General features: G+C 39.9%; 1 protein-coding gene across 1 annotated transcript; it reads left to right on the top strand.

Annotated features, from left to right (window-relative positions):
* Positions 1 to 1827: 1827 nt before the first annotated feature.
* LOC118769354 (guanylate-binding protein 1-like) lies at positions 1828 to 25178 on the top strand. The gene is made up of 9 exons (XM_036516386.1): positions 1828 to 2014; positions 17083 to 17210; positions 19140 to 19249; positions 19937 to 20130; positions 22397 to 22639; positions 23253 to 23533; positions 23740 to 23940; positions 24447 to 24549; positions 24970 to 25178. Exons 1-9 carry the CDS (start codon positions 1834 to 1836, stop codon positions 25176 to 25178), a joined length of 1650 nt encoding a protein of 549 aa, XP_036372279.1. The 5' UTR covers positions 1828 to 1833.
* The last annotated feature ends 27241 nt before the right edge of the window (positions 25179 to 52419 follow it).

Here is a 52419-nt window from a genome sequence, read left to right as displayed (position 1 = left end):
TGGGTAAGACGAGTTACAAATAAGATAATGCTTCTCATTTTGTATTTTTGAGTTACTCAAGGACAGGTAAACATCTATAAATCCATAATTCAAACAGATTCTGAGGTGCAGAGAAAGAGTTTACAGAGAAAGATTAAGGAATGTACATTTCTTCGTTTCTGTGGCACACTTTTTATTTCACATTCGCATCATCTGGCGAACTCTGGTGCGGTCCCACTGATGAGAAAGCACCTGAACCAACCAGGACCAAAACTATCCAGTATCTGTGACTGTATACATTGGCAACCTACTAATGCTGTTTTATTGCCAGGTACGTTAAATTGGATTGTATATGTGCTTGAAATGTATTTTTAGCCAGCTAGTTCTGATATCCCAAGCTAGCTAAAGTGGCTACTGTATTTTGAGCTTTGCCAGGTAATTTGATATTGTTGCCAAAGACAAAATGAGTTCTAGCAATACGTGTAACTGTACTGTGTAGCACTAAAAACTATCAACATTCAATATGTAATATGTAAAACTATACGATGAAAAGTTCAATATGTAAGTATATGGTCATATTGTGCCCCTTATCTTCATGCTGGCGAGTGGCGACGAGTGTGGAACCGGAGACGCGTTACATTATTGTACTGTATATATTGACAACCTAACTTATGCTGTTTTATTGCCGGTGCTAATTGAACACGCACTGTGAACCCAACCCATCCTGTGATTCCTGCGAGAGTAGCGTCGCATCAACACATTATTTTCCAGCCGCAGCCACGCCTCATTTTCAAACTGTATCATTTTCCTAAAGTGATAAATGCAAACGATGTAACAAACGATGACCAGGACCAAGATCAACCTGCGTAGTTGTCCTTCCATCTTGAAATTGGAAAGTGGCGCCTTAATTTATTTCCGGAATAAACACCAAAAGTGACCAATGAGTGACCAGTTTGGTCCGTTTAGAAATAATGCCATGTGAAACCGAACCTACGTGATTATGCAATATTGTAACAATTTATTCCCTGCTGCAGACCAAAGCAATCGAACTATAGGTCTGAAAATGCCCTAAGGCACACTTTATTTTGGGGAAATCAATATCCCATATGGGCAACTTGGTACCACTACTGGTAATAGAACTCTTCAGGGGAACACCTATAGGGTTTACAAGCCTCTGTGAAAGAACCATGTGACAAACAATACCTCCATCATTCTTTTCTGCCATACTGCACCAATTCGTGATAATTGTCATTTTAACCACTTATTCTAATCCGTACAATATAAAAAGAAATGAAAGTATGAGACACCAGATGTAAGAAAACGGCACCAAGTTATAAAAAAAATACATTTAGGAAATATTGATTAGCACTACTAAGGGATAGTGCTTGTTCAGTTTGTGACTTGGCTTCATTTTGCTAAGCAATTTCAGTGACAGAACTGTTTTATTATTGTCTGGCTTACTTTTTGTACTTTTGAGTAACATATACAGTTTTTTTTTCTCTCTAGTGGAGACCATTTACATCCAGTTCAAGCAAACAGAGAAATAACTGTTATTTAAAGAATTCTTGGTCTACTTTTTTGTCCAAGTGATTTTAGGTAATACATCATAGGCTTTCCTTCCTTGTTAGGTATGAGCCAATTTCATTATTAGTGTTATTATTATCAGTTGTAGTAGTTTTTTTTTTAGCAATCATCATGAATCCAATAATAATAATAAAAGTACTGCTTAATGCTTCTAGGATATGTATTTATATAAAATACAGATTTAAAAATCCTCCTGTTAGTTTTTTTTTTGACATTCATACTGAGGCAGATAAGTTTAACAGCTTATTCTGTTTTTAGGTAAGTGAAACCATGGAAATGGAACAGCCACTGTGTCTGATTGAGTGTACAACAACAAATCAACTGCAGGTGAACCAGGAGGCCCTGAAGATCCTGAGCTCCTTTGAGCAGCCTGTGGTGGTGGTGTCTATTGTGGGCAAGTACCGCACTGGCAAATCTTACCTGATGAACAGACTGGCTGGGAAGACCAAAGGTAAGACAGAGCAAATGTAGAGTAAACCAATTATGAACTGAATATTAAAGTGTAAAGACAAAGGGAAAAGGAGACTAACTCCACTGAATCATTGTTATGACCCCGTCTAGGGTGGGATGAACATAAACTAGATGTCGTCCGACCCCTGCTACCTGACCAAAACATGCACACACTGCGTATTTCACGTCAGCCTTTTTTTTTCTTTTTTCTTTGAACAAAAAATACTTCAGGGGTGAGCCAGGCCAAAATAACAACTAACAACAACAACTAACAACAAAACTAACAGGGGAAGAGCTAGCTAACCTACTGAAAAAATAAAACAAAATACAGAACAACTTCCCTAACTACCTAACTAACAAAAAATAGGGAAAAATGGTCATTAAACAAAAAATGGCACCCACCTCCTACAAACGTTCAGGCTGACATGGAAAAAATCACAAAGGTAACAAATATAAGTTATAGACAATAATACGGACACACACATCCACACTCCAGCAAACACTCGCCGGCAATGTAAGCAGCAGTGGCATTTGCAGCAGGTTAAAAGAGGTCCTGGTCCTGCCCAGGTGCCGCTTTTCAAATCTCTTGGCCCATCGATTGGCCCATCTTCCGGCCAATCACCGCAATGCGACAATCGTACCGTAACCTGGATGGGGAGCAAGAGGAGGAGAGAGAGATACACACACACGAATGTATTCTAGGATGTAACACTCAAAAACAAACATTAATGTTTGTACACAATATGGCACCTAAAATGAACCAAATCAATCACACAGTGGTAATTATTTTGCACCCCAGAAGTCACCCACATATGGCTTAAAAACACAAGCGGGTTGTGGTCGGTGTAAACCATGATGGAGAGAGTGCTTGAACCAAGATATACTTCAAACTGCTGTAGCGCCAGCAGGAGGGCCAAGGTTTCCTTCTCAATGGTACCATAATTGATTTGGTGTTTGGTGAACTTTTTAGAGTAGAAACTAACAGAATGGTCAATGCCAGAGGAATCCTCCTGCAGCAAAACCGCACCAGCAGCACTCGCATCCACCCCTAATTTAAACGGCTGGACGAAATCTGGAGCAGCAAGCACAGATGCGTTACAGAGCAGGGACTTCACCAAGTCAAACGCACGTTGACACTCCACCGTTCACACAAACTCTTTATCTGCCCGAAGCAGGTCAGTGAGCGGAGACACAACACTAGAAAAATTACAGCAAAAGGCGTGGTAATAACCGGCCATGCCTTGGAATCGTCGCAAGTCTCGCCTCGTTGTGGGCACAGGAAAATCCACGATGGCAGCGACTTTAGCCTCCGCAGGTCGCACCTGATCTTGGCCAACCTGTTTACCCAAATAGGTGACTCACACTTTGCTAGGTTCAGTGTGAGCGAAGCGTGTCGCAACCGCCCAAACACAGTGGAAAGAACCTCCATATGTGCAGCCCAAGTGGATGTATAGGCTTCACAGTTTTGCACTTCAGCCAGCACCAGGTTCATCAACCTTTGAAACGTGGCGGGCGCGTTCCAAAGACCGAGTGGTAAAACTGTGTCCAGTAAAAAACTATCTGGAGTAATGAAGGCAGATACAGAGTTAATGGTACCTGCCAGTAACTTTTAAGCAGGTCCAGTTTGGTTACGAACCGCGCAGTAACAATCTACACAGTCCTCCATGCGAGGTAATGGGAAAGAATCTGCTTTGGTTACTGCGTTTACTCTCTGGTAGTTGGTACAGAACCGAACTGTGCTGTCAGGCTTAGGCACTAAAATACACAGAGAGCTCCATGGACTAGAGCTTGGGATGGCAAAACCATTCTCTAGCAAGTATTCAACCTATTTCTGCATCGTGATCTTCTTTGCTGGATTCACACGGTAGGCATTCTGTTTAATGGGAGAATGTTCACCAACATCGATGCCATGCAACAGCACAGAAGTTTGAGTCGGGCCATCAGAAATATAGATGGATGGCTTTGAATCAACTGTATTATGTCAGTACAGGCTGATACAGACAGGTGCAACAAGTGTGACTCCAGGTCTCCTAAAATTTCCGAGTTCTGTAGCCATGACACTAAGGCACTACGGTTTCCCGGAGCAGTTTCGAATCGTTTGCCCAAACACCAATTCAGAGGGACTGAAACCCAGGGATTCTTGCACCGTCTCCCGTGCAGCAAACAACACCAGTGGAAGCCCGGACTTAAGGCAATATGTGCGCAGCATGGATTTGAGCGTTTGATGGAATCGCTCCAGTGCGCCTTGAGACTCAGGATGGTACGCACTTGACGTCTGATATTTGACAGACAGTTATCGCAAGACCTGAGCAAACAATTTCGAAGTGAAATTAGTACCTTGGTCAGTTTGTATCACCTCAGGTAACCCGAAGGTCGAGCAAAATTTCACCATGAAGACCTTTCTGTTTGTTGTGTATGTAAGGCTTGTCATTTTCAATGTTCAATATCTCGCCAGAAAACGTAAAATTAGCTCCACAATAGCGATGAAAAATTTCCCTATATTTTTGCATCACCAGTGGTGAAAATGAAAATGAAAATGGATGGTACTTGCCAAGAGTCATTGAATGCCCTGGTGTTGCTACCTTACATAGTTCTTAGGAAGACCTTCAAATGAGGCTGTGCTGGACCCACTGATCTAGACTGTGAAATATCTGCTTATTGTAAATGAACAAGATTAATCTTTTTTACTTTAGCAATTTTTACTTCAACATGAGATTAATTGTGGTAATGCTGCAATTTATTAATGTTACAGCATACCGTGACATCCAGGTAAGGCAGTATGTGCCATGATGTTGGATCCAGATGGAAGTGCAAGTCTGATTAGATTAATGGAAGTGTCTTTTGATGGACTTTGTCACTGTCATCACTGTTGCACTGATGTGCAGGTGTTGGAGGGTTCTGTCTGTATCATTGTCTGAATGCCACTGGTCACTCCCAGGCAGAGTGCCTGAAGACAAAAATGCAATGACAGTAATAGCTGGTCTTGTGGATTACATTATGTCATCAGTGTCATCTTTTACTTGACTGATTTACTTTTACGCTTAAACTTGAGAACAGGTTGTGTGCAGTGTGGTGTTTATCTATGTGACAAGGAGCAGAGTGAACCCAAATGCAGAGAGAACTCGGGACAGAGACAGAGACAACATGGAAATTCAAGACTGAGCATAGACATGAACAAAGGGCAGGAATTAAATAACAGTGAACTCAGGTGTAAACCATAACAGCTGAAACACAGTAACTAAATGAGACGGAGAACACAGGATGTGGCCATCTGTTAGCCAACCAAGGAAGCAACAGCTGCATTCCTGACAATCTATATCAGTGTTTCTCAAACTTCTCCTGGAGGACCCCTTGTCCTGCATGTTTTAGATCTCTCCCTGCTCCAACACAGCTGATTCAAACGATCAACTTTTGAACTCCTGAAGCTGCTTAATAACAAACTGATCATTTGAATCAGCTGTGTTGGAGCAGGGAGAGATCTAAAACATGCAGGACAAGGGGTTCTCCAGGAGGGGTTTGAGAAACACTGATCTATATGACAATCTACATTCCTGACAATCATATCCATATGGATATGACTATTTGCATAGTTCAGATGTGCCAGTGCAAAGGAGTATAACTGAAATTTAATCTTTTAGCACCATTTTTGGTATGTGTTTTGTGTGTGTTTTATGGGTTCTATTAGTCCATGTGAAACAGTCTTTTTTGTCTGAGAGGCTTCACTGTTGACTGGCTTCATTTAATTACATTTACATTTACATTTATTCATTTAGCAGATGCTTTTATCCAAAGCAACGTACAAAAGTGCATATAGTGGGCAAACAAGCAGAAGGGCAAGATGTGTACAGGTCATACAGTGCAGATAGTGCTGAAGCTGAGCGTGAGGTCGGTATAGCGAGCCAGAACTAATCTGATCTAAGATTAGACACATATTGTATACAATCACAGGGACAATAACGTACCGCTCTACTACCTAGGCAAAAACGTGCAGAATACAAGGTAAGAGACAGAGTTACAAGTACAAGCTAGGAGTTACAAGGTCAAAGTTACAAGGTCAAAATGGCAAGGGTATCAGTCCAGGTAGAGTCTGAAGAGGTGTGTCTTCAGCCCACGTCTGAAGGGTTGGAGTGAGGTTGTTGTTCTCAGGGGCATAGGGAGTTCATTCCACCACTGGGGAGTGATGATGGAAAAACAACGTTGAGAGGAGCGTGACAACACACGTTGTCAAGTGTGTGTGTAGGGTAGAATGAGGTCCTGGAGGTAGGTCGGGACGGTCTTTCTTGCAGCAGAAAAGGTGAGGGACAAGGTTTTGAAGCGGATCCTGGCTGCGATTGGGAGCCAGTGGAGGGATCTCAGTAAGGGGGTGATGTGGGAGAACTTCGGGAGATTGTAGATCAGCCTAGCAGCTGCGTTTTGGATGAACTGCAGCGGCTGAATGGTGCAGGCTGGGAGGCCTGCAAGGAGGGCATTGCAGTAGTCCAAGCGGGAGAGCACGGTGGCCTGGACAAGCAGCTGGGTGGAGTAGGTGGTCAAAAAAGGGCGGATCCTCCTGATGTTGAAGAGGAGGAATCGACAGGAGCATGTTGTCTGGGAGATGTAGTCAGTGAAGTCCAGCCTGTTGTCAAGGGTGACGCCCAGGCTCTTCACAGAAGTGGAGGAAGTTACTGTGGTACCCTCAACAGTAACTGAGAGTTCTTGAAGAGGAGAGGGCTTGGCTGAGATGAACAGTAGACCGGTCTTGTCCAGGTTAAGCTTGAGGTGGTCGGAGGCCATCCATCTGGAGATGTCAGCCAGGCATGCAGAGATCTTTTCGTTGACCTGGGGGGGTGGAGGGAGGAAAAGAAAAGATTAGTTGAGTGTCATCAGCATAGCAGTGATAGGAGAAACCATGTGAATTAATGACTGAACCAAGTGAGTTGGTGTAGATGGAGAAGAGGAGGGGTCCCAATACAGAGCCCTGGGGGACACCAGTAGTGAGGGGAGTGGGTGTGGAGGTAGAGCCTTTCCAGTAGACCTGAACCAGGAAAGGGAGGTCCCAGAGATACCAATCTTGGAGAGCTTGGCAATGAGCAGCTGGTGATTGACGTTATCAAATGCAGCGGAGAGGTCAAGGAGGATTAGGACCAAAGACAGGTCAGAGGCTCTAGCTGTGTGGAGGGCCTCACCACCAGGAGTGCCATTTTGGTTGAGTGGCCGGGTCTGAACCCAGACTGGTGGGGATCCAGGAGGTTGTGCTTGTGGAGAAAGGGAGACAGTCGGTTAAGTACAGCACGTTCAAGGAATTTGGATACAAATGGGAAGAGAGATACAGGATGGTAATTGTTCATGTCAGATGGGTCAGCGGTAGTTTTTTTCAGCAGGGGAATAACCAGAGCATTTTTAAGATCTGTGGGAACAAGACCAGTAGTCAGAGATGAGTTGATGATGGGGGAGAGATATGGGGCGATCTCACCGGATACAGACTGGAGGAGGGTGGAAGGAATGGGGTCGAGAGGGCAGGTTGTAGCATGGTGGGTTGTGATGACTTGAAGAACTTCTGAGTTGCTGAGTGTAGAGAAGGAGAACAGGTGTTGGCTGGATGCCTTTCTGGTGGTCATCAGAGGTCATCAGAGGATGTGGATTTCCTCCACCTCCTCTCGGCAGCCTGCGGTGCAGCTCGGAGCAGAGGAAGTCGGTCAACCATGGGGAGGACGGCAACGGCCATGGTGTCCTGGAGATAAGGGGACAGAGAGCATCTAGAGACTGAGACAGACATGTGTTAAAGACAGTTGTAGCAGCATTAGCAGGCATGTTTGAGAAGGAGGTTCCTCCTAAAGGTAGTAGTGGGGATGCCAGAGGAGTTGATAGTGGCAGGGAGAGAGAGAAAGAAAGATACAAAGTAGTGATTGGATATATGGGGGGGGGGGAGTCACCATGAAATCAGATGTGGTGCAGTTCTTTGTGAGCACAAGGTTGAGCTGGTTGCCGGCTTTGTGGGTTGCAGGAGATGGGGAGAGGGCGAGGGAGAACTGGCTTTGCTTCCTATGATTTCTGGGGAAATCATAATAATGCATTCAGTATTGTTAATGTTCATTGGCATGTACGAGTCAGTACAGGTTAGCTATGTAGTTAGTTGCAAATCAGTATTGATTCTGTTACTGCTCATTTCAAGGCAGTCCAGGTTAGCTAGCTGATTAGTTAACATTCGTTCACATACCAGAGACACCAAGTTACATTTCAGCAGCAGTATCATCAAAATCAGGTTGCCAAGTTAAACAAACTCCCAAATAATGTAACAGTCCAAATAAATCAGTTCTAACTAAACATGTTGACTAACCTGTTTAGTCTCATTATATTACATTACATTACATTCATTTAGCAGACGGTGTAATCCAGAGCGACTTCCAGCACAATAGAACATAAGTGTATGCACTCAATTTAACAAGCAACAGTGTCAGTTCAGGCTAATAACATTCTCAGACTAGAGAGTGTAAGCATAACATAAGATGCATTTTTGATTAGTTGTAGAGATTTGATTGTACAGGCAGAAAGGCATGCAAAGAGGGAGTTGCAGTAGTCCAGGCTTGAGAAGACCAGGGCCTGAACTAGGTGCTGTGTTGAATACATAGAAGGATTGGGAAACGAAACTTGGTTTCAAATTATAACCGAATCCAAAATGCCAAGGTACCCATAAAAAAACTGAATTTTGGTTCTGCTTATCGGTTCCTAAATGTGATAACCCTTTATTATTGGAAACAAAGGCAACATATCTGCAAGGACATACGTAGCTATCTGGCCGGACCTGTCTATACGTGACTACGTCACGCATCAGCATATCCATTTGTTTAGCCCTTTCACGTGTCCGGTCATACCGGTATGATTAGCTGTTTAGCGCATATGCTAAAACCTGTACGATTAGAACACTAGATTGGAAAAATTCTAGCTAATTTTAGCTTTGAGGAAACAGCAATTTAACGTTAAAAATATAGCAAATGCTAACTGAAAACTATGAGAAGCTTAATAACGCTGATGAAAACATAGCAAACCGTGTAATGTAAGGCGCGCTACATAGCATAAAAATAAGTTACGTGCGACAGGGTTAAAGACAAGTTAGCATGCATGGCTAATGTCACAACAGTGTGAAAAATGGACCGCGGTAAACGGTCAAAAGTGTGGCTTCACTTTAGAAAAGAAAACGATGACAAGGCAAAGTGCAATGCATGTGGGAAGCTAATTAGCTGGAAGTCAGGTTGCACATCAAATCTGACCAAACATTTAAGGCAGCACAGCATCAATCCGAAAGACTGTACAGTGTTTGATGTCTTGCAATAAGCAAGAATAAGCAAAATCGGAATCAGAATCCATAAAATTCAAACGATACCAACCCTAAGTATAATCCTTTTTACATTTGCTTGTTTTGATGGTTAAAATTACCTCTGAACGAGGTGTTTATTTGTTGATAGTGGGGATAGTGTGTGATGTCCGTGACTAGTAAAATATAGGACAAGTAAAGATGCATGTGTTTGTCACCAGAACACTAAAATAGTCTCTCCAAAACAACTAGCAGTTAGTTTGATTAACTGCTCTAGATTCATCTTTTTTTAATGCACATCTGTGGATCATACATTTTTATTGTATGTATTTAGTAAATACTATTTACTTTGTGAATGTTCGGTTAACGCTTAAAAGAATAAAGATATTTTTGTTATCTAAACATTTGACCTCTTTTTTACCATTTTGGAATTGAGGTGGGGAATCGATAAGAATCGGAATCGATAAGCAGAATCGGTGATGAATGGAAGAAGACTGGGAGTGACGCTCTGCTGGAGAGGTGAAGGAATGGGATGCAGGACACAGGCAGTCAGTCAATGAGATGTAAGGACAAGAACAACATCAGCATCTCAAAGAGGGGTAAATTTAGAGAGGGGAAGGGTGGTTAGTGGTAGGGAGGAAAAAGAGGAAGAAGCGAGAGAGGAGGGCTGTGGGAATTGGAGGGAGTTACGAATGTTTACAGTCTTTAGGTTGTAATGACCTGCAAAGTCATCTGCAGAGAGATCAAAGGGGGTAGGGGAGAAGGAGGATTAAGGAGAGAAGAGCAAGTAGAAAATAGTCTGCATGGATTAGAAAGTGAGCTTTGAATTTTTGATTCAGAAAAGGAAGCCTTTGCCAATGTCACACTTGCAGAGAAGGCAGAGAGGAGTGGTTGACAGTTCAGGAGATTGGTGGAGGAGCTTCTATAGAGGGCCTTGGTGGGCTTCTTTGCCTGGGGCCCCCCAGAGCCTAGGATCGCCACAGCTTTTAGATCTGAGATGGAGCTGTCCTTGAGGAAGACAGATTCAGCTGTTTGCCTGCCTTGTGTGTTGGAGGTGACTGCATTAGGGTGAATTCAAAGGAGTGGAGCAGTGGGAGGAATCCAGAAGCTTGAGAGGTCTCCAGGTGAATTTTGAAGTCCCCCAGTAGGATCAGGGGGGTTCCATCTGGGAAGGAGCTGAGGAGAATATTCAGTTTGTCAAGGATGTCTCCTGGGGGGAGGTGGTCTGTAAACAACAGCAATACACATTCTAGAGGGATTAGTAACAGTAACAGCGTGAAATTCAAAACAGGAAATAGATGCGAGAGAGGGAGTGCAGTTGTGGCGTAAACTGATAGTAAGGAGTTAGATGAAAACAAACCGCTATAACTTAGACTACGTCACCCTTGCTTATAGGGGCAAGGGACCCTTGCGATTACCAGAACTGGGTTCCCCAGAAAGCAGGCATCCAGAATAACCAGGACAAGAGGCTGAGGTATCAAAAATATCCTTTATTTTTATAAAAAATAAAAATAAATAAATAAAAGGAATCATCATGGGACCATAAGTGGCAGTCCAGAGATTACATAGACACCACTAAGGGAGGGATCGTACCAAACGCCAACCTGTGCATGGACACCATACAGGGCAGCAATGTGCTACGCTCTAACCATGTTAGACTGGGCAAAGTGAGGGCATGAAGGGCCTACTACCACAGAAGGCATTTCATACTACACACTATTCTCATTCAAAGGGTAGCAAAACACCATGAAAACTTCACTACTCTCCTGTAATTATACATAGAAACCCAACCCGCATTCCAATCTCACTGCATACGTGTTAATTTAGGCCTGAATGCCCACACTAAACCCAGTATACAAATATACAATTTTTGCTAGTCCAAAACCAACTGGCATTTCCTACAGCGGCCCCTATATCAGCCACACGCAGGCAACAATAAGTACAATTATCCCAACAGGTTTAAAGCACTGGTTGTAACTTGAAGAAACTATAGTGGACCAGGAACATACACACTAACTAGGCCCTCACCCTAGGCGCCATTAGCCCAGAGCGTGTAGTGTGCAATTAACAATTTAAAGAAACTACATACAAGTAGGTGCCTACCAGCCACACCTTTAACAGTAGGGTTAGCCCAAATGCTTAATATGCAGCCAATAATTTAAAGAACCTACTTCAGGCGCCCACTAAAGACTCCAGTAAAAGCAAGCACTACTAGCGATAGCTATATGGCGCCAATTTGAAGAAACTAAAAGGAGTTGGAAGACATACACTAACCACACGGTCAGAGGTGGGTATAGTTATCCAAAAATGATACAGTACTGCCAGTATAAAGAGATTACCACACAAAGGCCCGGTGTTCTTTAAGTACTCCAAATGTTACATATCAATTTAAAGAAACTACACAGATCTAAACGTGCGTGGACCAGCCACGCACACATAAGAGGCAGAGCTAGTTATCTCATATCATGGGAAAAGCAGCGGCAAATGAGTGGGCCACCTGCTTCACAGGGTCAGTACTGAAGGTTATTTCCTCGTGCACTGGCCACTGCAGTAAGAAAGAATACACCCGGTCTTAAAATAAAAACAATACACCGTTTATTGCAGGCGTTAACTTCTGAAGTCAGAGTTTACTACCTGAGATGACAGTCCTCCTGAATATCTACCCTACGCTCTCCCTTGGGGAAGTAGCACTTAACGTGCAGCTAGAACACATATTACAGCATGTGAGTGGTCCAGCATAATGCAGAGAAACCTGCAAATTGATATAAAAACCTCCATGCACACCAATTTACTGCACATACTGCTTATCAAGCTGCACCTGCCTAAACGGCACATACACACAGGCTGTCCTCCAGACTATTCTGCACCCTGCAAGTTACTAAAGGTAGCAGTGCTAGGGGAGAAGCATCAAACATCTATCACTGCCGTATCCATAACACACCATGATTCCACATTAAACCAAAGTATTAAAAAGCTTGCAATAATGCTAGCTAGCCAAAAAAGATTTTAAACATACCGAGGGAATGAGGTCGTACGCCACCTTGCCCGAAGCACTTCTGTACAAATGTGAACTTGATGCTCTTGCGATATGCCCACTAACGCAACAACGCCAGTGTCAGCTCTCGCTCCCCTCTTATTCCCTCCCATCCCCCCCTGGGTCCTAAAACCATGCTGGGTACACAGAGAATTTCCAGGCCTTGGATATAAGGAGCCTCGTACCTCGGCCAGAGGGGTTGAGGACTGTGGGAGAATGAGATTGCAGCAGAGCGGGCTGCTGGGGTTGCAGTGTTGTCCAGGGTGATCCATGTCTCTGTGAGGACAAGGACCTGGAGAGAGAGGAGGAAGGCATACTCTGTGATGAAGTCAGCCTTTCTGGTTGCAGACTGACAGTTCCACAAGCTTCCAACAATAGGCAGGTTGTCAACAGAGGTCAATGTCAAGTAGACAAGGTTTGAGACATTTTGAGACCAAGGAGGACAGTGACGACAAGTGCGTCTTCTGCAGGAGACGATCACAGGGAATGGATGATGCATAGTACATTGCTGTTCACCCTGATGTTCTCCCTCAATAGACTCCCACAGATAGACTCCCTTGTTTTTGTCCGACTGAGTGTTCATCTGACCAAGGCTGCTGGAACAGCTGTTAACTACTAATGCAGTTGTGGAGACACTCTTCTAATGACCTGCTCAATCAGCCTCTAACTAAATAGCGCTGCGTGGAAAACTAACATGCCTCGCTAATTATCAAAACAATAAAACTAACTTGGCAGCAAACAATAACACGCAACAAACAAAATAATACAGCTTTGAAAACAATGTTAAAAGCTGCAAACTATAGTTTCAAATCTCAAGATAATGTGAGTAATAGCTTAAAATAATGTTGTTTACACTAATTGGTAATCAAAAGTGAATTTAATCTGATCTAGAAGAACACTGACACTCACTCTACAACTAATGAAATACACTCTTCTGTCTTCCCCATTGTTCTCTCTTTTAGTCTGACTGGTCCTCGTAGTGGTTGTTCAGTTTGTTGTTTTGAAATTTAATGCTTTGTAGTTTTCTGGTTCTGGGTGTGAATGCCACTGAGTACCCACTGAGTATCAGCTTTCCCACACCAAATGATACTTGAGGAAAGTCTAATACTGATATCAGATCAGCTTTCACTTGAACAACGTGCCACTGGTCCTACCTGATTGAGTTGATCAACTTGACTAACAATTTATCAGGTGTCAGAATTTCTGGGGGGTTAGCCACTGAGGTGGTAAATCAGACATGGTCCAGGTTTAAAACCAGCTGCACCATTATAAGGCTTTTCACACTGGACTTAGCCGAGGGCTAAAAGCATTCTTAGAACCTTCTTAGCCCCAGGCTAAGGAAGCTGTTAGGCCCAGGCTAAGAAAGCTTTCACACTGGCACAATCCTGGCACATTCAAAAGTGGGCTAGCCCCGACTTTAGCCTAGGGCATGCTGGCCCTGCTCCGGAGCAGGGTTAGCCCCGAGTTTACGGGGTTATCCCCTGAAAATCGACTAATCACGGGGCTAAAAGGTGCCAGTGTGAAACGGGGCTAAAATAAACGATGGACTTTTAGTCCGGTTTTTGTTGTCCAATCACACGACTTCTTCGTCGTGTCATTACAGTTATGTTTACGTTGTAACTACTACCAACCGAAACAGGCAATATTCAGATGTTAAAAGTACTGTACCTAGCAAGCTAGCTAACTTAAAACAACAATATGTCCGGAACAGACTTAAACAGATCTAATTGGTCGCGGGCGGAAACGGCATTGTTCCTGAGTTTGTGGTTGGAAAAGTGCGTTCAAGACAAACTAGACGGAACATGCTGCAACAGAAAGGTTTTCCACCATCTGTCAGAAAGCTAGCAGAGGCAGGTTTCAATAGGACACCGGAACAACTCAAACAAAAGCTCAAAAAATTGGGGTTTCAACACCGCTCTCACATAAAGCCCTGCTAATGGTGACGCTACTGCTTGCTGTTAAAGACTAGTCACGCGTCATTCTAGAATGTAAACATTAGTCGCGTGTTCCAACTGACATTTAACCCAGGGCTAGTAGAAGAGCAGTCTGAATCGTATAGCCCTGGGCTTAGGTTAACCCTTGGTTAACAATGTGTGTGTGAAAAGGGGTGAAGTTATCCCAGGGTCAACTCTTAGCCCAGGGCTAACGATCCAACAATGGCTGGGATCCTGTCCGGGATAGCGGTGGGTAAGTCAGCCAAGACTTCCTCCTCTCATTGCTGTCAGGCACCCTGCAATTTATCAGTTGTTTATGAATTGGTTTGATGATATCAGTGAAGTATCCCCTATCCTTCAGTGTGCTCTTACTCTGCTGGAGTATACTGTGTGCTCTGTAGTGCAAAAACAGCTTTGTCCTGCTCGCAAATCTAGTATAACTGCTGATTCTAAAACAGGGTTGCATTAATGGGGAAAAGTAAAAAAAAAGACAGGCTAGTATATTCTGTTCAAGCAACATGCTGGGTGATTTAGAGAAAGTACCAAAATACCTTAAAAAATAAAATACATTAACTTATGGCAGTATGGACTGACAGGATTATAGGGCATAAAGTCTAAACTTTTTTATATATATTTCCAACTAATGGATGATGCAAACTTTGAGCAATTGGCTACTTAGCTAAATTATTGAACTGTTTTTCAAAAAGCATTCACTATGGTGTAAAAATATAGTTTCCCCATAATTTGTCAAAGCAACCTTTCACTGAAAAGGAAGCATATTCTGGCAACAAGATCGGTTCCTTCATATGTCAGAGCTTGCTGCAACAACAAACCTTTCCTTGAAATATCTGAGGCTTTTAAGTGATGGCTGCCAGAAAATCAAAACCTGGAAAGTTCCTGTTACCCTATCATCGTTCAGTACACATCTCTGTGGTACATACTGCAGCATTTCTTTTCAAGAGTGACAGAAAAAAATAGATAGCCTCTTTGAGTTTAATATAACACATCCCATAATGATACTGTGGTGAGCTGGGGTTCTATTGTATAGAAGAAAAAGGCTGAAGCATTTGTGCTTTTTCAAGGTACTCTATTCCATCTTTAACAAGACAGCCCACAAACACACATTTATTTTACAACCAACAAAGGAGAAGGGGGAAGGGAAGTCAACAAATGGCAACACAAACCACTTAACGGTGACACCCTACCAAACTCAAACAATCATGGACAATGAAAGCAAAGGACCTAAATAACATAACCAATATAAACAATAATTAAACAAACACATAACTAAGCAGTTAAACAACAACAAAACTGTATATGGTGCATTGGCCGGGAATTATGGGTAATGTGCCGCGGGTAAGTCCCAGCTCACTACAATATTATACTGACTGATAACCATATGTCCCTCACAATGTTGCCAAATTGGTTATTTTTCCTTCTTGAAATATTCACAGATACAAAAGCTGGTAAGGTTTTTCTATGCTGATGTAACGGAGTGTGCCCGAGTGGAGAGGTGGTCAAGACTGAAGGAGGGACAACTGCCGACAAAAGTTTCCAATTTGAAAACTTTTTATTTTACTTTAGGCTACCGGCAGGGTTACAAGCATGCAAACACACTAGACAAACAAACAAAACACTTTGGCAAAGAAAAGGAAAAGAACACTGAGACAATGCCCATATTCTAACTAGGCCCTATTACAAAGGTCCCATGGCATGACCTCTCACTTCAGAGGCATCTCCTCGTCTGAGCTACACAGCAGCCATATAAAACCCCGGTCTCATCCATTGCACAGAGATAAATCAGTTAACTACTAAACACAATATTTCATTGATAACAGCACCTAGGCAAAACACCTTCCTTACAAAGAATCAGGTGTTTATTTTATCAATGCCCTTAGACCCTTCTTTAACGATTAAAATAAATTTGCACGGAGCACCCCTGCACCAATGAGCGCTTCCTTATCGGAGCGCGAAAAGAGCGCAGAAAAAGCTTCCCCGTCCTGCACCCCAGTTTGCTCGCTCACACCCAGAAGACAACAGGAGTACAGGAACCACCAGTAAGTAGATACATACATTTAGAACCAGCATAAATAACAGCCAACTAGCAAGTGTTCTGATGTTCAATGTGCGCACTAAAAGAACTCTTACATAGCCGCTTTAAATAAACTGCGATTCTAAATTAATGTACCGTGTTTTGCGTCTTTCCTTGAATCTGATACATTACAACTTTTAATTGTTATCTCAGACTCTAACTAAACCCCAGACCTACCAACAAATATATTAACATCATAGAAACCGACGGTAAAGCATTATTTGCGGTTTCATCAAGTCATTGTTCATGTGGAGGCGGAAAAGCCACCGATCCCAGTGACGGACGCGCTGCGCATTCATACAGCTGGATATTTACCAAAGCAATTGTGGGTTCAGTACTTTGCCCACGGGTACAGCAGCAGTGCCCCAGTAGGGAATCAAACCTACAACCTTTTGGTTACAAGTCCTGCTCCTTAATGACTATGCTACACTGCCACCCCTGCAATCTCTGTTTCAGAATTAGGGGGACAATCTCTCAGTGAAATCATCAACTGCTTCACATCATTTGGAATGCATGGAAGTTACTTTTAGGTTGATGTTTGTTGTACATCAACAGATTAAACAAAATTAACATGTAATGTTGCAGGGGTGTGTAACTCAGAGCCTTTCCTACATGTCTTTTTGGAATAAGGACACACAGCTTTCTGTCACAGTGCAGCTTTCCTTTGAAGTTTGTAGTTTAGGGTTGTACTGATCCAACTTTCTGTCATTGGCTTCAGGCTTCCCTCTGGGCTCGACTGTCCAGTCTGAGACAAAGGGCATCTGGATGTGGTGTTTGCCTCACCCCTACAAAGATGACCATACACTGGTTCTGCTGGACACAGAGGGTCTAGGAGATGTGGAGAAGGTGGGTCAATAGTAAATCGGTAGGTCAGTAGGTCAATAGTTGAATTTCATGAATTTTACAATTTTACAAACTGGTTCTTTTCATGTAGAAATTAAAGTTTTGTTCTGGTATATTTTATTTAATAAGCAGTAAAGATCCTCTGGTGTGCAGTAGTTACAGGCCTGTGCCCCTCATTTCCACAGAACCTAAACTATAGCCAAAGTCCTTGTCACTAGAGTGCAACCTTATTTGGGAGAACTGGCTAATGATCCAGCTAGTCAGCTGAATTCATAACAATCACAATAGAAATGTCTCCTTCATGTTATTAATATAACTGAAATTATACAACAGGCAGCAATCTTTCACTGGGTGCAGACAAAGTATTTAATGGTGTCAGGGTTTGCAGGGAAAGGACCCAGGCGCAGACAAAACAGTTTGCTAAGATGTCCTTTAATCAAGGGTCCAAATGCACAGGAAAAAATCATAGTCAAAAGAACAGTCCAAATTGGTAGCCAAAAAAATCCAGAGCTAAAAGCAGATAGCATCAAAAAATGGCAGGCGAAAGAGTAAATCTGGGACAGGCAGAGACAAACACCAAATGGATCAGAACTTACAAAAGACGAGAACGACACAGGAACTGAGATGATCAGGCAAAGAACAACGGAAACAGCAGGGTATATATACACAGGCTGATGATGAGTACACAGGGAACAGATGCGCAATAAGCACAAAAGCAAATGCATGGAAAAAAACAAGCAAAACACAAACCCACACTGACAGACAGGGAGAAACAAGCAGCTCAGGCTGGAGTGCTGACAGATGGACTTGAATGGGGTTGTTTTTCTGGGTATTACTAGAACATTATGGATTTGGTCCTAGTGTGGTCCTATAATACACCTGAGTCTCAGCTTTCTGAATCTTTTCATCTGCAATATGATACCAGGCAAGGGTATCTCCTCCTCCCAGCACTGTTCTGTTTGTTATTATTATATAATTATATGGTCATCTGATAAAAGTAAAATGTAAGGACCTGGGTGAGACCTGTATAGTTGTGAGAAATAGAGGAATTTGGTGTACACTTGGCATTTATATCCTCAAATAATCCATTTTATCAATTTATTCACGTTAAGCTTGCTCATAAAGCAACTCCACTTAAAATGAAGTTGGCTCCAAATCCACTATGTCTAAAGTCTTTTAATTCTTATAAAGGTTCCTATTTATTTGTATGTTTTGGGAAAGTGAAAAATATCCATCTTTTGGCGTCAGATATTCAACATATTTAGCAGTTAAGCATTAACTTACCCAACCATCCACACCTGTTTCTGTTTAATGATGACTTGTCTCTCCATCTCATTGTAATCCAAAATCATTTCATGCTTGGACCGACAGCTAGGAAAACTATTCTCTCTCTCTCTCTCTCTCTCTCTCTCTCTCTTTCTCTCTCTTTCTCTCTCTCTCTCTCTCTCTTTGCCTGTGTGACTAAATCATTTTAAAAAAATGTTCAAACTGAACGTTCAGTAGCCTGTATTAATAAAGCCTGACTCACTACTTTTCAAGCCTGGGACATTGCACATCAAAAACTAATGAAGATATCTTGTGCTCTAGTGATCCAGCACCCCCCATATATGTCTGTGGGATTTAACTGCTGCGTTTTGAAATATCATGGCAATGTGTCCATTTTATGAGCTATTTTTTTTTTATTATTCTGTATATGTATTTGTATTCTCAAGTTCTCTCACTTTATGTATAGTTCTGTACAATGTGGATATGTGTATTTCTGTGTAACCCCTTCTTTTTTGGTAAAAATAATAAAATGATCACAAAAAAAAATAAAAATTCTACCCTGCAATTAATTTACCTTTTAAACAGTAAATGCCTGTTGTACTGTGTGGAGTTCCAACATGTTGTCCATTCAAGACATTATCCTTAAAAGAATTCTCTTTTCAACAGGGAGATGAGAAATATGACACATGGATTTTTGTACTGGCTATCCTCCTGAGCAGCACCTTGATCTACAACAGCATGGGCACCATCGACAATGATGCAATAATGAAACTACAGTATCCTTATGACCAAGTAAATCCTAGTGCGCCAGGGTGTGAGGGCATGGTTTATAACACACACCCATAGGACGCTTTCAGTTATTTTAACATGTTAAGGACACTAACCTGAACCTTGGTCAGATACTAGTCAAAAAAGTATTGGTTGTATCATGATACAGAATTACTTTCTGAATAGGACAATGGAAATCTGGCTGTAGTAATTCAGTACTAATCGATGTTGGATTGTTTGATCAATATAGAGGATTGAATTAACAAAACTGTCAAATTAACAATTATTTTAATTAACACAATTAATATTTGCTGGCCTTTGTCATAATATTTTGCTGTTCAATTCAAGTCTTTTCAAGTTTCATTTTACCAGATTTGTTTGCAACACAGTAAACCATCACTGTCAGGACCCCCTGAGGTCATCCTGTTCTATGTGTTTTCCCCTGTCTGTCTTTGTTTTTGTTGATTAAGATTTGCAGAAAAAAAGGTAAGGACAGTTCCATTGAATTCTGATTATTTTGGTAAAATATTTGCAGATGTGAACATATTTTTCCACTGATTCTGTTTAACCCTTGCCATGGCTAAACCATAATATTGCAATAGCAATTAACATAGCAAATAACCTAGCAATTTGCTATGTTATCACCCTTGAAACCTTTTCCTGAGTTATTCTTCCATAATGACAATGTTGAACAGGTTTATGACAGAGTTGACAAAGTTCATCAAGGTGAGATCCAGCAGTGAAGATGAGGATAAATCCTCCTCCGAGTTTGTCCATTTCTTCCCCTCCTTTGTGTGGGCAGTGAGAGACTTCACTCTGAACTTGAAGCTCAGTGGAAAAAAAATCTCTGCTGATGAATATCTGGAGATGGCTCTAAAACGTAAAGAAGGTAAGCAACCAGAAAGAAGCCAAAGGACAGAAAGAATAAAAGAGGACAGTAACACAGGTTTCAGCTCTCCATTTGAACACAATATCTCATACTCCTTATCTAGTGCAATCTGAGAATCTGATAAGCATTCAGAGTATCTACCATTTGTGGAATGGACAGTCTCCTGAAGTTCCCTGTATCCTGGTGTGGATATGGAGCAACTGTCTCGTGTTCCTGTACATCATGTCTCTTGAACTGAATGCTGTCCTGTCAACTGTGTGCTGCCAGTGAAAACAAATGAGCCAAATGATGCATACACAAAACTAAACACTGACCAGGCATCGCAACAATCTGAAAAAAATAAAAAAAACATTTGTGACCAATAGGAGTCTAAAAACCTTCTACCTGCAGCACAACACCACTCCCAGCTTTAAGTGATGGGAGAGCAGTATTTAAAACTTGAAGGAAAAGGTGCTGTACAGGAACTATTCAGCTAAATGAACAGATGGATGTGGTTCACAATCAAAATAAATCAGGACAGGAGACTGATATTTCACAGGGCCCCCTTAGAATTAGAACTTTAATCCAATATGATAAACCATTGTGCCAATTACCAAATAAGAGGGAAGCTATGATTGTTACAAACATGCTTCCAGTTTCCCAGAGCCCCCCCCCCCCAAAAAAAAAAGAAAGGACTTCACTACACATGAGAGTAATACACATGATTTAAAAACAAAAACGAGAGCTACACATCCTTAGGTTTATAAATTGATTTGCGCAATCAGTAGTGAGTACGTCATACTGCAACAAACAATTGCCTTAATCCCAACTTGAAATATTGTACAATGTCCAAGATATTGACTCTGTCAGAAGACATAAATGTTGGAACCCTAGGTCTGGTGACCTATACTATCTATAGACTTTTTTTTGAACAACAGTTCTGCTCCCTTCCCCTTATGGTGCAGTGCATGCTAAGGTGCCTGCTCTCCTATCACACATGACACACACACACACACACACACACACACACACACACACACACACACACACACACACACACACAATAGCCCCCAGTAACACATTGTAAAAGCTACAGTAATAGCACTGAGGCGTATCAATCCGATTCCAAAACACTATAGAAAAAACAGCAACAAGTTAAAACAGTGACTGAGCAATGCACCTGCCATGAAATACAAATTAGTGATACACTTAGTTTCAGGATTGCAAACATTATTGAAATAGAACTACTAACCCAGGTCCTTAATAGCTTATACACAAGCTGACCCAAAGAACAGTACTATGTGGGTGCATCTGCACCATTAGTTAAATAGTTTGAGAAAAAGATAAAGGAAAATAACCATTCAACAGAGCAGTACACACAAGCAAGTCTGAAATTCAAGGGCCTTGCCAAACTTCCAGCCTTAGTACTAATTGCCCCTTTTCCACCGTAGCCAAGGGCTTGTCATACTGGTCAACTCACTATAAAGATTTGATCTAAACCATGAATTTAACAGCTTTCTAAGCATTTCAACCAAGGACTGAGCACGATGTTAGACAAAGCTTCTCTTTCACTGGAAATGCATTGGCTAGAGAATGAGAATGTGTGATTAGAAAACCTAGCTGGGCAACAGTGTCACTAAAAAAAAGTATCACCGTAATGAGTTCATTAACAAATAAAGAAAAACAGTTTTATGCTGAAGACTGGCAAAATCCACAAAAGATGGGAATTTCATGAAATTACCTCTGCATTAAACTCTGCCTGTAGAAAAGTATTACTAAGGCTTTTCATAATACTGATCTGATGCATGCTATGGCACTTTAGCTACATCGGGCTACTTCACACAGCATGTACTCACTACAGGGTAGATTGTTGAAGACTCACACTTTATATTCAACAGCCAAATATACAGTATAGTCCTCAGTGAAATAAAGGAAGTGATCATGTAAGTATGGTTACTGTACATACTTAAACATTAGTTGCTGCATAAAATTTACCAACTGTATATTGTCACCTTCTGGTAAGCAACTGCTTTAGCCACTACATAGAAACATACTAGGCCAGTGTTCCAGATGCAGAGTGACCAGAATCCTTAAGAACCTGCCCCCTAAAAAATTGAGATGATTAAAAAAAATGAGTAAATCTCTATGCCCTAATCATGAACCTTTCAAAAAAGTTTTTCATGTGAATATCAGTGACCAGATTACATTTTTTCTTTTCTGAAGATGGTGATTTTTTCCATTGGGTATCAGATGAATTAATCAACATTTTTATTCCTCTTCCATCAAGGTGATATTAAGCACACTGCTGCATATAATGCCCCACGTGAGTGCATCAGACAGTATTTCCCCCAGCGGAAGTGCTTTGTGTTCGACATGCCTTCCTCAAAGGAGAAACTACAGACATTGGAGCAAATGAGCAGTGATGACCTAGATGCTACCTTTGTCAGTCAAACAACTGACTTCATCAGTACCATTCTCAGATGGACTGAGAAGAAGGTTGTTGATGGGAAAATGGCTGTCACTGGGAATAGTATGTATAGTGTGTATGTTGTACAGATGATTACATATCTCCATAATGCTCGCCATACATAAAGCAAACAAACAACAAACTAGTTTAGTATCACTAAGAAGATGTAAGAGCATGACTTAAGTACAAGTTAATTACCTAAACTTGAGAAACTGAAACTAATTTCAAGTGGGAAAACAATTATTTGAAAACTAGTCTTTGCTAAGGTTAGTGGTGGAAAATAATTTAATACCATACAGAACATGTACAAACCAGTCGATCTGTCAGAAACTTCGAAACAAATTGGTGCAATTGTGCTCTTAATTTGTCTCATGGCTATAGGGGGTAAACATGTAGGGGGGTATACAATCAAACAACCAGGTAACAAACCAGTCAAAGTTAGGTTGTTGCACCTGTGTTACGAGGTTAAATTTGATTGACACAGCTGCCTTTTTTAGCAAGATTTTTTACCTCATCTGGTTGAGTAATGCTAAAGCCTAAACAGGATTTATCCTGTAGGATTCCTATCTTTTATAAGAGCTATTTCACATTTTGTTGTTGTTTTGTTTAAAGTTAGTGGAGATTACTTTTATTCATAGGTTCTCATTATTGATATTTCTTTGCTGTGTGCCTGCAGTGCTGGCTCATCTGGTGGTTACCTATGTGGACACTGTTCGGAGTGGGCAGGTTCCATGTCTAGAGAATGCGGTGTTGGTCCTGTCTGAAATCAAAAACTCCAAAGCTGTTCAGCAGTCGCACACCCTCTACAGGCAGCTGCTGGGAGAGCAAGTGAAGCTGCCCACTGAGACACAGGAGGAGCTCTCCAGTGTTCATGAGGATTGCAAGAAGGAGGCACTGCAGCTCTTCATGGACCACTCCTTCAATGATGATGACCAGCGCTACCAGAGAGAACTCATTGTAGGCTTACACTATTTCACAACCAATGTACCAGAATGTATTGTGTCGATTGTTTGAACCATTGTTTTAATTCAACACAGTTTGGCACAGTATGCCATTCAGTGCTACTAAAGAATCATGCATGTATCTGAAATATGGAATAGCAGTAATTAATACTACCAGTGACCATTGCTGTTATTGACTTAGTTGCTTCTGTGTTTTGACAGAAGCACATAAATGATGATTATGAGAAAAAGTGTCAGGAAAACGCAGAGTGTTCCCAGAAACACTGCACTGATTTACTGAAGCAGATGTTGCGTTGCCTGGACACAGACTCCTTCAAGAGACGAGGAGGTTACAAAGATTACATGATCCAGCTGAACATCATAATTCAGAAATACAAAGATACACCTGGCAAAGGCATCAAGGTACCATCTCAATGTCAATATTCAAACTTAAAACTTGCTTGTGACAATCCTCAAAGACAAAACATTGTTTGTGTATGAAAATGGTAAATCTGACCTTTGTAAGTCAATATTTTAAAGATTATACTCACACTACCCTTATCAGAAAAAGACTTGTTTACTAAGTATAGTTTTTTGTTATGCTAAGAAAGATGGGTGCATTTAAAGTTTGGAAATTTGAGCAATTCTGAAAACCATTTTGCCATTGGATTTACATTTATTTCCCCTCCTGGGGTAAATACAATTGAACACACTGTGTCAAACAATACAAGAATAGCTGAGGCAGAATAACAAGGCAGAGACACAACATCAAAATAACACCAAATAACTTAAATGACTTCATTGTGGAAATTTGAATTTGTATGTGTAATGTTATGCAATTGTTTTCATTAGCATTACTTTCATTGTGATATTTAGTGAAATAGTAAAATCGTAGAAATGCCTACCTTTAATAAAATTCCCTGTTACAGGGTGAACATGTATTGGAGGCTTTCATGGAACAAAATAAGACAATTCAAGGATTCATCCAACAAGAAGACATCCGCCTCACAGAGAAAGAGAAGGAAATAAAGGGTAATATCCACAGTGTGAGGGAATGTAAACAGAGAAAAATTAGAATATCCCACATGAAATTAAACACTTGAGAATATGGTCTGTGGGAAACTATTACATAAAATATGCTATTGCTTCTTGTGTTGTTGGCTTGTAAATGTAAAATAGACTATCATAGCTACATATAGCTAAAATGAATTATTTTTATGCACATTATTTTTAAGTAATGGTGAGCACTAGTGATGTCAGTGAAGTGAAATAGCAGCAGCTGGTTTACAAAAACAGGTTGGACAATCTCTGTCCCTGAAATAATCATTCTGTGCTGATGCTGATTTGATTTTTAAATTGCTACTTAGTAAAATGAGTGCTTGGGAAATCTGGATTATGACACATGTAAGAATGCAGTGTTAACCTTGTCTCACATCAACAACTCCATTACAGTAAAGGAGTCATATGCCCACTACAAGCAGCTGATGGAAGAGCAAGTGAAGCTGCCCACTGAGACACAGGAGGAGCTTGACAGAGTTCATGAGGAATGCAAGAAGGAGGCACTGCAGCTCTTCACGGACTGCAACTTTGAGGATGAGAACCAGCTATGCCAGAGAGAACTCATTGTAAGAACTATTTCACACCCAGAATGTATCATGTAGACTCTGTGAACTTCTGATTTTTTACATTTGAAGTTAGTATAGCTTGACAAAAGATGCCATTAGATGCCAGTAAAGAATCCTGTACATATCTTAACTTTCTTGCAGCATTGCTAATGTTTATGTTTGTTAACAGAGCCTTATAAATGAAGACCATAAGCGGATGCGTAAAGAAAATACTGACATCTCTGAGAAATGCAGCACGGATCTACTACAACAGCTGTCAGACAGACTGATTCCAGAATCATTTGTGAAATCTGGAGGTTATACAGCCTACCAGAACCATCTAGACACCATTATTAAGAAATACAATGATACACCTGGCAAAGGCATCAAGGTACCACCTTAATGTCAATACTGAAACCTAAAAGTTGGCAAATGTCAAGCATATAATGTTCTTCAATGAAAAAATGAAAAATTCATAGTTATGAAATCATACTGACATTTTTACATCTTCTGTTGACTAACATTGATAGAATGTTCACAATCTGAACCTCTGGAGAAACGCTTGTACCTACTATTATTGTTCTCATTACTATTTTTTTCATGATGTCATTTAGAAAAATGATCAGAATACCTGCCTATTCTCATCCAATAATCCAATAAATCATGTATTATAGGCTGGAAATGCATTGGAGGTCTTCCTGGAAAAATGCAAGACCATTCAAGAAATCATCAAACAAGCAGACAAATGCCTAACAGAAAAAGAGAAGGAAATAAAGGGTAATATGCATCTAATTAGGGGATGTAATCACAATCATAATATTTCCATAATATTCCATGATTCCATAATGACAATTTTCTTATGGCAATTCATATCCAATATATGCCATTTTTTGTGTTGTTTTCTTGTGAATGTAGAAAGTAGTAATCATTTTTACACATAATGAAAAAAACCTTTTTTTTTTTTAATTTACTTTTAACAGTAGTGAGAATTAGTGATGAGGTATTGAAAAATACCCCTTGCTTACATCCAAGGTTTATGGATTATTTAATCATTCCTGGAATAATCGTTCTGTTTTGAAGTTGACCAGATATCTACATTATTTATAGTTATTAAAATGAGGTCTTGGGAGATCTGGGATGTAATTCGTATGGTTGCATGTCTGTTGTTCGTATTGTTGACGATGTCTGACAATGATAACTCCATTACAGTAAAGGAGTCATATGACCACTACAAGCAGCTGATGGAAGAGCGAGTGACGCTGCCCACTGAGACACAGAAGGAGCTTGACAGAGCTCATGAGGACTGCAAGAAGGAGGCACTGCAGCTCTTCATGGACTGCAACTTTGAGGATGAGAACCAGCAGTGCCATAGCAAAATTGTTGTAAGCTTGAACTATTCAGAACCAGAATGTATCATGTAGACTATGTGAACTTATCATTTAACATTTTAATATGACATGGCAAAAATGTAATCAGATGCTGATTAAGTATCTTTCACATATTTTAAATTTTGGCAGTACTAATAAACACAACCAGTGAGAGCATTGTTGTTGTTTCTGTGTTAACAGAGACATATAAATGGGAAGTATAAACGGAAGTGCAAGGAAAATGCAGACCTTTCAGAGAAACACTCCACAGATCTACTAAACCAGTTGTCAGTCAGACTGATCCCAGAATTCATGAAGTTAGGAGTTTCTAAAGACTACAAGATGCAACTGGGCGCCATCATTCAGAGGTACAACGGCACAACTGGCAAAGGCATCAAGGTACCACCTTAATGTCAATATTAACACTTGAAACTTAAACCTTATAAATCTCAGACACAGAGTTCTGTGAAAAAAAGATCTTTAGAGTTGTGAGGTCATAATGTCAGGATCATGTCTGTCTCTGTGCGAAATGGCTACTCTGTTAGAGCCTCTATGACTTACAATCAGCCTTGTCCTGGCTGGCTTTAGAACATGTCAGTGGCAGTTGCCCGAAATCTCACTGATACACTGTTCTGTGAGCTGATGTAGCTGCTAGCTGTGTGTGATGTGTCCGTCACAAAACTTGAGAGGATGGAGATGACAGTTCTCAATTGTGAGGAAACAGCTTTGAGATCCATGATGTCTCAGCCATGATAGAATTGTATAGGAAAGGAGTCCTCAATCGGGCTGCTTCTGGTCTTGCTAAGAAATTCAAATACACCAAAGACTAGAGATGACACTAAAAGAATCTCAAGACATGGCACCAGGTGGTGCTACACACAGTGTCAACAGGATAGAAATGGACTCCAAAAGACATAGTGCAGACAGCAACATTATTTGTCAAAATCAGCCCTTAGACACAGGAACATCACAAGGCAAGTGCTATATAGGGAAGAAGAGGCTTTGCTCTTGGCACAAGGAGCCCTACCGGGCACAAGGGAACACAGTTTGGGTAGATATACAGGGGGTGGTTCTGGGATGACAGTAGTCACTGTTGAACCTTCTTGAGAGGTTTTGGGCTCATCAATGAAACATCCAAGATGTACCCGCTTAATAACCCCAATGACATGTCTACCCTTACCCGATTCTCAACATCAAGGCAAGTCTTGGGAAAATGCTCATCACCTATAACTGCATAACATCAGGTTCTGTGTGTTGGAAGGTCATATGCATGTCATTGTTAAGTTATTCTTGTTGCATCCTGAAATGTTGTAGTTTAGCGCTCTCACACTCCTCTCACAAATATGTTGCAAAGCTTACATTGCCTCATAGAGGTCAGTCAGTTGATCACCTGGGCTGATCTATGAGGCTAATATTTGCATTTTTCATCATATCAGCATTAGTAGGTGAGGACCTCAGTACAGCAGGTTTTATTATTATTATTTTTAAATTTATTTTAATGGGTGCTCCTAGCACTTACCCAGTGTCACTATCGTGCTTCTATCTCTTGTGTGTCACAATTCAGACCATGTAACTGTGGAGCGTTGTCTAGCCAGAGGAAGTTATTGTATAGAAAAGCTATGTTAACCCCATTTGTTGTATTTCCTTTTCCATTTGAATATTGCAAAAAAATTAAGTTAAAATTGTTAAAATTGCTCATAAGCTACAGTGTTGCAGATAATGTCTTCTCTTTACAATGAAGAAACTCCACAGTGATGTTTGCATGACAGCTAGCTATCTCTGTACATGCATTTATAGTTACAGGCTACAAGCTAATCAACAACATGAACTCTTAATAGTTAATGTTAGCTGGCTAGCAAACGTTAATCAGAATCAGAATCAGAATCAGAATAGACTTTATTGTCATTGCACGGTGGGGTACGACGAAATTGTGGTTGTCTGCAACAACAGTGCACTGTGGAACATTTATATAAACATAATACAAATAAGGCACACGACATTAGGTATAAGGTACAATAAAATACAACAAAATACAAATTTAAAAAGAAGACACACATTTTAAATATAAAGAAAAAGTTGTGCAATAAATATGGCCTTTTAAAAACTACTTGAAGCGCACAGTGAAATTGCACAGTTATATTGAGGTAGAAGGTGGTGGGGTCAGTGGGGGGGTGGGGGTGTCAGTGTTTGTTAGCAGTCCGTATGGCCCAGGGGAAGAAGCTGTTGGTTAGTCTGGTGGTGTGAGACTTGATTGACCTGAGGCGCCGTTCATAGGGCAACAGGTCAAACAGGTGATATGCGGGATGTGAGGGGTCTCCTGTGATGGCTTTAATTTTACTGAGGCAACGGGATCTGGATATGTCATCCAGGGAGGGCAGAGGGCAGCCGATAATTTTTTGTGCGGTGTTAATAACCTTCCGCACAGTCTTCCTATCCTCAGCTGTGGAGCCTGCGTACCACACCCCCAGAGAGTATGTTAATATGCTCTCCACAGAGGAGTGATAGAAGGCCAGCAGCAGCTTCTTGTCCAGGTTGTTCTTCCTGAGGACACGCAGGAAGTGCAGCCGTTGGATGTCCAGGAGAGATCTTCAGAGATGTGGGTGCCCAGAAACCTGAAGGTGGTGACAGTTTCCACATGTTCTCCATTGATGAGGAGAGGGTTGTGGACTTGTCTGTGTTTCCTGAAGTCCATGATAAGTTCTTTTGTTTTAAGGAAGTTCAGTGACATGTTATTTTCTGAGCACCACGCAGACAGTTTCCCTATCTCAGCCCTGTATGCCGTCTCATCCCCATCGGAGATGAGCCCAACCACGGTGGTGTTGTCCACAAACTTGATGATGGCGATGGTTGGGTGGGACAGAGTGCAGTCATAAGTGTACAGGGCGTACAGTAGGGGGCTCAGCACGCAGCCCTGAGGAGAACCAGTGCTGAGTGTGAGCGTGGGGGAGAGGTGGGGGCCAAGTCTGACAGACTGTGGGCGGTTTGTGAGAAAATGTTTGATCCAGGTGCAGGTGGGGAGGGAGATCTGTAGTTTGAACAGTTTGATAACTAATATGTCTGGGATGATTGTGTTAAACGCTGAGCTGTAATCCACGAAGAGCATCCTCACATAGCTCTTCCGGTTCTCCAGATGACTCAGCGCTCTGTGAAGTGTTATGGTGATGGCGTCCTCCGTAGATCGGTTTGCTCTATAAGCAAACTCGTGGGGGTCAAAGGAGGGAGGGAGGTGATGTGCTCAGAGACTAGCCGCTCAAAACACTTAATAACTACAGACATGAGGGCTATGGGTCTGTTGTCACTGAGGCTGTCTATGGCAGGTTTTTTGGGAATAGGTGGCATGCGTCAGGGAGAGATTGAACAGCTTGGTGAGGATCCCTGCCAGCTGGTCTGCGCATGCCTTGACCACAGCCCCCGGGATGCCGTCAGGTCCAGCAGCTTTCCTGGGGTTCACTGCTCTCAGTGTCTTCCTCACTTCATGCTCCTGGAGAGAGAGAGGGGGGGTGCTGGAGTTGTGGGGAGGCAGTGTGTGCAGGTGTGTGGTGGTCTCAAAGCGGGCAAAGAAGCTGTTCAGCTCCTCTGCCAGCGTGCTGCTGCTGCCGGTGGTCGTTGGGCTCTGGCCTTTGTAGTTGGTTATAGCCTGGATGCCCCTCCACATCTGCCGAGGGTTGTTGTCCGTGAGGTAGCCCTCTATCTTCCTCCTGTAGACCTCCTTGGCATGTTGGATGCCTCTCCTCAGGTTGGCTCTGGCAATGCTGTACAGTGAGCTGTCTCTCATCCTGAAGGCAGAGTTACGAGCTCTGATTAGAGCCTGGACTTCACTTGTCATCCAGGGTTCCCTGTTTGGAAAAACCTGGATGCGTTTGTCCACTATGACATTTTCTACACAGCTCTTTATGTAGAAAAGCACAGTCTCTGTGTATGCCTCCAGGTCCTCCTGTTCAAAGATGCTCCGTTCTGTACAAGCAAAACAGTCCTGTAGCTGGGAGAGAGCATTTTCAGGCCACGTTCTGATGGTTTGTGTGCTCGGTTTTGTTTTCTTTCTGAGGGGGGTGTAGGCCGGGATGAGGAGCAGAGAGGGACGGTTGGATTGTCCTAGGTGGGGGAGGGGTGTCGCCCTGTAAGCATGCTTAATTTTGGTATGGACACGATCAAGTGTATTTTCCCCCCTAGTAGGACACTTGACATGCTGGTGGAGTTTGGGGAGCACAGTCTTTAAGCATACTTGGTTGAAATCCCTGTCGATTATGTGGACGCCGTTGGGATGAGTCCTCTGTTGTTTGTTTACGATGTGTTGAAGATGTCCGAGCGCCGTGCTAATGTTAGCATCCGGCGGGATATAGACAGCAGTAACGATGACTACAGTTAGCTCCCGTGGCAGATAGAACGGTCTGCACTGGACAGATATGGCCTCTAGGTCCAGTGAGCAGTGGCTGTCTATTATCTTGCTGTTAGAACACCAGCCCTAATACAGCAAGGAAACAAAATGCTAGCACAGTGGACAAGGTTACCAAGCTGGTTAGCCATATCAGTTGTGCAATGACATATTAATTGAGAGGACATGCTACTCTGAAACCCTTTCTTACGTTAAACCAGTCACCTCGGATTCCCAAATTCTTCCATAGGAAGCATTATATATCTGGAATATATAAGGTATAGAATGAATGGTGTGTGTGTGTGTGTGTGTGTATTGCAACAGAATAAATCTGCAACCCTACCACTGGAATTTACATTGAATCTCTGTTCATGTAAATAAACACAATGTTTGAGAAACACTGCAAATGCTGAGGGAGAAGAAGGCAGAGACATATCTTAAAATAATGTACCTTTGAAACTCTGTATGTGTGTGATGTCTTATTGTTCTGATCTCATCAAGCAAATCTTGTATTACAGGCCGAACATGCACTGGCTACCTTCTTGGAAAAACACAATTGCCTTCAAAAATTCATCCATGAAGCAGATATCTACCTCATAGAAAAAGAAAATGACATAAAGGGTAACATACACAGTATGAGGCGATGTCAAATATAATATTCCACATTAAATCAGGCACTTGAGGACTGAATATGGTTTAATGGACACTCCTATAGTGGATAATGTATATCCAATGTAATTTTTGTCATTGTTTCTTGTGTTGCTGCATTTTACTTTTGAGTAGTTGTGAACTTGAGTTTGTTAGGTATTGAATGAAGTCCACTTGCTCAAATCCATACTAAAGCAAACGGTAGAGCAATGCTTCATCTCACATCAGTAACTCCATTGCAGTAAAGGAGTCATATGACCATTACAAGCGGCTGATGGAAGATCAAGTGAATTTGCCCACTGAGACAGAGGAGCTCGACAGAGTTCATGAGGACTGCCAGAAGGAGGCACTGCAGCTCTTCATGGCCTGCAACTCTGAGCATGAGAACCAGCAGTGCCAGAGAGAACTCATTGTAAGTTGAACTATTTCACAACAAGAAAAGCAAACTGTGTCATTAGATCCTGGTAAAGAATCCTGCCCATTCATTACATTTCTGGCAAGACAAATGTCTACCACCACTAAAAGCATTCCTGTTGTTCCTCTATATTAACAGAGGCTTATAAAGGAGGACTATAGGCAGAAGTGTGAAAAAAATGTTGACCTCTCAGAAAAACACTGCACAGATCTACTGAAACATCTGTCAGTCACACTGATCCCACAATTCTTCATGAAAGTGGGAGGATATAAAGACTACCAGACCCAACTGGACACCATCATTCAGAAGTACAAAGATACACCTGACAAAGGCATCAAGGTACCACATTAATCTCATTATTTAAATTTGAAACTTAAATCTTACAAATTGCACAGATGTAGTGTTCTGTGAGAAAAGAAAATCTTGGCAGTTGTGAAATAAATTCAGGCTCATTCCATTTTCTATGCAAACTAGCTACTCTGTTAGAGCTTCTGTGCATTACAACCAGGAAACCCTTGCCCTGGCTCTTTTGCTGCACATCGTACTCACATTACCCTTATCATATTCCCCTAAAAAGACTTCATTACTCACTTTTAAGTTATGCTAGAAAAGATGGGGAAAGATGTATAATAACTTTGGAAGTCTGAGAAATTCTGGAAACCGTTTTGTCCATTGGACTTACATTGTATCCCTATCTTGCATAGCTGAACACATTGTGTGACACGATGTTGGAATTGGTAAAGGGGAAAGCAAACTAAAGGTACAATTTTAAATAACTGACATTAATTATAGAACATGTCAGTGGCGGTAATAGCCCGTTTTTACTGCAGTGGCTGAGGGGTGGCTGAGTAATAGTCAGATCTTCAATCTATTAATCCCAAGTATGATAAATGTGCCAGTTCCTCAAAAGTTATGAAGCTAAAAAGGAAAGAACATATTTTTAAAAATTTGAAAAAGCCTCTAGCAAGTCAAGGTTACTTAAACACACAACATGTATTGATAACACAGAACTCTATCTCTTTCCCCATTCCCAAATGTTTCTTCATGCAGATACAGACGTACACACGCGCACACACAGCAGTATAGTCTTGCCTCCTTCTTTTTCTCACCAGCTTATAATAACAGAGCGAATGAACATTTGCTTTAACCCCACCAGAAATTTCATGAAGCATAATTAGTTTGATGGCTTCTTTAAATGCAGACCAATTGAAGACATGTCAGGGCAACTCCTTTCTTAGATTTCTGGATTAACTTTTTTCCTGTAGGCTAGTTGACTAGCATCTATTATAAAATACTCTCACATGAGCCATGTTGGTAACATTAAGCAGTTTAAAATTATGTCTATATTGCATTGTATGCTCAACCTCTTATAAATGTTTATTTATATGTGAAAATGGTTGTTCAAGCCATTAATGTAGGCTATAATTGTTTGTAGTTTCTTATGTGTATTAGGTTTGGAGGTAAGTTGTAGGAGCGGCAAAGTAGGGGGGAATGGGATTCTGTAGGGGTGATTAAGCCATCAAAAGCCCCCACCTCCTGCCACCCTTTCTTTTTGCATATGTGTGGTTATGTTATTATTAGTATTAGCATTCCTTTATTCATGACATTTAGTAGAATGGTATGAGCAGTTGCCAATTCTCATTCAACAAACTCTGCATTACAGGCTGATCATGTATTGGAGACGTTTCTGGAAAATCAGAAAAGCCTTCAAGGAATCATCCAACAAGCAGAGAACAGTTTCCTAGACAAAGAGGCAGAAAAAAAGGGTAATATGCATAATACTGTAGAATATTAACAGACAGTCCCATTATCCCACATGAAATGTGACTCAAGGACTGCCTACTGGACAGTAATATCTAATATATTACATTGTTTCTTGGGTGTTTGGTTTGTAGTATTATAATTGATCATAACTGTGAATACCTTACCACTACTCAACTGTAATGAATTTACCTTTAAGCACTAGTGATGTGGTCAAGTATTGAAAAAAGGCCACTTGTTGAAATCCACATTTTAGGATAAAGCAAATAAGGCATAGAGTCTTAAAATAAATTTAAACTTAAATAAGAGTCCTTATTATGTAAGATATGAACGACTGGCTTAGAAAAGAAGGTAGGGTGATCTTTATCCCTGAGATATCACCTTGTCTTGAAGTTGATCCTATCCTCAATATGTTAATATATTTTTTTAAATGAGGTCTTTGAATATGTGGGTTATAATTCAGATGAGAATACAGTGTCATCTCTATTTCACATCAATAACTCCACTGCAGTAAAGGAGTCATGTGACCTCTACAAGCAGCTGCTGGGAAAGCGATTGAAGCTGCCCACTGACACACAGGAGGAGCTTGAAAGAGTTCATGAGGACTGCCTGAAGGAGGTGCTGCAGCTCTTCATGGCCTGCAACTTTGAGGATGAGAACCAGCAGTGCAGGACATTAATCACTGTAAGCTTGATCTATTTCATAACCAGAGTGGCAAAACATGTCATTAGATGCTGGTAATGAATCCTGTACAGACATTACATTTCTAGCAATAAAAATGAACACCACCGCTGAAAGCATTGCTAATGTTTCTCTATTTTGACAGACACTTATAAATGAGGAATACGAGCAGAAAAGGAAAGAAAATGCTGACCTCTCAGAAAAACGGTGCAAAGATATACTAAAACAGCTGTCGGTCAGACTGATTCCAGAATTCTTCATGAAATCAGGAGGTTTTGAAGAATATAAGAGGCAACTGGGCACCATCATTCAGAAGTACAAACATACACCTGGCAAAGGCATCAAGGTACCACCTTAATGTCAATATTTGAACTCGTAATTTAAACCTTACAAATCTCACACATAGTGTTTTGTGAAATTAGATAATCCATTGCAGTTGTGAGGTTATAATTTCAATCTTATGTCTATCTCTATGCAAAATGGCTACTCTGTTTAAGCCTCTGTGTATTACCCTCATCAGCGTCCCCTGCAAACTACTATAATTTCCTCGGTACTGGTTTCAGTTATGCTGGGAAAGCTGTGGGGCCATTCAGTTTTAAAGTTTAATCAGTACTGGAAATCAAGTTTTCCATTAATTTTACATTGTATCCCTGCCTGGAATAGTTGAACACATTGTGTGAAACAATGCTGGAACTGGTAAGGAAGACAAAAAAAGTGGAAATGAAGATTTAAATAACTGACATTAAATTTAGAACGTTATATCAGTGTTGGTGATAGCACTATATTACTGCATTGGCTGAGGGGTGGATAAGTAATATTCAGAGGTGGCTGACCCAGTATTTAATAATGTAACAGACTCAATTTATTAAGCCTTAGTATGATAAGCGTGCCAGTTGCTCAGAGCTCATGAAGTTAAAACAGAAAAAATGTATTTTTAAAAAACTGAAAGAGCTGTTACTAGATTATGCATACCTAGATACAATATTCATTGATAGGGTCAGTGATTAGGCTTTCATTCTTCAAATCATTCAGTAGAATGGTACAAGCACTTGCCTGACCTCATGCAACAAACCCTGCATTACAGGCTGATATTGTGTTGGAGATGTTTTTGGGAAAACAGAAGAGCCTTCAAGGAGTCATCCAACAAGCAGAGATGGGCCTTGTAGAGAAAGAGAAAGCCAAAAAAGGTAATATACATAGTATGAAAGAACGTTAACAGAGAGACAGAATAACACTCATGAAATCAGACTCGAGGACAGTCTGATAGACACTAATATCTAACAAATGCCTTTCTCTCTTCTGTTGTTGGCTTTTACTATTATAATTAGTAATCAAAACTGTTCATATCTTACTGCTACTCATTTTACATGAATTTTCCTTTAACTAATAATGAGCACTATTGATGTTGGTCAGGTTTTGAAAAAGCCCACTTGCTGAAATCCACAGTTAGGAGAAAACCAATAAGAAGTAGAATAAATCAGAGTATAGCTCACTGTTATGTAAAATACCAACAGCTTGCTCACAAAACAAGGATGGGTGGTCCTTGTCCCTAAAGTATCACCCTGTCTCTTAATTGATCCCATTCTTAACGTATCAATATTTTTTTTTTTTTAAATGAGGTATTTAAAGATCTGGGTTATAATTCATATAAGAATGTAGTGTTAGCCCTGACTCACCATGAGATCTCCACTGCAGTAAAGGAATCATACGCCCACTACAAGCAGCTGCTGGGAGAGCGAGTAAAGCTGCCCACTGAAACACAGGAGGAGCTTGACAGTATTCATGAGGGCTGCCTGAAGGAGGCGCTGCAGCTCTTCATGGCCTGCAACTTTAAGGATGAGAACCAGCAGTGCCAGAGAGAACTCACTGTAAGATTGAACTATTTCACAACCAAAATCTATTGTGGAGACTGTCTGCTCATGTTTTAACATTTTATATTAATATAACATTGAAAGCTATTTCACGAGATGCTAGTAAAGAATTTAACTAATTTTTAATGTTTGGCTATGCTAATGTTTACCATCAGTGAAAGTGTTTTTGTTGTTTTTGTGTTAAAAGGGGCTTATGAATGAGGAGTATGAGAGGAAGTGTAAGGAAAATGCTGACCTCTCAGAAAAACGATGCAAAGATATACTAAAACAGTTGTCTGCAGAACTGATTCCAGAATTCTTCATGAAATTGGGAGGTTATGAAGAAAACAAGATGCAACTGGACACCATCATTCAGAAGTACAAACATACACCTGGCAAAGGCATCAAGGTACCACCTTAATGTCAATATTTGAACTCGAAATTTAAATCTTACAAATCTCACACATATAGTGTTTTGTGAATTTAGATAATCCAATGCAGTTGTGAGGTTATAATTTCGAGCTTATGTCTATCTCTATGCAAAATGGCTACTCTGTTTGAGCCTCTGTGCATTACAGTCAGGAAAACCTTGCCTTGGCTCTTTACCAGCACATCATATTGACATTACCCTCATCAGCATCCCCTGCCAACTACTATAATTTCCTCAGTACTGGTTTCAGTTATGCTGGAAAAGATGTGGGGCCATTCAGTTTTAAAGTTTAATCAGTACTGGAAATCAAGTTTTCCATTAGATTTTACATTGTATCCCTGCCTGGGATAGTTGAACACATTGTGTGAAACAATGCTGGAACTGGTAAGGAAGACAAAAAAAGTGGAAATGAAGATTTAAATAACTGACATTAAATTTAGAACGTTATATCAGTGTTGGTGATAGCACTATATTACTGCATTGGCTGAGGGGTGGATAAGTAATATTCAGAGGTGGCTTACCCAATATTTAATAATGTAACAGACTCAATTTATTAAGCCTTAGTATGATAAGTGTGCCAGTTGCTCAGAGCTCATGAAGTTAAAAGAGAAAAAATGTATTTTTAAAAAACTGAAAGAGCTTTTACTAGATTATGCATACCTAGATACAATATTCATTGATAGGGTCAGTGATTAGGCTTTCATTCTTCAAGACATTCAGTAGAATGGTACAAGCACTTGCCTGACCTCATGCAACAAACCCTGCATTACAGGCTGATATTGTGTTGGAGATGTTTTTGGAAAAACAGAAGAGCCTTCAAGGAGTCATCCAACAAGCAGAGATGGGCCTTGTAGAGAAAGAGAAAGCCAAGAAAGGTAATATACATAGTATGAAAGAACGTTAACAGAGAGACAGAATAACACTCATGAAATCAGACTCGAGGACAGTCTGATAGACACTAATATCTAACAAATGCCTTTCTCTCTTCTGTTGTTGGCTTGTACTATTATAATTAGTAACCAAAACTGTTCATATCTTACTGCTACTCATTTTACATGAATTTTCCTTTAACTAATAATGAGCACTATTGATGTTGGTCAGGTTTTGAAAAAGCCCACTTGCTGAAATCCACAGTTAGGAGAAAACCAATAAGAAGTAGAATAAATCAGAGTATAGCTCATTGTTATGTAAAATACCAACAGCTTTCTCACAAAACAAGGATGGGTGGTCCTTGTCCGTAAAGTATCACCCTGTCTCTTAATTGATCCCATTCTTAGCGTATCAATATTTTTTTTTAAAAGAGGTATTTAAAGATCAGGGTTATAATTCATATAAGAATGTAGTGTTAGCCCTGACTCACCATGAAATCTCCACTGCAGTAAAGGAATCACACGCCAACTACAAGCAGCTGATGAGAGAGCAAGTGAAGCTGCCCACTGAAACACAGGAGGAGCTTGACAGAGTTCATGAGGACTGCCTGAAGGAGGCGCTGCAGCTCTTCACGGCCTGCAACTTTAAGGATGAGAATCAGCAATGCCAGAAAGAACTCACTGTAAGATTGAACTATTTCACAACCAAAATCTATTGTGGAGACTGTCTGCTCATGTTTTAACATTTTATATTAATATAACTTTGAAAGCTATTTCACGAGATCCTAGTAAAGAATTTAACTATTTTTTAATGTTTGGCTATGCTAATGTTTACCATCAGTGAAAGTGTTGTTGTTGTTTTTGTGTTAAAAGGGGCTTATGAATGAGGAGTATGAGAGGAAGTGTAAGGAAAATGCTGACCTCTCAGAAAAACGGTGCAAAGATATACTAAAACAGCTGTCGGTCAGACTGATTCCAGAATTCTTCATGAAATTGGGAGGTTATGAAGAAAACAAGATGCAACTGGACACCATCATTCAGAAGTACAAACATACACCTGGCAAAGGCATCAAGGTACCACCTTAATGTCAATATTTGAACTCGAAATTTAAATCTTACAAATCTCACACATATAGTGTTTTGTGAATTTAGATAATCCAATGCAGTTGTGAGGTTACAATTTCAATGTTATGTCTATCTCTATGCAAAATGGCTACTCTGTTTGAGCCTCTGTGCAATACAGTCAGGAAAACCTTGCCTTGGCTCTTTACCAGCACATCATATTGACATTACCCTCATCAGCGTCCCCTGCGAACTATTATAATTTCCTCAGTACTGGTTTCAGTTATGCTGGGAAAGATGTGGGGCCATTCAGTTTTAAAGATTAATCAGTACTGGAAATCAAGTTTTCCATTCGATTTACATTGTATCCCTGCCTGGGATAGTTGAACACATTGTGTGAAACAATGCTGGAACTGGTAAGGAAGACAAAAAAAGTGGAAATGAAGATTTAAATAACTGACATTAAATTTAGAACGTTATATCAGTGTTGGTGATAGCACTATATTACTGCATTGGCTGAGGAGTGGATAAGTAATATTCAGAGGTGGCTTACCCAATATTTAATAATGTAACAGACTCAATTTATTAAGCCTTAGTATGATAAGTGTGCCAGTTGCTCAGAGCTCATGAAGTTAAAACAGAAAAAATGTATTTTTAAAAAACTGAAAGAGCTGTTACTAGATTATGCATACCTAGATACAATATTCATTGATAGGGTCAGTGATTAGGCTTTCATTCTTCAAATCATTCAGTAGAATGGTACAAGCACTTGCCTGACCTCATGCAACAAACCCTGCATTACAGGCTGATATTGTATTAGAGATGTTTTTGGAAAAACAGAGGAGCCTTCAAGGAGTCATCCAACAAGCAGAGATGGGCCTTGTAGAGAAAGAGAAAGCCAAAAAAGGTAATATACATAGTATGAAAGAACGTTAACAGAGAGACAGAATAACACTCATGAAATCAGACTCAAGGACAGTCTGATAGACACTAATATCTAACAAATGCCTTTCTCTCTTCTGTTGTTGGCTTGTACTATTATAATTAGTAACCAAAACTGTTCATATCTTACCGCTACTCATTTTACATGAATTTACCTTTACCTAATAATGAGCACTACTGTTGTTGGTCAGGTTTTGAAAAAGCCCACTTGCTGAAATCCACAGTTAGGAGAAAACCAATAAGAAGTAGAATAAATCAGAGTATAGCTCACTGTTATGTAAAATACCAACAGCTTGCTCACAAAACAAGGATGGGTGGTCCTTGTCCCTAAAGTATCACCCTGTCTCTTAATTGATCCCATTCTTAACGTATCAATATATATATTTTTTTTAAATGAGGTATTTAAAGATCTGGGTTATAATTCATATAAGAATGTAGTGTTAGCCCTGACTCACCATGAGATCTCCACTGCAGTAAAGGAATCACATGCCCACTACAAGCAGCTGATGAGAGAGCGAGTAAAGCTGCCCACTGAAACACAGGAGGAGCTTGACAGAGTTCATGAGGGCTGCCTGAAGGAGGCGCTGCAGCTCTTCATGGCCTGCAACTTTAAGGATGAGAATCAGCAGTGCCAGAGAGAACTCACTGTAAGATTGAACTATTTCACAACCAAAATCTATTGTGGAGACTGTCTGCTCATGTTTTAACATTTTATATTAATATAACATTGAAAGCTATTTCACGAGATCCTAGTAAAGAATTTAACTAATTTTTAATGTTTGGCTATGCTAATGTTTACCATCAGTGAAAGTGTTTTTGTTGTTTTTGTGTTAAAAGGGGCTTATGAATGAGGAGTATGAGAGGAAGTGTAAGGAAAATGCTGACCTCTCAGAAAAACGGTGCAAAGATATACTAAAACAGCTGTCGGTCAGACTGATTCCAGAATTCTTCATGAAATTGGGAGGTTATGAAGAAAACAAGATGCAACTGGACACCATCATTCAGAAGTACAAACATACATCTGGCAAAGGCATCAAGGTACCACCTTAATGTCAATATTTGAACTCGAAATTTAAATCTTACAAATCTCACACATATAGTGTTTTGTGAATTTAGATAATCCAATGCAGTTGTGAGGTTATAATTTCAATCTTATGTCTATCTGTATGCAAAATGGCTACTCTGTTTGAGCCTCTGTGCATTACAGTCAGGAAAACCTTGCCTTGGCTCTTTACCAGCACATCATATTGACATTACCCTCATCAGCGTCCCCTGCGAACTACTATAATTTCCTCAGTACTGGTTTCAGTTATGCTGGAAAAGATGTGGGGCCATTCAGTTTTAAAGTTTAATCAGTACTGGAAATCAAGTTCTCCATTAGATTTTACATTGTATCCCTGCCTGGGATAGTTGAACACATTGTGTGAAACAATGCTGGAACTGGTAAGGAAGACAAAAAAAGTGGAAATGAAGATTTAAATAACTGACATTAAATTTAGAACGTTATATCAGTGTTGGTGATAGCACTATATTACTGCATTGGCTGAGGGGTGGATAAGTAATATTCAGAGGTGGCTGACCCAATATTTAATAATGTAACAGACTCAATTTATTAAGCCTTAGTATGATAAGCGTGCCAGTTGCTCAGAGCTCATGAAGTTAAAAGAGAAAAAATGTATTTTTAAAAAACTGAAAGAGCTTTTACTAGATTATGCATACCTAGATACAATATTCATTGATGGGGTCAGTGATTAGGCTTTCATTCTTCAAATCATTCAGTAGAATGGTACAAGCACTTGCCTGACCTCATGCAACAAACCCTGCATTACAGGCTGATATTGTATTAGAGATGTTTTTGGAAAAACAGAAGAGCCTTCAAGGAGTCATCCAACAAGCAGAGATGGGCCTTGTAGAGAAAGAGAAAGCCAAAAAAGGTAATATACATAGTATGAAAGAACATTAACCAGAGAGACAGAATAACACTTATGAAATCAGACTCGAGGACAGTCTGATAGACACTAATATCTAACAAATGCCTTTCTCTCTTCTGTTGTTGGCTTGTACTATTATAATTAGTAATCAAAACTGTTCATATCTTACCGCTACTCATTTTACATGAATTTTCCTTTAACTAATAATGAGCACTATTGATGTTGGTCAGGTTTTGAAAAACGCCACAGTTAGGAGAAAACCAATAAGAAGTAGAATAAATCAGAGTATAGCTCATTGTTATGTAAAATACCAACAGCTTTCTCACAAAACAAGGATGGGTGGTCCTTGTCCCTAAAGTATCACCCTGTCTCTTAATTGATCCCATTCTTAACGTATCAATATATATATTTTTTTTAAATGAGGTATTTAAAGATCTGGGTTATAATTCATATAAGAATGTAGTGTTAGCCCTGACTCACCATGAGATCTCCACTCTAGTAAAGGAATCACACGCCAACTACAAGCAGCTGATGAGAGAGCGAGTAAAGCTGCCCACTGAAACACAGGAGGAGCTTGACAGAGTTCATGAGGGCTGCCTGAAGGAGGCGCTGCAGCTCTTCATGGCCTGCAACTTTAAGGATGAGAATCAGCAGTGCCAGAGAGAACTCACTGTAAGATTGAACTATTTCACAACCAAAATCTATTGTGGAGACTGTCTGCTTATGTTTTAACATTTTATATTAATATAACATTGAAAGCTATTTCACGAGATCCTAGTAAAGAATTTAACACATTTTTAATGTTTGGCTATGCTAATGTTTACCATCAGTGAAAGTGTTTTTGTTGTTTTTGTGTTAAAAGGGGCTTATGAATGAGGAGTATGAGAGGAAGTGTAAGGAAAATGCTGACCTCTCAGAAAAGCGATGCAAAGATATACTAAAACAGTTGTCTGCAGAACTGATTCCAGAATTCTTCATGAAATTGGGAGGTTATGAAGAATACAAGATGCAACTGGACACCATCATTCAGAAGTACAAAGATACACCTGGCAAAGGCATCAAGGTACCACCTTAATGTCAATATTTGAACTTGAAATTTAAATCTTACAAATCTCACACATACAGTGTTTTGTGAACTTAGATGAGGTTATAATTTCAATCTTATGTCTATCTCTATGCAAAATGGCTACTCTGCTTGAGCCTCTGTGCATTACAGTCAGAAAAAAACCTTACCATGTCTCCTTGGCAGCTGATCATATTCACATTACCCTCATCATCTTCCTTTCCAAGATACTACAGTTTCCTCAGTATGGGTTTCAGTTGATCTGGAAAAGATGTGGGGACAATTCAGAGTTTCACAGTATAAGCAGTTCTAGAGACCATTTTTTTCCATTGTTTTCACACTTTAGCCTTGCCTGAGACAGCTGAACACTTTGCCTGAAGTAATGTTGGAATTGTTAAAGGAGGAAATCTAATTGGACTTACATAACTGATGTTACATATAGAACATGTCAGTGGTGGTCATGGCTCTGTTTACTGCATTGTCTGAAGAGTGGCTGAGTAACATTCAGAAGGGGCTGAACTAACACTTAATAAAGTAACTAAATCAATCAAGCCCAAGTGTGATAAATGTGGCAGTTGCTCAGAACTGATGAAGATAAAAAGGATAAAAATTTTTAATGATAGAGCAGATGAATTTAAAAATATCACCTTTCATCCCCTGCATACCCCCCTTCCCCTCAGATATTTCACAAAGTGGGACTAGCTTGATGGCTTCCTTAAAAGTAAACCAGATGTCAAAATGTCAAGACAACTCCTATTTAAATTTCAGGATTAAATTTTTCCCAGCGGTTAGTTAACTGTCTTGAACCTTTTTTTTTAAATACTCTCACATGAGCCATGTTGGTAACATTAAGCAGTGTAAAATTTCGTTTATATTGCATTTTGTGCTCAACCTCAGTTTTTAGTTTCACATGTGTATCAGTGTAATAGGTGTTTCGTAGGGGTGGCTAAGGAGCGATGGTGGGTTTCTTGTGGGGGGTAAGGATTAAGCCATTGCAAGCCCCCACCTACTGCCTACCCTGCGATATGTACTTATGCGGTTATATTTTTATTAGCATTCCTGTATTCAGGACATTTAGCAGAATGGTACCAACACTGGCCTGATCTCATTTAACAATCCATGCATTACAGGCAGATCATGTATTGGAGATATTTTTGGAAAAACAGAAGAGTCTTCAAGAAGCCATCCACCAAGCAGACAAATCCCTTGCAGAGAAAGAGCAGGACATAAAGGGTAATGCACATTTTATGAGTAGATGTAATCAGAGATAATCTTAATATCCCACATGAAATCTGATACTTGAGGATTTTGTGTTCAACCGTAAATTCTAATATATACCTTTCTTTCTTAGAATGGATGAGTGTAGGTATATAGCTAAAAAGTCATTTTTTTATTTATTATTTGGTAGTATTTAGCACTAGTGATGTTAGTCCAGTATTTAAAAAAAAACACTTACTCAAATCCATCGCTTAGGATAGAGCAAAGAAGACATAGACTATATCTGGGCTCAAGTATATGCTGTGTACAATACCAAAAGCTCTTTGTAAAAAAAAAAAAAAAAAAAAAACAGGTTGGATGATACAATCATTATTACTATTATTATTTTCTTTTTTGCATCTTGTAGTACATCTATAGAACCGGGTACAAACAATGGTCCTTGGGTGCTATAGGGTAGATTTTCTTTCGTGTAATGGAGAGCAACCACAATGGTCCTTGGGTGCTGTTGGCTTTCGGTGAAAGAACACAAAGAACTTCAGTCTGGACCGTGGTTGGAGGAGAGGTAGAAACAGGTTTATTGATGGTCTTCAATACAGCAAGGCTTCACACGCAATGGTCGGCTCAGATGTTACACACACTAAGTCTCACTTAGAGTCTTATGCCTTACACACTCATCAACCTCTCACGATCCAGTCTGCCTCTGCTGCAGGTGGGTACTGGCACGCAGACACACGGACACTCACTGACTGGAACTCTGCTGCACAAAGAACATCTTATACCATCCTAAAGAGTGGGAAACAAATGACCTGTCCAGATATTTGATTATACCTGACCTTGTACCATCTAGAGTCTGGCGCCTAATTGGAAAAACATTGTTCCAAAGCGTATCCTTGATGGATAAGGGAGTACACACTGACCCAACTCCTCTTTGTCACAAACACTGACATGGAAGACAGAGTGAGTAGGAGAAAGTCTTACCGGATAGAAAATCCCCATATCCTCTAAGAATGTATAGATTTCCACATGATTAAGTATAAAGTGTCTAAACCTACAGCTAGGTAAGTGCTCAGGATTATAGGCCTCTCCGTTGGAATGGCCTGGTACCACGTACACACTTCAGTATGCCTGTGTGCATGATTATTTCAACATAGCAGCATCTCTTGGAATGTAGGCCACAGGTCACAACTCTGTGATCAGCCTAAAAACTACACAGACACAGTCACATTATACACTGTGCATACTAATTCTACCAAACTAATCAGTCTAGTGATACAATGATCACTAAATAATCACCACTATTCTTCAGTGCTATAGGGTAGATTTTTTTTCATGTAATGGAGAGCAACCTCTGCAAAATGTGCACTGCTCCAAGGGTTATCTTCTGTCCTTTCTGGATGTTGATTGTAATCCTATTAGTAAATTTTTCCTTTTTTTTTTTTTTTTAAACAGACCTACAGCTCCAATAACCATTGGTATAATCTCTGTGGACATTCCCCACACCCTTTTTATCTCAATCTCAAGGTCCTTGCACTTGGATAATTTCTCAGTTATCTTGACAGATGTTTTTTTCTTCATTCTGATGGTACAGCTACATCAATTATCATACACTTTCTTTCATTGTTCATTGTTCATTTTGATAACTATGTCTGGTCTGTTTGTGCTTATCTCTTGGTCAGTATGAATTGGCATATCCCATAAATTTGAGACTCCATTAGATTCAGTCACAGTATAGGATTGGTGTTGGTACCACTTGTCTGTTGTTTCAATGTTGTATTCCTTACAGATCTTCCAGTCCAGATTCATTGCTATTTTATTTTATTTTATAGCCCTTGGGATGGTGGTTGTAATTCATTGTTTGTTTCTCCAACAGATAAAGAAGATAAAATAAAGAGAGGGAACCAGCGTGCAAATGCAGCCAAAACAGAAGCAAAGATAAGGGTACTGTTGAATGCAATCATAAAAACACAGAAGCACACTATAAAACAGCTAATGAAAAGAACAGTGAACATGAATGGGCAACACTGAGTTCATTGTTTTTATGTAAAAAAAAAAAGACCTTTAGAAATTTAAATTTTCATTAACAGCGGATCTTTCGAGAACCCTCTTTGAATCTTTCTGCTGCGGTCTGAAATAAAACAAGGAACAGTACGTGACACCACCGCCATACACGGACGTAGCCACAGAAGCTCAGAAGCACTTCCGTATGACATCACGTACCAATCCTTGGGATGATGCCTACGACAGGGGAGTAAGGGAATACAGACATTAGGGATGGTTAGATTCACTGATTCGCATCGGTGCACCAGCATAAAAGTTCACAATGTGATTGCCCCGATTAAAAAAGTGTGCTCCTGATACAATTTGGGATGAACCCGGGATGCATCGTTTCTAACATCTTTGCATCGGTAAAATCCGATTTATTTATATATAATTATTAGTAGAGACCCTAGGCCTATGCCTTTATTATTTAAAATGTGACCAATAATTCTATATTTAGATTAATTCCTCCTCTCTAAACTGTTTCTCAAGGGTGCTCTCTCATCTCCACTGTTATCAGTGGCCAATTCTCGTCAAGTCTATCGGTCAAGTCTCGCGCGAGTTGGATGTGTATCCAGGCGAGTCACAGATTATCATGGAGGACAAAGAGTCACATTTTCATTAAAGACTGACATACAATCATACACATGAAAGCATCAACTAAAAACAATAGGACTATTCCAGACAACTACTGTGTTATATAAAGACAAAAAACGGCCTGAGTAATGTTGAATGACAAATACTGAAAGCAATAAACACAAAATAAACATTAAAAAGCCTGATTTTGATGGTATGTTGTTACAGCCAGCAAATACTATATATTAGTATGTCAAATTGCTTTTGTTGAGGAAAATTGTCTTCCCATTTTTAAGGAATACACATGGTTCATTTTTAGTGAATGTTTCTGTTTCTTATTTTAGAGTGGAGCATCCAAAGGGGATCATGCCAGTCGGGCTGTGATATGCATGATATCCAACAACACTGATAAACTTCACCTGAAAGAACCTCGGTAAGTTCATACCTCGGACCTCGGAGTCTTTATAGCATGGGTGAAATTATTCGTAAGAAGATTTTTACATATAATTTCAGCAGTGTTGGGCAGTAGCGTCGCTACAAGTAGCGGCGTTACTAGTTTAACTACATTTCTCAGTAGCGTGGTGGTAACGTTTCTGTTTTCTGAATCAAACAGTTTTTCAGTATTGAAGCTCTTTTATTGATCAAGTAGTGCGGTACCGTCCACACAAGCTACATTTCCCCTAGCATTTCTGAAGCTCAAGCACAGCGGATCTTTCGAGAACCCTCATTGAATCTTTCTGCTGCGGTCTGAAATAAAACAAGGAACAGTACGTGACACCACCGCCATACACGGACGTAGCCACAGAAGCTCAGAAGCACTTCCGTATGACATCACGTACCAATCCTTGGGATGATGCCTACGACAGGGGAGTAAGGGAATACAGACATTAGGGATGGTTAGATTCACCAGCATAAAAGTTCACAATGTGATTGCCCCGATTAAAAAAGTGTGCTCCTGATACAATTTGGGATGAACCCGGGATGCATCGTTTCTAACATCTTTGCATCGGTAAAATCCGATTTATTTATATATAATTATTAGTAGAGGCCCTAGGCCTATGCCTTTATTATTTAAAATGTGACCAATAATTCTATATTTAGATTAATTCCTCCTCTCTAAACTGTTTCTCAAGGGCGCGCTCTCATCTCCACTATTATCAGTGGCCAATTCTCGTCAAGTCTATCGGTCAAGTCTCGCGCGAGTTGGATGTGTATCCAGGCGAATCACAGATTATCATGGAGGACAAAGAGTCACACGTTCCAGCGAATTGCTACAAATCAAATGTGTGGCGACACTTCGGATTTTTCAAGATATACGGACAATTTGACAAGACACTTGCAATTTGCAAAATATGCCGTGCCGCTATAAAGTACACAGGCAGCACGACTAACTTAAGTCAAAAAGAAACCGCATAAATGAGTTGCTTACTGAGTTGTATCACTAGAAAGACAAATATGTGAAGTAAAAATGGCACTTTTTTAGTTAATTTATGATTTGCTGCCTGCTTAAGAAGAACCAAAGAAATAAAATCAAACTATCTGTACCGTATTGAATTGCATAGCATCATATTCTTTTGCATCGCATTGTATCGCGTTGAAGTGCATTGTGTTAAATCAAATCGTGTCGAATCGCACTGCATCGCAATAGGGGTGAATCGTATCGTATGGCGTTAGTAGTTGCTTCATATGTATCTTTAATGTATCGGATCGTTGGCAATGCATCGAAATGTGTATCGCATTGGCCTCAGTGATGGAGATGCACATCCCTAACAGACATAAGAGCTTGAGTTTACTTTGTGGAAAGATGGCAGAGGGAACCTGTAACGCTGAGGACAGAGAGGCCGTACCTTGACAAATACATATGTTTAACTGTACTCGACACTTTTTTGTTATTATGTGGAGCACGTTTGGTTTTTTTCTTTTTTTTTTTAAATTTATTTTTGTTGCGAAATTGGTTTTGGAGCAGTGAGAGTAACGATCACCGGTTATTATTTAATAAACAATTGAACTGAACTTTTTTTTTTTTAATCTGTGTGTCTGTTTGACAGTTATATTGATCACTGAGATCAATGATCAGTCAGATCACTGGCATTAAGTTGGTTCAATTTTAAAAATAAATAAAAAAGTAGCTTCTGATGTAAACTACATTTGCCATGTTGGTGTAGCTTAGCTTGCTACCTTCAGTGTCTGAAGCTTCATTTAATGTAGAGTAATTTGGTAGCTTAGCTCACTACACTTTCCAAGTAGCTTGCCCAACATTGAATTCCAGTCGGACTATTCATTTGATTTTATGTTCCTTTTGATGATAATTCATTTAAGACTGTGCTCAATGACAGCGGTTGAAGGAGTTTAACAATGTAAAATGTATATTAATAGCTGGGGGTGCTCAAATGGGATTGCTTAAAACCCAAATTATCCCCAGCACTTGTAACTGACTGGCTACTGTTTGAGACAGGTAATTCAATGTCTCACATTAGGAAAATGGGGGAAGAGAAAAGAAGAGAGAAATCATGATGGTACAATAGTGGTAGGCCTATCCTTTATTGAAAAGACAGTATGACATTGCAAGGACAGTGGCTTTTAAAAGATAATTTTGCTTATATAAGATTTCACCCCATTTGAGGATTACGCAGAGGACCCCCATCTCTTTAATCTGTGCTTTTCATGATGTTTTACAATTTATGCCAGAGGCAACATGTCATTTGTCTCTAAACATATTTTCTTTAACTTGTTATAGGCTTTGAGTCAGATACAATATTGCACTTTTGAGCAAGCCACATGTCATACTTGTAAGCCGTACAAGTAAGCCATACTGTACAGTCCAGGAGAGTCTTGTTTACACTACAGAACTTTGAAAGCAGGATAAAAATCCCAGGTGCTCCAGATGGGCAGTAATGAGCAGATAGAAAATAGCACCTCTCTAAAGAAAAACAAAGCATGGTCACATAGGGTAATTTAAGGTCAACAATTTTGCACTTCCATATGTTATTAGTATTTATTTGTTGAATTAATTAATCACATTCTTGGTTATATCTGAGCCTTGGAGACTGTAACCCATAACCCTATGTGTACAAGTGAATGTTAAGTGTTTTTCATAACACACAATTACCCGTGCATGCATTTTATGCAATACCAGGAAATTTGCAAATACACTAGAACCTATTCCCAAGTTCTTGATACAGAGAAAATAGTAATGACGTTGACAATTTTGCATTGTTGTGAAAACAGCTTTTTGAAGAAAAATGTTGAAACAACTGTTGAATGTAAAATAAAGAGCTGACCAGTTATTATCAAAGGTATTTCCACAATTGGCAACATCACAAATTTAATCTCCAAAAGAGTTGTGCTATGACTCTTGATTTGAAATTTCCTCCTCCTAATGATTTTAAAAAAAAGCTGTGTTGTATACTGTAGTGCTTGGAGTTAAATTCCATTTTCTGCCATATATCGCTCATTTGAGAAGAAGGGATGCTCTGATGGGACACAATTACAATACATGTAAATAATAAATATTACATATTTTAAGATAATGCAGATAAATAATGTCAAGATGATGAAGAAAAAGTATCAAATTTTAGTTGGTTGTCATGAGTGATTTTATTTAAACGGAAAGAAATTGTTCTTCAGTAAGAAATGAAATGTCTTTTAACTCACTGAATATCTTTCAATGCCTACCAAGTAAAGCTCTGAAAAATATTTCTTTGGTAATTCATTATGTATTTCAATTTAACTGTGCATGTTAATTTGTTAGAAAGCTACCTTGTATGTATTTACTTTATAACAGGGTCCACATTGATTGTGGTTTAAACAAGGATGCTCCTGAATCTGTGATCCAACCCCAGGAAACAGAAGTCTGTTCATTCACCAAGAGGTTTGGAACTTTTGGTGTTAGTGGGGTGCTGACATACAACATCTACGAAGATGACAAGAATTCAGAGGAATGTCTTGCTATAATGTTCTCTGTGCCATACAATTACACTTTGTATTCAAACAGGTTTGCTGTTGGCTTTGTTAAGTCATCAGTTGACTGTGATGAACAGCTATTTAAAAAGATGTATTATAAGGAAGGTGAATTCTTAGGAGCTAAAGCAGATGGAAGTACCCTGAAATGCAAAGGAGACAGATGTTGTGTCTTGGTATCAATGTCTCAACAGGCAAACTCAAAACTCAAAGTTGAGCTGACACAAAATGAAGAAATGACAAAGTAAGCAAATTGAATACCGGACACTGATGAAGTGTAGAATCACTGACTGAGTCAGTTAATCAATGTGTCACAGTAGTCATAGTGCAATCTCCCAAATTTAGCATGTAAATACTTAAGATGGAAGGTCAATATAGAATATAGAATAAAACGAAAAATCAAATGAGAAGAGAAACAAATTTAGTTACTACAAGTTATTTTGCAGATATTTTCTGTGATTAAATAAGGATTAGCATGCATTCATATCAAAGACTACTAACCCCAAATTATTCCTTTTGGTTATCTCAGTTTTAATGCTGATCAGAGAAACTGTTAGAGAAGGTGACTAGCCTTTGGACCACAACTATGCCTGAAAACTAATGTGAAACATTCACCATCAGTCAGGTGTTATAACTCCTCAACATGGAATGCCTGTGAATAATCATCACTGCATGTTCTTTATGGCTTTATTCTAGTTGATTCTCTTGCTTGTAATTAAAGGGAGAACTTAAAAATGTCTGTTTATTTTGATTTATGATGTCTGAAAGTCCTCTTTTGATTGTCATCGTAATGTCTTGCTATGCTATATTATGTTCACTATGCTGTTCCCAAGATCTTTTATCCTTGAGGTTTAGTAAGTGGATGAGGTATAGTAAGTAAAAAGGAAAAAAATAAACAAATGTTAGTATTCCTCAGTGTCTGATCTCAAAAGACTCTCCAAATTGGCTGAAATTATGAACTTTGTGGAATAGAAATCCTTCCTCTGCATGCTAGTTGATCAGTACAAGTTTGTTCTAGCCCCCATTTTCTGTCATATTCATATGGATCCTGAATTACCAAAGGAAGACCACCCAAACAAATGAACATGAGAACTAAATTTTTATGTGTTTGATATGTAAGCTCTCTGGTATCCTCTTCCCCACATAACAATGGTAATGTTGTTGGCCATGCCTTAGTTGAATTAATTTGGTAAAAAAAAATAATGTCACATCCTCTTTCACCATTATTGTACCTGTGATTGCTTCATAAGACTCCGTGGGGCTTTATGTTGAATATTCAAACATTCACAATAAATTAATTAACAAAAAGGTAATTTTATCTTGGGGCTGACAAAAGCCATAAGAGACAGGAAATTAGTTGAATCACCTCTGCATTAAACTCAGCCTGTGTACTGATATGTCTTTTCGCAATCCTAATTTCTGTGATACATTAGGTACAAGAGGTCAAAGAGTATTAATATTGTAGCACCTCTCAGTTATGCCCTATTGATCAACTCTCATACTTCAGAATTATTTAGTATCAGGGACAGATGGCATGTTAGAATTTTGTTGGGATATCCTAGCAATAGGCAATAGGTGAGCTACAACCACGAAGCCCATTGCTACAGAGGTGTTGTTTCTTTTACCCACACTGGTCTCTCCAAGAAGACATTATGGACTAGGGAACCCTCTTCCTGTGTCATTTGATGTACAATGACAAGAGTCACTCCCAGATGGATGGGCTGGTGGATTGTTTCATCCTCATGCCCAAATGGATCTCAAAGAAGGCAGTGCACACCGAATGCCACAACCGAAACCAACTCCTTTGAAACATCTTGTATATCATCAATGAAGTGTCCCAACCTACCAACTCGGGTAGCTCCTGGACATTTCCCTGAGACGCCTGGGAAAAACAGCCCTCCCCTCACCACTGCCTGGATGAGCATTTGGTCAAAATGGTAATACCCATCATCAAGGGGCACATTCCTTAAGGACATAGAGCACAATAGTGCATCCCTAACAGTCCCACCCAGCCACTGCTGTTCTAAACTGAGGACTACATTCTGGTTATGCTCCTGGCTACAGACTGCTGCTTATTTTGGGGAATCTGGTGCAGGTTTCAAGGGTGATCTAACCT

Source organism: Megalops cyprinoides, chromosome 22 (assembly GCF_013368585.1).
Source record: "Megalops cyprinoides isolate fMegCyp1 chromosome 22, fMegCyp1.pri, whole genome shotgun sequence".
NCBI classification, from domain to species: Eukaryota; Metazoa; Chordata; class Actinopteri; order Elopiformes; family Megalopidae; genus Megalops; species Megalops cyprinoides.
Note: the sequence above shows the minus strand (reverse complement) of the source record. Positions and strands in the feature narration are given on the sequence as shown.

Bases quoted from the DNA above. Each gene is read 5' to 3' on its own strand.
- LOC118769354 (XM_036516386.1), top strand. From the start codon at position 1,834: ATGGAAATGGAACAGCCACTGTGTCTGATTGAGTGTACAACAACAAAT. The intron at 19,250-19,936 runs GTATCCTTATGA...AATGTTGAACAG, and splicing joins GATGCAATAATGAAACTACA to GTTTATGACAGAGTTGACAA. The intron at 23,941-24,446 runs GTACCATCTCAA...TCCCTGTTACAG, and splicing joins CACCTGGCAAAGGCATCAAG to GGTGAACATGTATTGGAGGC.